Source organism: Micromys minutus, assembly GCF_963924665.1.
Source record: "Micromys minutus genome assembly, chromosome: 3".
In the NCBI taxonomy this organism is placed as follows: Eukaryota; Metazoa; Chordata; class Mammalia; order Rodentia; family Muridae; genus Micromys; species Micromys minutus.
The window spans coordinates 22,394,047-22,466,135 of record NC_137972.1 but is presented as its reverse complement, the minus strand read 5'-3'; the positions used below and the strand labels follow the sequence as shown (position 1 = coordinate 22,466,135).

The window sequence follows — 72,089 nt, the reverse complement described above, 5'->3', positions numbered from 1 at the left end:
CAAGAAATAATCAAACTCATAGCACAAATTGACCAAATAGACACAAAAAAAAATTCAAAGAATCATCAAAACTAAGAGATGGTACTTTGAGAAAATTCACAAGATTGATAAACCCTTAGCCAGACTAAATAAAGGTCAAAGAGATTACCCAAATTAACAAAAGCAGAAATGAAAGTGGAGACATAACAAATGAAACTGAAGAAATTCAAAAAATCATCAGATCCTACCATAAAAGCCTATAAAGAACAAAACAAAAAAATCGGGAGGAAATGAATGAATTACTAGATACAAGATGCTAGATTTAAACCAGAACCATGTAAACCATCTAAATAATCTCATAACACCTAAAAAAATAGAAGCAGTCATCAAAAGCCTCCTAACCAAAAGACCCCAGGACCAGATAGGATCAGTGCAGAATTCTATCAGACATTTATTGATGACCTAATACCAATGCTCTCCAAACTATACCACAAAATATAGTCAGATGAAATACTACCTAACTCATTTTTCAAGGCCACAATAACCCTCATTTCTAAACCACACAAAGACCCTACAAGGAAGGAAGACTCAGACCAATCTCCCTTATGAACACTGATTCATAAATGCTCAAAAATATCCTTGAAAACCGAATCCAAGAACACATCAAAACAATCATTCACCATGATCAAGTAGACTTCATCCCAGGGATGCCGAAATAATTTAATATAGGGAAATCTATCAACGTAATCCACCATATAAACAAACTCAAAGAAAAAAACCACATGGTCATCTCACTAGATGCTGAGAAAGCATTTTACAAAATTCAACACCCCTTCATGTAGAAAGTGTTGAAAAGAACAGGAATCCAAGGCCCATACCTAAACAGAATAAAAGCAATATACAGCAAACCAATAGCCAACATCAAACTTAACAGTGAGAACCTTGAAGCAATCCCACTAAAATCAGGGACTATACAAATCTTCCCCCTCTCCTTCTACTTATTCAACATAGTACTGAAAGGCCTGACCAGTTCAATTAGACAGAAAAAGGAAATCAAAGGGATAGAAATCGGAAAGGAAGAAGTAAAAATACCACTATTTGCAGATGACATGATAGTATAGATAAGTGACCCCAAAAATTTTATCAGAGTATTTTACAGCTGATAAACAACTTCAGCGACATGGCTGGATATAAAATTAACTCAAGCAAATCATTAGCCTTTCTCTACTCAAAGGACAAACATTCGAAAAAAGAATTTAGGTTAAAGATACCATTCACAACAGTCACAAACAATATAAAATAACTTGGTGTGACTCTAAAAGTGAAGTACCTGCATGATAAGAACTTCAAATCTCTGAAGAAAGAAATTGAGGAAGATCTCAAAAGATAGAACAATCTCCCATGCTCATGCATTGGAAGAATCAACATCACAAAAATGGCAATCTTACCAAAGGCAATCTACAGATTCAATGCAATCCCCATCAAAATTCCAACACAATTCTTCATAGAGTTAGAAAGAGCAATGTGGAAATTCATCTGAAAAAACAAAAAACATATAATATGGAAATCCATTCTCAACAACAAGAAAATATCTGCAGAAATCACCATCCCTGACCTCAAGCTATATTACAAGGCAATTGTGTTTAAAACTGAATATTACTGGTACAGAAATAGGCAGGTAAATCACTGGAACAGAATTGAAGAAGATCCAGAAAGGACCTTCACACTTATGGTCACTTGATTTTTGGCAAAGGAGCTGTAAACATACAATAGAAGAAGGACAGCCTTTTCAATAAATGGTGTTAGTTCAACTGGCACTCAGCATTCAGGAGAATGAAAATAGACCCTTTCTTATCTCCTTGCACAAAGCTCAAGTGCAAGTGGATCAAAGATCTCCACATTAAACCAGGTACACTGAAACTATTAGAAGAGAAAGTAGTAAAAACTTTACAACACATAGGCACAAGGGAAATTTTCCTGAACAGAACTCCAATGGGTTGTGCTCTAATGTCAAAGATTGATAAATGGGACTTAATGAGATTGCAAAGTTTTTATAAGGCTAGGAACACTGTCAAGAAAACAGAACGGCAGCCAACAGATTAGGAAAAGATCTTTACCAATCCCACATCTGATAGAGGTCTAATAGTCAATGTATTCAAAGAACTCAAGAAGGTAGACTCCAGAGAATGAAACAATCCTATTAAAAAACGGGGTACAGAGCTAAACAAAAAATTCTCAATTGAGGAATATCCAATGGCTGAGAAACATCTAAGGATGTGCTCAACATCATTAGCCATCAGGGAAATGCAAATCAAAACAACCCTGAGATTCCACCTCACACCAATCAGAATGGTCAAGATCAAAACTCAGATGACAGCAGATTCTGGTGAGGGTGCAGAGAAATAAGAACACTACTCCACTGTTGGTGGGGTTGTAAACTGGTACAACCACTCTAGAAATCAGTCTGGCGGTTCCTCAGAAAATTGGACATAGTACTAACTGAAGACCTAGTTATTCCACTTCTGGGTATATACCCCAGAGATGCTCCAACCATATAATAAGGACATATCTACCACAATGTTCATAGCAGCCCTATTTATAATAGCCTGAAGCTGGAAAGAACCCAGATGTCCTTTAGTAGATGAATGGTTACAAAAATTCTGGTTTATTTACACAATGGAATACTATTCAACTATTTGATTCAATGACTTTTTGAAATTCCTAAGAAAGTGGATGCATTTAGAGAATATCATCCTGAGTGAGGTAACCCAGTCACAAAAGAACAGATATAATATGCAGTCACTGATAATTTGATACTAACTCCAGAAAGCTCTGAACACCCCAGAAAATACTCACAGGCCAAATAAAGCTCAAGAAAAACAAAGGCCAAAAACAAATGAAAGCCTCAGTTCTTCTTAAGAAAAAAAATTAGATTGGAGGATAATTAGGGAAGAATAAGCAAAAATAATAATTTTAGACAAAATGGTTCATTGAAAAGAAAATTAAAGTTGACAATTTCCTTGTCAAAATTATGATAAGAAAGAGAAGGAGACTAAAATAAACAGCATTAAAAATGAAGAAGTAGACATTATGATGGACAACAATGAAATTCCAAAGAAAAAAAAACTTTAAGAAATACCTCCAAATCTTTATTCCACTAAATTGGGATAACATAAAAGAAATGGATAAACTTTGAGATGTATTAACATACTAAAATTAAACAAAGAAGTAAACAAATTTGTAATCAAACCAAATTGAAGTAATAATAGTAATTATTCTTGTGATTATTTTCATTATTATTACAAACTTCTCAAGCAAAAGCAAGTCTCAGGTCACAAAAATCATTGTAGAATTCTTCCAAAACTTTGAGGAATACCTAATTCTAAATACTACCCAAATTGCTTCAAATGAGAAAGGATCTTTCCAAAGCTTTTCTCGAAGACCATATTACGCTGGGTAACAAGTCTAGATAAAGAGAATAGAAAAGAAAATATTAGAGTCTGGTCTAGTTAGTGAATACAGATAAAAGAATTGCAAGTAAAATACTTGCAAACAAAATTTAAGATCGTACCAAGAAGATCTTTCACAGAGATCAAGTTAGCCTTGATGCAGAGTTGAATCAACACTCCTAAAAGAAAAAAAAAAGTTGAAAAACTTTATAAACCCACGGAAGCCTGAGCAGTGTGAAGAATCAGCGAGGATGACCACCGGACGGACAAAACCCAAATCCATGCCCTGCTGTATACTCCTGTTCAGCGCCGACGTCCCCTGCAGCCACCATGCCCAAAGAAAGACTGAGGAGATGGTAAGAGAAACAAAGCTAAGATGAAGGACGAGCCACAGAGAAGATTTGCAAGGTTTTCTGCTAAACCTGTTCCTCCAAAGCCTAAGTCCAAGCCTACAAAGGCCCCAGCAAAGAAGGGAGAGAAGGTACCCAAGGGGAAGAAGGGGAAAGCTGATGCCGGGAAGGATGCGAATAATCCTGCAGAAAATGGAGATGCCAAAAAAGACCAGGCACAGAAAGCTGAAGGTGCTGGAGATCTTAGGTGACATGTGTGTTTTTTGATAACTGTGTACATCTGGTGAATGTACAGTTTGAAATACTATTTTTATCAAGTTTTATAAACATGCAGAATTTTGTTTTACTTTTTAAAAACAATATTGTTAACACAGAGACCATTTCATTGTGGGGCAGAAATCATGTATCACTAACAAAATATCACCCATGCTGGACTGAGGACAGAAAAGCTCTTTCCTTGATAATTTTGAAAGGCTCCTGATCCTGCATAGGTGGCTACCAAGGCACAAAATGCCTTGTGGTCTGGGAAAACTCTAAATTTATTTTTGTAACCTCTTTCCCCTGTGTACCATCAATGTAGACATAATTCCCTTAAAACCAGGGACCTGCTGAAACCTGCCCCCGCAAAATTGGTTTTCTAGTGTTCTGAGAAGAGCAATGGTTCCTTTTATAAAAGATTGTGGATCTTCAGATTAATAATTCTGCCATGTTCATTTCCTGAAAATCAGGGTCAGCTTGTGAAAAGTTGTTAAAAAACATTGTTAACGGGAAATGTTGACTCTGCGCTATTTTCCCCATTTCAAATCATTGAATGAAGATTTCATTGGGTTTTACAGTGGGTTATTGATTTTGGAAATCTAAACAGAAAGGGAATTTGGAAGTTCTTGTAGATTGTTCATTGTCTGCCCATGTCCTGCCCGAATAACATGATTGTTAATAAAATGTATCTTTTTTTTCAGATATGATGATATTTTAATCAATTTGAATTTGTAGTATTAATAAAGGAACACTCATACACACTTTGTGTTGCTTGCTCTTCTCTCTTACTTCAATTATTCTGGTCGTGTATTTTCATGTCTTGTGAGCATCAGGAGTTCCATATCTGTTTTTTTTTCTGTCATATGATCTTTTGGAACCCTTTTCTTTTTACTGAAGTACATTTTTTCTTTCTCATACTCCTTTTCTTTTTTTAAAAACAACTTTATTTTACAAAACAAAGATAAATGTACAGATTTTAAACATTTTTTGCTTAAAACTATACATTTTTTGTCAGTACATTTTTTTCATATTTTAACATAATTTTTACATAAAACTATGTGAATATATTTTTTAGTCAGTACTTGATTTTTTTAAAGGGTTGATAGTATGCCTTGAAAATTTAATAGTTACAATGAGCAAAAAGTACATGTAAAACAAAATGTAACATGGAAATAGTTAAAGTTTTCTTGTTTTGTAAATATTTTTTGTTTTGTTTTGTTTTGTTTTCTTTATTTCTTAGACTTCATACAGTCTGTGAGTTGTTTCTGGGGGAGTGCAAGCTCCTGGGGTTAGCATCCCACTATCAGTGACTGCATATTATGTCTGTTCTTTTGTGACTGGGTTATCTCACTCAGGATGATATTCTCTAGATGCAGCCATTTTCTGAAGAATTTGGTTAAGTCATTGTTTCTGGTGGCTGAGTAGTATTCCATTGTGTAAATGTACCACAATTTTTGTATCCATTCATCTTCTGAAGGACATCTGGGTTCTTTCCAGCTTCTGGCTATTATAAATAGAGTTGCTATTAACACTGTGGTGCATATACCTTTGTTGTGTATTAAAGTGTCCCTGGGGTATATGACCAGAAGTGGAATAGCTGGATCTTCAGGTAGTACTATGTCCAATTTTCTGAGGCATCTGCTGATATCTGAGTTTTGGATCTTGGCCAATCTGACTGGTGTGAGGTGGAATCTCAGGGTTGTTTTGATTTGCATTTCCGTGATGGCTAAGGATGTCGAGCACTTCCTCAGATGTTTCTCAGCCATTCGATGTTCCTCAACTGAGAACGTTTTGTTTAGCTCTGTACCCCGTTTTTAATAGGGATATTTGATTATCTGGTGTCTAGCTTTTTAGTTCTTTGTATACCTTAGATATTAGGCCTCTATCTGATGTGGAGTTGGTAAAGATCTTTTCCCATTCTGTTGGTTGCCATTTTGTTTTCTTGACAATGTCCTTAGCCTTACAGAAACTTTGCAATCTTATTAAGTCCCATTTGTTAATCTTTGAACTTAGAGCTTGAGCCATTGGTGTTTTGTTCAGGAAATTTTCTCCTGTGCCTATGTGTTCTAAGGTTTTCCCTACTTTCTCATCTAATAGTTTCAGTGTATCTGGTTTAATGTGGAGATCTTTGATCCACTTGCACTTGAGTTTTGTACAAGGAGATAAGAAAGGGTCTACTTTCATTCTTTTGCATGCTGAGTGCCAGTTGGACCAGCAACATTTGTTGAATAGGCTGACCTTTTTCCATTGAATGTTTACTGCTCCTTTGTCAAAAATCAGGTGACCATACACATGAGGGCTCATTTCGGGATCTTCTATTCTATTCCATTGATCCACATGCCTATTTCTGTACCAGTACCATACAATTTTCAGCACAATTGCCTTGTAATATAACTTGAGGTCAGGGATAGAGATTCCTGCAGATGTTTTCTTGCTGTTGAGGATGGATTTCGCTATTCTAGGTCTTTTGTTATTCCAGATGAAATTGCACGTTGCTCCTTCCAACTCAATGAAGAACTGGGTTGGAATTTTGATGGGGATTGCATTGAATCTGTAGATTGCTTTTGGTAGGATGGCCATTTTTAAAATGTTGATATTTCCAATCCATGAGCATGGGAGATCTTTCCATTTTCTGAGATCCTCCTCAATTTCCTTCTTTAGAGGTTTGAAGATCTTGTCTTACATTTCCTTCACTTGCTTAGTTAGAGTCACACCAAGGTACTTCATAGTTTTTGTGACGATTGTGAAGGATACCTTTTCCCTAATTTCTTTCTACATATGTTTGTCCTTTGAGTATAAGAAGGCTACTGATTTGTTTGAGTTAATTTTGTATCCAGCCACTTTGCTGAACTTGTTCATCAGCTGTAGGAGTTCTCTGGTGGAATTTATGGGGTCATTTAAGTACAGAATCATGTCATCGGCAAAGAGTGATGTTTTTATCTCTTCCTTTCCCATTTGTATCCCCTTGATCTTCTTTTGCTGTCTAATTGCTCCAGCCAGGACTTCCAGTACTATATTGAATAGGTAGGGGGAGAGTGGGCAGCCTTGTTGAGTCCCTGATTTTAGAAGGATTTCTTCAAGTTTCCCACCCTTAAGTTTGATGTTGGCTGTTGGTTTGCTGTATGTTGCTTTTATTATGTTTAAATATGGGTTTTGGATTCCTGTTCTTTCCAGGACATTTAACATGAAGGGGTGTTGGATTTTGTCAAATGCTTTCTCAGCATCTAGTGAGATGACCATGTGATTTTGGTCTTTGAGTTTGTTTATATGGTGGATTACATTGATGGATTTCCTTATGTTAAACCATCCCTGCATCCCAGGGATGAAGCCTACTTTGTCATGATGAATGATCGTTTTGATGTGTTCTTAAATTCGGTTTGCAAGGATTTTATTGATTATATTTGCTTCAATGTTCATAAGTGAGATTGGTCTGAAGTTCGCTTTCCTTGTAGGGTCTTTGTGTGGTTTACGTACAAGGGTTATTGTAGCCTCAAAAAAATGAGTTAGGTAGTATTCCATCTGATTCTATCTTTTGAAATAGTTTGGCGAGTATTGGTGTTATATCCGCAATAAATGTCTGATAAAATTCTGCACTGAAACCGTCGGGACCTGGGCTTTTTTTGGTTGGGAGGCTTTTGATGACGTCTTCAATTTCTTTGGGTGTTATAGGGTTATTTAGATGGTTTACTTGGTCCTGGTTTAACTTTAGGATCTTGTATCTGTCTAGGAATTCGTCCATTTCCTCCAGATTTTCCAATTTTGTGGAGTATAAGTTTTTGTAGTAGGATTTGATGATTTCTTGACTTTCCTCAGTTTCAGTTGTTATGTCTCCACATTCCTTTCTGATTTTGTTAATTTGTATACTTTCTCTTTGCCCTCTAGTTAGTCTGGCTAGGGGTTTATCAATCTTGTTGATTTTCTCAAAGAACCAACTCTTGGTTTTGTTGATTTTTTTCAATGGTTCTTTTTGTTTCTATTTGGTGTATTTCTGCCCTAATTTTGATTTTATCTTGCCGTCTACTCTTTTTGGGTATATCTGCTTCCTTTTGTTCTAGGGCTTTTAGCTGTGCCATCAGGTAGCTGACGTAAGCTCTCTCCAGTTTCTTTTTGGAAGCACTTTGGGCTATGAGTTTTCCTCTCAGTACTGCTTTCATTGCATCCCATAGGTTTGGGTATGTTGTGTTTTCATTTTCGTTAAATTCTAGAAAATCCTGAATTTCTTTCATTATTTTTTTTTTGACCCTGCTATCATTTAACAGAGCATTGTTTAGTTTCCATGTGTATGTGGGTTTTTTGTTGTCTTTGTTGTTGTTAAAGACCAGCCATAGACCATGTTGATCTGGGAGGATGCATGGGAGTATTTCAATCTTCTTATATCGATTGAAACTTGTTCTGTGTTCAATTATGTGGTCAATTTTTTAGAAGGTGCCATGGGGTGGTGAGAAGAAGGTGTATTCTTTTACTTTAGGTTAATATGCTCTGTAGATTTCTATTAATTATATTTGGTTCAAAGTCTCTGCTAGTTTTGCAGTGTCCTTGTTCAGTTTCTGTTTCCATGATCTGTCCATTGGTGAGTGTGGGGTCTTAAAGTCTCCCACTATTATTGTGTGGGGTGAGATGTATTTTTTGAGCTTCAGTAGGGTTTCTTTTATGAATGTGGTTGCTTTTTTATTTGAAGCATATATGTTAAGGATTGAGAGTTCCTCCTGACAGATTTCTCCGGTAATGAGTAAAAACTGTACTTCCATATCTTTTTTGATAACTTTTGGTGGAAATTTACTTTATTCGATATTAGAATTGCCACTTCAGCTTGCTTCTTGGGGCTTTTTCTTGGAAGTTTTTTTCCCAGTCTTTTACTCTAAGATAGTGTCTGTCTTTGTCTCTGAGATGAGTTTCCTGTATGCAGCAAAAGGCTGGATGTTGTTTATGTATCCAGTCTGATAGCCTATGTCTCTTTATTGGGGAGTTGAGTCCATTTATGTTAATAGATATCAAGGAATAGTTGTTTCTGTTTCCTGCTATTATTGCTTTTGTGGGTTGAGTTGTGTCTGTGTCTTTTTCTTCTTTTGGTTTTCTTGTTTAGGAGTTTTCTTGTTTTTACTAGGCTGTATTTTCCCTCATTGTATTGAGTTTTCCACAAATAATTTGTTGTAGTGCTGGGTTTGTGGTCAGATATTGTGTAAATTTTGATTTGTCTTGAAATATCCTAATCTCTCCATCTATGGTGATTGATAGTTTTGCTGGGTAAAGCAGCTTGGGCTGGCACTTGTGCTCTCTTATGGTGTGCATGATGTCTGTCCATGCTCTTCTAGCTTTCATAGTCTCTGTTGAGAAATCGGGTGTGATTCTGATTGGCCTGCCTTTATATGTTACCTGACGTTTTTCCCTTACTGCTTTTAGTATTCTTTCTTTGCTTTGGGCAATTGGTGTTTTGACTATTATGTGTCAAGAGGTATCTCTTTTCTGGTCCAACCTATTTGGAGTTCTGAAGGCTTCTTTTATGCTTGTGGTCATCTCATTCTTGAGGGTAGGGAAGTTTTCTTCCACGATTTTGTTGAAGATACTTACTGTGCCTCTTAGTTTATACTCTTCTCCCTCTTCTATTCCTATTATCCTTAGGTTCAGTCTTCTCATTGTGTCCTGGATTTCCTGGACTTTTTGGGTTAGGAGCTTTTTGTTTTTTGCATCTTCTCTGGCTGTTTTGTCTATGTTTACAATGTTGTCTTCTGCCCCCCGAGATTCTCTCTTCCATCTCTAGTAATCTATTGGAAATGCTTGCTTCTGTGACTCCTGATTTCTTTTTTTTGGTGTTCTACCTCTAGGGTTATCTCTTTTAGTGTTTTCTTTATTGTGTCAATTTACATTTTAATTTCCCTCTTCCATTCCTTCATCTCTTTTGTTCTGTTTTCCTCTAGTTCTTTGAGTTCTTTGAGTGTTTTTCTTGTTTCCTCTCTAAAAGCTTCTGAATCCTTTTGCTTTTCCTCTTGTTCTTGTTTAAGTATCTCTATCAGCATCTTGAGGTATGATTTCAGGTCTGTGTCTTCTTTTTCTGGAGTGTTTGGAATTCCAATGTTTGCTGTTATGGGAGAGCTGGGTTCTGGTGTTTCCAGGTTGTCTTGTTTTCCTTAGGATATACTCTTTCGATTTCCTCATGCCATTTTGTTGTCAGTGATATGTTCTTGCCTTTCCCTTGTATCTGGTCTGTGTCCCTGGATCTCCACTGGTCCAGGTGGCAGATGGGCCGGGCTCTGTTCTGCCTCCTGATGTAGTGGCCGGCAGGGCTGGGGATGCACTTTCCGTGTGCACTCCACAGAGATCTCTCTGTTCCCTGGCTGCCTAGATCTCCTACTCACCAGTTTTTCAACCTTTAGGAGCTGCTGGTCTGGGTGGCAGATCCACACCCAACTTCTTAACAGAGACTATGAAAGCTAGAAGAGCCTGGACAGATATCATGCTCACCCTAAGAGAACACAAGTGTCAGTCCAAGCTGCTATACCCAGGAAAAATCTCAATCACCATAGATGGAGAGATTAAGATATCCCAAGACAAAACTAGATTTACACAATATCAGACCACAAACATAGCACTACAAAGAATCGCAGGTGGAAAACCCAATACGATGAGAGTAACTACATCCTAGTAAAAACAAGAAATTTCCTAAGCAAGAAAACCAAAAAAAAAGAAAGCCAGGCAGGCATAGTTCAAACTACAAAACAAAAAGAACAGGAAACAGCGACCACTTCTCCTTGATATCTGTTAACATAAATCAACTCAGTTCCCCAATAAAAAGATATAGACTATCAGACTAGATACAAAAACAAAACCCAGCATTTTGCTACATACGGAAAACTCATCTCAGAAACAAAGATAGACACTATCTCAGAGTAAAAGGCTGGGAAAAAAACTTCCAAGAAAATGGCTGCAAATAGCAAGCTGGAGTGGCTATTCTAATATCGAATAAAGTAGATTTTCAACCAAAAGTTATCAAAAAAAGATAAGGAAGGACACTTTTTACTCATTACAGGGTAAATTTTTCAGGAGGAACTCTCAATCATTAACATATGTGCTCCAAATACAAAAGCACCCATATTCAGAAGAAAAAAAAAAAACTACAAAAGCTCAAAAATACATTGCCCCCCACACAATAATAGTGGGAGACTGCAATACCCCATTCTCACCAATGAACAGATCATTGAAAAAACTGAAGAAGGACAGTAAAACTAGCAGAGGTTATGAACCAACTGGAATTAATAGATATCTACAGAAGATATCATTCAAAAACAGAAGAATACATGTTCTTCACAGCACCTACTCGAAAATTGACCATATAATTGGTCAAAAAAAAGCCTAAATAGATATGAGAAGTTTGAAATACTCCCATGCATCCTTTCAAATCACTATGGTCTAAGGCTGGTCTTTAATAACAACAAAGACAACAAAAAGCCAATATACACATGGAAACTAAACAATGCTCTATTAAACGATCAAAGAAGAAATATTTTTAAAAATTAAGGATTTTCTAGAACTTAATGGAAACAAAAAGACAACATACCCAAATCTATGGAATCCAATGAAAGCAGTCCTGAGAGGAAAACTTAGAGCTCTGAGTGCTTCAAAAAGAAACTGGAGAGAGCATACACCAGCAATTTGACAGCACAAGTGAAAGCTATAGAACAAAAGGAAGCAGATACGCCCAAAAGGAGTAGACATCAAGAAATAATCAAAGTTGGTGCAGAAATAGACCAAATAGAAACCATTCAAAGAATCAACAAAACCAAGAGCTTGTTTTTTGAGAAAATTAACAAGATTGATAAACCCTTAGCCAGAATAACTGGAGAGCAAAAAGACAGTATTCAAATTACAAAATAAGAAAGGAAAGAGGAGAAATAACAACTGAAACTGAGGAAATTCAATAAATCATCAGTTCCTACTACAAAAGCCTATACTCAACAAAGCTGGAAAATCCGGAGGAAATGGATTAATACCTAGACAGGTACCAGATATTAAAGTAAAACAAGGACCAGGTAAATAATCCCATAACACCTAAAAATATAGGAACAGTCATCAAAAGCCTCCCAACCAAAAAAAAGCTCAGGTCCAGATGGGTTCAGTGCAGAATTATATTAGACATTTATTGATGACCTAATACCAATACTTTCCAAACTATTCCACAAAATAGATTGAGATGGAACACTATCTAACTCATTTTTTGAGGCTACAATAACCCTCTTTCCTAAACCACACAAAGGCCCTACAAGGAAAAAGAACATCAGACCAATCTCACTTTTGAATATTGATGCAAAAATACTCAACAAAATCCTTGCAAACTGAATCCAAGAAGACATCAAAACAATCATTCAGCATAATCAAGTAGGCTTCATCCCAGGGATGCAGGCATGGTTTAATATACAGAAATCCAACAATGTAATCCACCATATAAACTCAAAGAAAAAACTGCAAGTTCATCTCACTAGATACTGAGAAAGCATTTGACAAAATTCAAAAGCCCTTCATGTTAAAAGTCTTGGAAAGAACAGCAATTCAAGGCCCATACATAAACATAATAAGCAATATACAGCAAACCAACAGCCAACATCAAACTTCACGGTGGGAAACTGGAAGCAATACCACTAAAATCAGGGACTAGACAAGGCTGCCCACTCTCCCCCTACCTATTCAAACATAGTACTGGAAGTCCTGGCCGGAGCAATTAGACAGCAAAAGAAAATCAAAGGGATACAAATTGGAAAGGAACAAGTAAAAACATCACTATTTGCAGATGACATGATAGTGTACTTAAGTGACCCCAATAATTCAACCACAGAACACCTACAGCTGATAAACAAGTTCAGCAAAGTGGCTGGATGTAAAATTAACTCAAACAAATCAGTAACCTTTGTCTACTAAAAGGACAAACATATAGAGAAAGAAATAAGGAAAAAGATACCCTTCACAATAGTCACAGAAAATATGAAATACCTTGGTGTGACTCTAACTAAGCAAGTGAAAGACATGTATGACAAGAACTTCAAACCTCTAAAGAAGGAAATCAAGGAAGATCTCAGAAAATGAAAAGATCTCTCATGATTATGGATTGGAAGGATCAACATTGTAAAAATGGCCATCTTACCAAAAGCAATCTACAGATTCTATGCAATCCCTATCAATATTCCAACCCAATTCTTCATAGAGTTGGAAAGAGCAATGTGCAATTTCATCTGGAATAACAAAAGACCTAGAAAAGTGAAATCCATCCTCAATAACAAGAAAATATCTGTGGGAATCAGCAATCCTGACCTCAAGCTATATTACAAGACAATTATCCTAAAAACTGCATGGTACTGGTACAGAAATAGGCATGTGGATCAATGGAATAGAATAGAAGATCTATAAATGTGCCCTCAGATATATGGTTACTTGATTTTTGACAAAGGAGCTGTAAACATTCAATGGAACAAGGACAGCCTATTCAACAAATGGTGTTGGTCCAACTGGCACTCAGCATGCAGAAGAATGAAAATAGACCCTTTCTTACATCCTTGTACAAAGCTCAAGCGCAAGTGGATCAAAGACCTCCACATTAAACCAGATACACTGAAACTATTGGATGGGAAATTAGGGGAAACCTTAGAACACATAGGCACAGGAGAAAATTTCCTGAACAAAACCCCAATGGCTCGTGCTCTAAGGTCAAATATTGACAAATGGGACTTAATGAGATTGCAGTTTCTTAAGGCCTAGGACACTGTCAAGAAAACAAAACGGCAACCAACAGAGTAAGAGAAAATCTTTACCAAACGCACATCAGATAGAGGCCTAATATCCAAGGTATACAAAGAACTCAAAAAGCTAGACACCAGAGAATCAAACAACCCTATTAAAAAATGGGGTACAGAGCTAAACAAAATTTTCTCAATTGAGGAATATCAAATGGCTGAGAAGCATCTAAGGAAGTGCTTGAAATCATTAGGCATCAGGGAAATGCAAATCAAAACAACCCTGAGATTCCACCTCACACCAGTCAGATTGGCCAAGATCAAAAATTCAGATAACAGCAGATGCTGGCTACGATGTGGAGAAAGAGGAACACGTCTCCACTGTTGGTGAGGTTGTAAACTGGTACAAGCACTCTGGAAATCAGTCTGGCAATTCCTCAGAAAATTATATATAGTACTACCTGAAGATACAGTTATTCAACTTCTGGGCATTTACTCCAGAGATGCTCCAACATCCAACAAAGACACATGCACCACAATGTTCATAGCAGCTCTATTTATAATAGCCAGAAGCTGGAAAGAACCCAGATTTCCTTTAGAAGATGAATGGATACAAAAATTGTGGTACATTTACACAATGGAATACTACTCAGCCACCAGAAACAATAACTTAACCAAATTCTTAAGAAAATGGCTGCATCTAGAAAATATCATCCTGAGTGAGATAACCCAGTCACAAAAGAACAGACATAATATGCAGTCACTGATAATTGGATACTAACCCCAGAAAACTCTGAACACCCCAGAAACAACTCACAGACTATGTGAAGTTCAAGAAAAGAAAAAGAAAGAAAAAACCGTTATGTTTACTCCTTACACACCAAGAAAACCTTGAATAATTCCAGGTTACACCCTGTTTTACATGTACTTTATGCTCATTGTAACTAGTAAGATCTTAATGCACACTATCAAACCTTTAAAAAAAAAGCCAAGCAATGACAAAAATGTATTCATATACTTTTATAAAAATGCTTAAAATTTGTATATTTATATTTGTTTTAAAAAATAAAGTTCTTCATTTAAAAAAGAGTAAGTATTAAGCCAGGGATCTTCTTGTTTTGTAAATAGGAACAATTATGAGTCACACGTGGTAGTAACTTGCCTGACACATAACCGAAATCAGGGACAGAGTAAGCAACCTGTATACTGTTGGTTGAAAATCTTTCAAGAAACAAATGAATCTCTTTAATTAACTAATTACCTATTTTTAATCATTCAGTTATTAAAGCTGAGATAGAGATGTTAAATTCGTTTCTAAAGACTCAATGCATTATTAGTGACAAAATATGTACACACGACTACATACTCTAATTTTCCTATGAAAATTGTTTTCACCAAAAATGTTTTAGTTTTCAACTTAAAAGAATATCTGGAGGACCCAGAGCAGAGCCTGGCCCATCAGCCACCCGTAATGGCGGCTCATAGAGGCTGAGCAACTGGTAAATGGTAGACCTAGGCTGCAGGGGAGCAGAGAGATCTCTGCGTAGTGCACACGGAAAGTGCACACCCTACCTTACCCAGCCCTGCCTTGCCCGATCCAGCAATTGGGAACAGAAAATTAGAACTTCTGTTTCCACCCGGAGGCGACTTCAGGAGGCAGAGCAGAGCCTGGCCCACCTGCCACCTGGAACAGAGGCTCTTAGAGGCTAAGCAACTGGTGGGGGGAAGACCTGGGCTGCCGGGGAGCAGAGAGATCTCTGCGGAGTGCACATGGAAAGTGCACCCCCTATATTGCCCTGCCCTACCGTGCCTGATCCAGCAACCAGAAACAGAACGTTGGAACTTCTGCTCACACCTGACGACTCTGAGGCATAAAACAGGGCTCGGCACATCTGACACATGGACCAGTGGAGAACCAGGGACACAGACCAGATACAAGGGAAAGGCAAGAACATATCACTGACAACAAAATGGCAAGAGGAAAGAGAAAGAGAATATCCCAAGGAAACCAAGACAATCTAGCAACACCAGAACCCAGCTCTCCCATAACAGCTAACATCGGAATTCCAAACACTCCAGAAAAAGAAGACACAGACCTGAAATCATACCTCATGATGCTGATAGAGATACTTAAACAAGAGAAGGAGGAAAAGCAAAAAGATTCAGAAGCTTTTAAAGAGGAAACGAGAAAAACACTCAAAGAAATCTATATTATACATTATGTCATATCACTTCAATATTTTACATATAATATTCTATATTATAATAAGATAATGCTACTAATGGACATTTTACTCTATTTAACATTAGGGTGATTTAAAATACAAGTATCACACATTTTGACTATATGATGAAATAATTATTAAAATATAATAAACTCAAAAAAAATAAAAATAAAAATAAAGAGGAAACAAGAAAAACACTCAAATACCTCAAAGAACTAGAGGAAAAAAGAACCAAAGAAATAAAGGAATGGAAGAGGGAAATTAAAACAGAAATTGACACAATAAAGAAAACACTAAAAAAGATAACCCTAGAATCAGAACACCAAAAAAAGAAATCAGGAGTCACAGAAGCAAGCATTTCCAATAGATTACAAGAGATTGAAGAGAGAATCTCGGGGGCAAAAGACAACAATGCAAACATAGACAAAACAGCCAGAGAAGATGCAAAAAACAAAAAGCTCCTAACCCAAAATGTCAAGGAAATCCAAGACACAATGAGAAGACTAAACCTTAGGATAATAGGAATAGAAGAGGGAGAAGAGTATCAACTAAGAGGCACAGTAAATATCTTCAACAAAATCATAGAAGAAAACTTCCCTACCCTCAAGAATGAGATGACCACGAGAATAAAAGAAGCCTTCAGAACTCCAAATAGGTTGGACCAGAAAAGAAATACCACCCGACACATAACAGTAAAAACACCAATTGCCCAAAGCAAAGAAAGAATACTAAAAGCAGTAAGGGAAAAAGGTCAGGTAACGTATAAAGGCACACCAATCAGACTCACACCCGATTTCTCAACAGAGACTATGAAAGCTAGAAGAGCATGGACAGACATCATGCACTCCTTAAGAGAGCACAAGTGCCAGCCCAAGCTGCTTTACCCAGCAAAACTATCAATCACAATCGATGGAGAGACGAAGGTATTTCAAGACAAATCAAAATTCACACAATATCTGACCACAAACCCAGCAATACAACGAATTATAGGTGGAAAACCCAATACAATGAGGGAAAATACAGCCTAGTAAAAACAAGAAAACTCCTAAACAAGAAAACCAAAAAAGAAAAAGACACAGACACAACTCAACCCACAAAAGCAATAATAGCAGGAAACAGAAACAACTATTCCTTGATATCTATTAACATAAATAGACTCAACTCCCCAATAAAGAGACATAGACTATCAGACTGGATACATAAACAAAATCCAGCCTTTTGCTGCATACAGGAAACTCATCTCACAGACAGAGACAGACACTATCTCAGAGTAAAAGGATGGAAAAAAAACTTCCAAGCAAACAGCTCCAAGAAGCAAGCTGGAGTGGCTATTCTAATATCAAATAAAGTAAATTTCCAACCAAAAGTTATCAAAAAAGATAAGCAAGGACACTTTTTACTCATTACTGGGGAAGTATGTCAGGAAGAACTCCCAATCCTTAACATATATGCTCCAAATAAAAAATTACCCACATTCATAAAAGACACCCTACTAAAGCTCAAAAAATACATTTCACCCCACACAATAATAGTGGGAGACTTTAATACCCCACACTCACCAATGGACAGATCAGGGAAACAGAAACTGAACAAGGACACTGCAAAACTAGCAGAGACTTTGAACCAACTAGAATTAATAGATATATACAGAACATACTATCCTAATGTAAAAGAATACACCTTCTTCTCACCACCCCATGGCACCTTCTCGAAAATTGACCACATAATTGGACACAGAACGAACCTCCATCGATATAAGAAGATTGAAATACTCCCATGCATTTTCTCAGATCATCATGGTCTACAGCTTGTCTTTAACAACAACAAAGACAACAAAAAGCCCACATACACATGGAAACTAAACAACACTCTGTTAAACGATAGCAGGGTCAAAGAAGAAATAAAGAAAGAAATTAAGAATTTTCTAGAATTCAACGAAAATGAAAACACAACATACCCAAACCTATGGGATGCAATGAAAGCAGTATTGAGAGGAAAACTCATAGCCCTAACTGCTTCCAAAAAGAAACTGGAGAGAGCTCACATCAGCAACCTGACAGCACAGCTAAAAGCCCTAGAACAAAAGGAAGCAGATATACACAAAAAGAGTAGACGGCAAGAAATAATCAAAATTAGGGCAGAAATAGACCAAATAGAAACAAAAAGAACCATTGAATAAATCAACAAAACCAAGAGTTGGTTCTTTGAGAAAATCAACAAGATTGATAAACCTCTATCCAGACTAACTAGAGGGCAAAGAGAGAGTATACAATTAACAAAATCAGAAAGGAAAGTGGGGACATAACAACTGAAACTGAGGAAAGTCAAGAAATCATCATATCCTACTACAAAAAATTATACTCCACAAAATTGGAAAATCTGGAGGAAATGGACAAATTCCTAGACAGATACAAGGTCCCAAACTTAAACCAGGACGAAGTAAACCATCTACATAACCCTATAATACCTAAAGAAATAGAAGAAGTCATCAAAAGCCTCCCAACCAAAAAAAGCCCAGGTTCAGACGGATACAGTGCAGAATTTTATCAGACATTTATTGGGGATATAACACCAATACTCGTCAAACTATTCCAAAAGATAGAATCAGATGGAATATTACCCAACTCATTTTTTGAGACTACAATAACCCTCGTACCTAAACCACACAAAGACCCTACAAGGAAAGAGAACTTTAGACCAATCTCACTTATGAACATTGATGCAAAAATACTCAACAAAATCCTTGCAAACCGAATTTAAGAACACATCAAAACGATCATTCATCATGACAAAGTAGGCTTCATCCCTGGGATGCAGGGATGGTTTAACATAAGGAAATCCATCAATGTAATCCACCATATAAACAAACTCAAAGACCAAAATCACATGGTCATCTCACTAGACGCTGAGAAAGAATTCCACAAAATCCAACACCCCTTCATGTTAAAAGTCCTGGAAAGAACAGGAATCCAAGGCCCATACTTAAACATAATAAAAGCAATATACAGCAAACCAATATCCAACATCAAACTTAATGGTGGGAAACTTGAAGAAATCCTTCTAAAATCAGGGACTCGACAAGGCTGCCCACTCTCCCCCTACCTATTCAACATAGTACTGGAAGTCCTGGCTGGAGCAATTAGACAGCAAAAGGAGTTCAAGGGGATACAAATCGAAAAGCAAGAGATAAAAACATCACTCTTGCCGATGAGATGATTGTGTACTAGAGTGACCCCATAAATTCCACCAGGGAACTCCTACAGCTGATAAACAAGTTCAGCAAAGTGGCTGGATACAAAATTAACTCAAACAAATCAGTAGCCTTCCTATACTCAAAGGACAAACATGTGGAGAAACAAATTAGGGAAAAGGTACCCTTCACAATCGTCACAAAAACTATGAAATACCTTGGTGTGACTCTAACTACGCAAGTGAAGGACCTGTATGAGATGAACTTCAAACACCTAAGGAAAGAAATTGAGGAGGATCTCAGAAAATGGAATGATCTCCCATGCTCATGGATTGGAAAAATCAACATCTTAAAAAATGGCCATCCTACCAAAAGCAATCTACAGATTCAATGCAATCCCCATCAAAATTCCAACCCAGTTCTTCATGGAATTGGAAAGATCAATGTGCAATTTCATATGGAATAACAAAAGACCTAGAATAGCGAAATCCATCCTTAACAACAAAAAAACATCTGCGGGAATCACTATCCCTGATCTCAAGCTATATTACAAGGCAATTGTGCTGAAAACTGCATGGTACTGGTACAGAAATAGGCATGTGGATCAATGGAATAGAATAGAAGATCCAGAAATGAGCCCTCATGTATATGGTCACCTGATTTTTGACAAAGAAGCCGTAAACATTCAATGGAAAAAGGACAGCCTATTCAACAAATGTTGCTGGTCCAACTGGCACTCAGCATGCAAAAGAATGAAAATAGACCCTTTCTTATCTCCTTGTACAAAGCTCAAGTGTAAGTGTATCAAAGATCTCCACATTAAACCAGGTACACTGAAGCTATTAGATGAGAAAGTAGGGAAAACCTTAGAACACATAGGCACAGGAGAAAATTTCCTGAACAAAACACCAATGGTTCAAGCTCTAAGGTCAAAGATTAACAAATGGGACTTAATGAGACTGCAAAGTTTCTGTAATGCTAAGGACATCATCAAGAAAACAAAACGGCAACCAACAGAATGGGAAAAGATCTTTACCAAGACCACATCAGATAGAGGCCTAATATCCAAGGTGTACAAGGAACTCAAAAAGCTAGACACCAGAGAATCAAATATCCCTATTAAAAAATGGGGTACAGAGCTAAACAAAACGCTTTCAGTTGAGGAACACCGAATGGCTGAGAAACATCTGAGGATGTGCTCGACATCCTTAGCCATCAGGGAAATGCAAATCAAAACAACCCTGAGATTCCACCTCACACCAGTCAGATTGGCCAAGATCCAAAACTCAGATGACAGCAGATGCTGGCGAGGCTGCGGAGAAAGAGGAACACTTCTCCACTGTTGGTGGGGTTGCAAGCTAATACAACCACTCTGGTAATCTGTCTGTTGATACCTCAGAAAATTGGACATAGTACTACCTGAAGACCCAGATATTCCACTTCTGGGCATATACCCCAGAGACACTTTAATACACAACAAAGATATATGCACCACAATGGTCATAGCAGCTCTATTTATAATAGCCAGAAGCTGGAAGGAACCCAGATGTCCTTCAGAAGATGAATGGATACAAAAATTGTGGTACATATACACAATGGAATACTACTCAGCCACCAGAAACAATGACTTAACCAAATTCTTAAGAAAATGGCTGCATCTAGAGAATATCATCCTGAGTGAGATAACCCAGTCACAAAAGAACAGACATAATATGCAGTCACTGATAGTGGGATCCTAACCCCAGAGGCTTGCACTCCCGAGAAACAACTCACAGACTGTATGAAGTCCAATAAATGAAGAAAACAAAACAAAACAAAACAAAATATTTACAAAACAAGAAAACTTTAACTATTTCCATGTTACATTTTGTTTTACTTTAGCTCATTGTAACTGTTAAGTTTTCAAGGCATACAATCAAACCTTGAAGAAAATCAAGTACTGACTGAAAAATATATTCATATAGTCTTATGTAAAAATTATGTTAAAATCTGAAAAAAAGTACTGACAAAAAATGTATAATTTTAAGCAAAAATTGTTAAAAATCTGTACATTTATCTTTGTTTTGTAAAATAAAGTTGTTTAAAAAAAAGAATATCTGATGGCAATGACATAATAAGATGTTTTAAACTGTAAAAACTGATACTGTATATTAGAGAACTCCAGAAAATGCTCAAATATATTTAAAATGTTCTGGTTTCATAGCATTCTATTTTGGCAGAGACTCTGCTTTGAATTTGAAATAATATCAAACTGTCAGTTCTCTGATATCAAGCAGTGGGGATAATGGTTAATTTTATCTGTCACATTTTTTTATTCCTCATTATATTCTTTATGTTCTTCATCAGGTCTCTACTACACTGTTTGGAAAGAGTCTTTAAATCTGTACTTACATGACTGCGTTTTCTCTTCTCCCTAGATTGGTGGTGGCTGTGATGAAAAAAAAATACATGTGCAGTGTGGCAATTTTATATGTACACATAATAAAACTGTCATCACCTTCCAATTGATACAAAATCTAGTTTACATTGTGTGTGTATATTAAAGACATGTAGAAATCTCTCCATAAATTTCAAGTGCATAATACGTTATTATTAACTGTAGTTACACTGTACATTAAATTTTCAGAACTTAAAAAAAAATGAGGCATCCCCAATTTGGCCTTTCTTCATTTTGAACTACATAAGGTCTGTGAATTGTTTTGTGGGTAGTCAGAGCTTTCTGGGGCTAGTAGCCACTTTTCAGTGAGTGCCTACCACATGTGTGCTGTTGTGACTGTGTTAGCTCACTCAATATGATAGTCTCCAGTTCCATCCATTTGCCTAGGAATTTCATGAACTCATTGATTCTAATGGCTGAGTAGTACTCCATTTTGTAAATGTACAACAATTTCTGTTTCCATTCCTTAGTTGAAAGACATCTGGGTTATTTCCAGCTTCTGGCTATTATAAAAAAAGGCTGCTATGAACAAGGTGGAGCATATGTTCTGTTGTATGTTGGAGCATCTTTGGGGTATATGCCCAAAAGTGGAATATCTTGGTCATTAGCTAGTACTATGTCCAATTTTCTGAGGAACTGCCAGACTGATTTCCAGGGTGGTTATTCCAGCTTACAACCAAACAGTGGAGGAGTGTTCCTCTTTCTCCACATCCTTGCCAGCATCTACTGTCTTCTGAGTTTTTGATCTTAGTCATTCCAACTTATATGAGGTGGAATCTCAGGGATGTTTGGATTCCTATTTCCGATGACTAGGGATGTTGAGCATTTCTTTAGGTGCTGCTCAGGCATTTGGTATTTCTCAGTTGTGAATTTTTTGTTTAGCTCTGTACCCCATTTTAAATAAGATTACTTGATTCTCTGAAGTCTAATTTCTTAAGTTCTTTTTATACATTGGATATTGGAGATAACAAAGGGGACTTCAGTTCTGTTCCATTGATCTACCTGCCTATCTTTGTACCAACACAATGCGGTTTAATTTTTTAATTGTTTTGTAATATAGCTTGAGCACAGGGATGGTGATTCCTCTGAGCATTCCATTATTGTTGAGAATATATTTTGCTATCCTAGTATATATTTTTGTTATGCCAGATAAATTTGCAAATTGCTCTTTCCAACTCTATAAAGAATTTAGTTGGAATTTTTATGGGAATTGCATTGAATCTGTAGATTGCTTTTGGAAGGATGGCCATTCTTACAATGTTGGTTTTTCCAATCTTTGAGCATGAGAGATCTTTCCATCTTCTGAGATCTTCTTCAAATTTCTTCTTCAGAGATTTGAAGTTCTTATCATACAGATCTTTCTCTTGCTTAGTTATGGTAACACTAAAGTATTTCATATTATTTATGGCTATTGTGAAAGTTGTCTTTTCCCTACTTTCTTTCTCAGCATGTTTATCCTTTTGGTAGAGGAATGGTACTGATATGTTTGAGTTAATTTTATAATCAGCCTCATTTTGAATTTGTTGATCAGCTGTAAAATTTCTCTGGTAGATTTTTTGAGGTCACTTAAGTATACTATCCTATCATCAGCAATTAGTAATATTTTGACTTATCTGTGATTATAGGTGATCTTGTTGTCTCTGCCTGACACTTGTCTTTCCTGTGTGCCTGAGATCCCATGGGCTCATGAAGAAATTTGCTCCTAAGTGTTTGGCTCATTGTGGGCAGACAATGAATTCTGATGGCAGTGACTTGGTTCTCTCTGCCTGGCTGGACTGCTTTTAGGAAGGTAACCCATTTAAAACTAAGTGCTCATTTAAAAAAAAAAACCACTACATGGATCTGATGCCTAGAAACTTGTAGAAACTGTTGTAGTAGATTCCTACAGAGGTAGGCAGAGTCCATGAAAAGAAACTTCCCAGCAGAAGGTAAAACATGCAAACTGTAAACATGGGTGTGGTCACTGGTGTGGACCTGGGCACGGACACAAGCCTGGTCGCACCTGTTCTTTGGACTTAGAAACCCAGGAAGGTGGCAGACTCATCACACTCAGTGTGAGAATGGGTCGAAATTTCCAAAATGATACATTACATAAGAGGGCTGAACAAACTTGAAGAAAAACTGACACCTGCTTGTGACTGAGCAATCCATTTGTTTACATTTTCTGAGACACTGAACAACCATCACTTCTATTTTCCAAATAGAAACTTGAGCCACAAACTACACTTCTCCATTAGAACTGCTTGGTCCATGAGACATAACAATATGGTGGGTAATTAGGAACCATTCCACTGTAAAAAACTGACTCACTGATAGCATAATGCTTGCTTACCTATTTTATTATTCTTGGCTATTATTTTTTTATTTTTTAATTTTCTCATTTTCATACATATCTTTTAGCTTTCATTTTTATAATAAAATATAATAAGGTAATTTAAAAACATCAAAGTTGGACAAGACAACCCAATACAAAGACCCCAAAGAATCAGAGACCAAGGTTACATATTCATGAATCCCATAAAAACATCAAACTAGAAACCATAATATATACCCAAAGGTCCTGCCCTGCTGCTTTAGAGGGCAGTGTTTTCTTGGTGTTTTTCAAAGTGTTTCCTGAGCACTGAGTGAAGGGCTTTGATAGAGACTTCTTAGGTAGGGTTGAGTGCTGCATGGTCTCTCATTCTCTGTAAGGTTTGGCTGCGTTCTCTTTGTTACAATCTGCTAAGAAGAAAGCTTCTCTGATGATAGCTGAGCAATGTACCAATAGAAGAGTGTGACAGAATGCCATTAGAAGTAATTATATTAGTATTATTTATCTTTTTACTTAGGTTCCCTGGTACATCTATATTCAGGTTCTTGGTCAATAAGCAACATCAGGTATGGTTCTATCTTTGGGAGTTTTATCTACCTTAAATCAAATCAAATTACTTGGTTATATCGTTTTGTTCCAACATTGCGCTAACATATCTTACAGGTAAGACATCACCATAGGTCAGAAGGGTTTGTAGCCATTTTTGTTTCCATTTGGGAATGTGCAGAGAGTACCTTCCTGCTTTATGTAGACATAAGTTAACTTCTCCATGTTCAGTGAGTTGTGTGAGAGTTGTCTTCAGCACTCAGATCTTGCTGTAAAAGCAGCATGGGAGAAACTGAAGCATTTCTCATAAAATTGGAAATAGAAAGGGTGTGTAATTTTTTTTACTAATTTCATTCAATTTTTTAGCAATAAAAAAGAGACTGAAATAAAATGAATACAAATATCGGGGGTGTAGAGATGGCTCATCGGCTAATAGCATTGACTGTACTTCCAGATGTTCTGAGTTCAAATCTCAGCAACCACATGGTGGCTCACAACCATCTGTAATGGGATCTGATGCCCTGTTCTTGTGTCTAAAAAGAGGAATAGTATACTAATATATGTAAAATAAATGAATAAATCTATGAAAAACAAATATGGAGGAGGCAAACATGCCCTTATTTGCAGATGACATTATTCTGGGAATTCCAGATCCTAAAACTCCATGCCATTAATATTTTCTTAAAATCAAAGCAAAGTACCATTTTACAAACATAATATTTAAAACATCAATTATATCCTACACCTATAACATATATACTAAAAGATAAATTAGAATCTGACCATAAAGTTTCAAATAACTAAGAAGACATATCTTGGACTAAATCTAACAAAGGAAATGAGAGGCTCCATAATAAAATAAAGTGCCAAGAGTACAAAGAAATTAAAGAAAGTACTAGAATATGGAAAGACCCATTATGCTTATGGATTGGTAGAAACACTACTGTACACATAGTTATTGTACCAAATGAAAGCTACAGTTTCACAGCAACACGATACAATTTCCAGTGACATCCTAGATATTATTATAATAAACAACTTTAAAATAAAATAATATTAGGATATCTGTATTAGTGTTGCATGTAACTTAATATTTTGGCAGTTGTACATTGTAATTTTAAGACCTACATGGTGAAAATAGAATCAAATCTGGCCTGGAGAACTAAAGGACTGGTGGAAAAGGAATGTAGATTTATGTTAAGGCAATACATTATTGGACAGTAGAGAGTTAGGCAGGGAAAGATTGAGGAGCAGAAGAGGAGACAGGAGGCTGAGACAAGATGGAGGCAGACATGTATGTTTCTCTCAGGATATCTCTAGATTGATATGTTAGTTATAATTATTTCTAAGAGTTTCTATGGGTCTTTTATCTCCTATAGAAGGGCAGTTCATATCATTGTCCGTTGTATGTAATCTTATTGTGTAAAGAGTTTGGGGATTGGGAATTTAATATATAAACTTGCTTGAAGGGCTACCAGGCTTTGGAGTCATGTTAGTGCCAGGCTGTGGGGGGAAGAAACACAGGGGAAAAAACTGGGGAAGTTGTATCCACCCGGGACAGAAGCAACAGTGGCAGTGGAGTGAACCATGCCTGAGTAGTTAGGGGTGACCTGGAGTGCCAAATGGTGTGGAGACTGAAAGTATGTGCTCAACTCTGCATTAGAACGGCATCCACTGAGTGAGATTACAGGGCCGATAAAGGGATAATCCATTCATTTAATATTTACTGCAATAGGGGGAGTGAGATATGTTCAACATAGAGTATGTACTTATAAGAAGATGTTGTAAAAGGCAAAAGATGCAGTGACCCCTGTCTCTCAATCAGTGCTAAGAAGCAATGGAAATACAGAGCATGTGTGCCCTGTACTTGGCCTCCAACTGAAATTCATAAGGCTTCCCATTAGGATAGAAGATGACATCTGAAAAAAAAAAAAAAGACAGGTTGTATTTTACCAAATGTTTTATTATGAATGAATACATAATTATATTAAGAGACTTGGCTACTAAAGTAATTTATAGATAATCGTATGTTCTTTGCCTAAAATAAAGTAGAATTTGAGAGATATTAAGCATTGAATAATACTGTTTACTGTTACATCCTATGATGTAGCAGATAGAGACCAAGGAAAACAAAATGATCAAGGATAAAGTCAGAGAACAGTCATAAAAGGGGGAATGATATTCTAGATATTGGGGAAACCCAGAAAAATTTTAGATGGTAATAAAGCTATTTTATATTAATGTGAAATTGTACAATTTCCCAAAAAGTACAGATTATAACCTCATCAAATCAGCGTCCTTTAAAACAAAGTATAATATCATTTCACAATTGCAAAATGATAACAATTAAATGTGACGACTAAGTAATTTATACAGATGACAATTTTAGATACTGTGTTGATGCTCCAATTATTCAAATATAATTTAGAAAGTAATTTGCTGTGTACTGACAAATTAATATTTCTCACTTTAATAATGCTTTTAAAGTAAAATTTTAGATAATCTGTATCCATGTATACCAGTAAACCAATCTAGAAATAAAAGAAACTAAACTTGCAATAGGAAAATGATAAAAGTCCCCAATTCTATTATTAAAATAATATGGTTCTTATTGAAATAATTTTCTGCACAGAGATTTAATACTCATCAGTGGAAAAGACTGAATATAGCTACATTAAAGACCACTACCTATGTAATCTCTTAGAGCAGACTTAAGAAATGCAATAAATCAGAGAATATATAAAATACACCATATATACATAAAATAGAAAACTCAAAATTTTAACTTCTATAATTTAAGAGTGGAAATTGATATTTAAGACACAGAAAAGAAGTTAACACAATGAGGCTTCATTGTAAAAAGAAGCTTACAATGAGGCTTCTGTGTGCATAACTACCATGAAGGGAACATGCTTGAAGAAGGGACACGGGTGGCTTCAACCATTCTAATATTTCTTAAGGAGACTGGCGCAAAATTATTGTTTATATAATGAGAAGTGTCAAAGAATTTTCAAGATTTTTAAGACATTATTTCTCCATGTACTTATAAGTCAAAATCAAGTAACAAATTTTAATTGTTTTTGAGAGATTACTGGATAATGAATAGTCTCCATTAACCATTCAGTGACTGCCGGTCTGCCATTTACAACACACTCGAATGTCTGAACACTTAATTAGCAATATATATTTGATGAACAGTTAGTTACTTAATCTTTCAGATAAGTGCCAACCAGGATGTGAGATCCCTGCAATTCACCTGGATCTGGACCGTAAGCATTCTGTCTGTAAGTCCCGTGCTTGGCTAGCAACATGATTGTTCACAGCTCCAGTAGAGAAAGTGGCTCTACAAAAGAGATTAATTTCTTTCTTCTGATGCTGTCAATCAGCCCAGCAGCTTTTCAGAGTGTAGTGGCTTTCTCTTTAACTTGGTAAGACCCCACGGGTGCATAGTTTCAGACACTTTTGAACACAAGTGTTTCTATGCCCATCGAGCAATACATTCTGAACAAACTTTATTTTACCCAGATCAAAGCAGATTCCAATGAAATATTCTGTGATGTTTTTAGAGCCAAATAGAAGTAATGGGGTCCAATAGGATATATGTTTACATATGAATGAAAGCAATAATTGAGACTCTAAATAGACACAGAATACCTTAAGTGTTTCTTGAACTTACAGTGGTACTGTCCAATATTACAGTGTGCAAACAGTTTCTCAAGTTAAAAACTATGGAAAATATAAGGAAGTCTTGTTCTAAAACATAAACAAAACAGCTTTGGCAATGTAGCCATTTCTGTGCATGATTTTTGTCCATGGTTAAGCAGTGGTTCGTCCCAAAGTTGCAAGTTCCAAAATGAGTTTGCACTTTGCATGATCTGGCAATGTTGCTTAAAGCAAGTTCTTGGCTAGATTAAAAAAAAAAAAAAACAACTGAAAATCCACATGGTCTAGGATGCATGATTTCATGATTGTCCATGTCCTGTTGAATCTTTGGCTTTAAACCTCTTCTCTTTGCCCATATCTACCATTAAACATGTGTGTAAATCCAATGTGTGTAGATATCAGCTCTCACTATGGGAAGAAAATTTGAAACTCCTAACTCTAATAGAGAAAAGCACTTTCCATGGAAGCTGTTTTCCTTCTCATGAGACCCTCTATCCACTGATGTGTTGTATACCCTCATGGTAAATCAGTCTGTGTATCCCCTGGGACTCTACCAAACTCTCACACATCCTATGTACCTGAGCACAGAGAAGAGCACAAAACCCTGAAATGTACATGCTATATTGTGTTGCTTATAAGGCCTTCAATAGGGAGAGGCAGAGACCATGAAATTTCTGCTGCACAATACATGATTACTTTGAAAGTAATTTTATTGAACATAGAGATCCTGCATATGACTAACAGAGGGGAAGCACATTAACATTCAGGCATCTGTTGCTTATGTTTCCACACAAATTATTTACTCTCATCCTTACCCTTAATCTTTTCAGTCCTGTTACATTATGTGAGAATAATGAGAAAATTGTGATTTAAAGAAACATCTCGTAGACATATCACAAGTCACCTCTAGTTGGCAACTATCTAAATTGAGGTGCCTTAGTCTCTGTGACTGGTGGTCTTGATGGACAGTGCGGATTAATTGCAGTTGCCATTGTTTATAGAAATGAATTGACTTTATACCACTCCTTTGAATAGATTTGTACGTGGTTCATTTCACACAAATCTAAATAAATTCCATTTTCTTAAGGAGGAAGTCATTTAAAGAACTTTATTTTTGAATGGCCACCTGACTTCATTAGGATCACATAACATTTGGGAAGAAATATACAGACCAATAAGCCAGCGCTGGAAGCCAGAATGGAAAGAATTTCCACAGCCACCATGGTTTTGCCTTTGGAGCTCAGGTAAGTGGGTATAAAAGAAATCCATACACTGCAGAAAACCAGCATGCTGAACGTGATTGTTTTTGCCTCATTGAAGCTGTCAGGTAGCCTTCTTGCCAGAAAGGCAATAAGCAAGCTCAGACTGGCCAGAAAGCCCAAGTACCCCAGAACACAATAGAAGGCAATGGTGGAGCCCTCGTTACACAAGAGGATGATTTGCCCAAACTCTGACTGCATGTCGACATCCGGGAAAGGGGGATAGGTTCCTAGCCAGACTGCGCAGATGCACACTTGAATGATGGAACCACAGAAGACTATAGCATTTGAGAGTCGAGTCACCATCCACATTTTCAAGGTGCTTCCTGGTTTAGTAGCTCTGAAGGCTACCACCACAATGAACGTCTTTGCCAAGATAGCAGAAACAGCAAGAGAAAATACAAACCCAAAAATCATTTGTCTCAAGACACAAGTGGCTGTCCCAGGTTGGCCAATGAATAGTAATGAGCAAAAGAAACAGAGCATTAGAGAAACCAGGAGGAGATAACTGAGATTTCTGTTATTTGCTCTGACAACAGCTGTGTCCCGATAGCGGATAAATAATCCTAAAATCATGGCTGAAAAGGCAGATAAACTAATGGACATTGAGACCAAAACAGCTCCCAGATTATCTTCATGGGACAAAAATGCTGTAATTTTAGGGAGACACTGATTCCTCTGTTTATTTGGATACTGATGGTCAGGACACTTGATGCACTGATCCATATCTGAAAGGGAAGCAGTTTGGTTTATTACATTCCACTGGGTATTCCCCAGATGTACCTATGGGACATATATCTTGGGCAGAATGAGTGTTGAATTCTGAAGGAAATGTCCCGGGTTATACTCACTAGGCCATAATATCGAAAAACAATTGATGAGTAAGTTACTGTTTCCCTCATGAGAGAAAAACACATATATACTTGTATTCATGAAATAATCAGAAAAGGAGTGGACTTGAACAGGATGAGAGAGTAAGAATCTAGAACTGATGTTGACGGGGAATCAGACAATATGAAAATTTTATTTTATTACATATGAAATAAATGAAAAGATTATTTTGATACTTTTAGTATTTTTCTTTTTGTTCCCATTGTTTCTTAAAAAAAATCTTCATTACTTGAGAATGTCTTCTATGCATATCATGTGTTTTAATCAAATCCACTACCACTTTCTTCCCCCTGCAATTTCTTCTCTCTCTCCCTCCAATTTTTTTTCTTTCAATTTTACTTGTTTTTTTGTTTTGTTATGTTTTTAGTCCCTAGGTTCACTTAATGTTGCTTCTATGCATGTCAGTACTGGGCCATCTACCAAAACATAAACAGCCTATCAGATAGATAGGTAGATAGACAGATAAATAGATAGATAGATAGATAGATAGATAGATAGATAGATAGATAGATAGATAAATAGATAGATAATAAATAAATAAATAAAAATGTAAAAATACCGACTTTTTCTCTCCAGCAGCCATCAGTTATCAATAACTTCTAGCTAGGGGTGGGAGTTCATGATCCTGTCCCCCATCCATGCTGAGGATTTTTTTCTGGTTTGATCTGGCTTGATCTGTCACATGCCTCTTTGAGTTTATGTGCTCCAGGAGCCTATCATGTCTGAAAAATTCTGCTGTACTACAGATCTTCTCTCTCTGGATCTTACATCCTTTCTGCCTTCTCTTGCACAATGATTCTTGGTATTTTTATCCCTGTCAGCTCTTGGGTTTGATTGTGTAAGGTGCCAACGTCGAAGAGAAGCTAAGACCAACCATGTAACCTTCTGAGATGGTTTCACCAACAACTGTTAAGTCAAGATGGATTTGCCCTTCTAAGAAAGAACAAAGGAATTACATATAAGGAAAGATTCCTGAGATATAGATAGGTGTTAGCCCTCTTCTGGGGCATATTTTTGCAGATCAACAAATATACATTCTCTTTTAGTGATTTTATATAAACAAATACATGATTTCTTAACTCCTAATAATCATTCTGGAATAATCCCTAAAAATCATACTAGGCCCCATATACTAAGACTGCTGTTAAGTCCTCTCTGATATTAAAATTGCAATGAGAACTCTGCCAGTCTTCAAATGATACCAGCTAACTGATTCTGAGATAGAAAGGAGGAATCTACAACTGAGAAGACATTGAAAGAGGTTATAAAACAATCAGCCAAAGATCATGAAAACGGAACTATGGATTTAGTGTAGATGCAAAGAGAGAAGAACAATTATTGACTGGGCTTATATATATATAATTTTAATAATAACTTAGTCAAAAATGATGGATTTTAAATTTTAATGAACCTATAGTGTTAATTACAGGTAATAAATGTTGAGTTTTAATGAATACATATGTAAACAATTTCTGTTGTAAACTTCTTATTTGATTTATAATCTAAATTTACATTTGAAATTTTAGTGCACTTTTGTTAAAAACATGGTTGGGAAAACTGAGACCTACTTCCCTAGAAATAGTACAAAAAAGTAGGAAAGAAAACCTTATAGGCCATTATTACATCAAAGCAGGGGAGAGAGCAAGATGGGAGGAAGGACAGCAGAGTAGGATGACAAAGAAATGAACGGGGACTTAGAAGTTAGGAACATTTGGGGAGAGAATTTTTAGAAAAAAGAATTGATGGAGAAGAATTTAGAAATAAATATTAAAATCACTTTTCAAAGTGTCCCTTTTTCTTCCTGAGACTTTCAGTAGCAGGCTGAGACTCCTATTCTCCAGGTTCCTACAGAGATAAGAACAAAGGCTACTTTACTTAATCCCCAGTTATTTTATTAAAAGGTACTAAATGCCAGATGCTACAGTTCCTGGCTTCAAGAGGAACTGAGAGAGTCAGGCCAGCAACCACTGTAAATTAACTTAGACTTAAGACAGATAAATGGTTTATTATTAAAAACAACCCTAAATATATCAGTAGACCAGATCTTAAACCCCCACACACACACACTATTCCACCACCAGCTACCTTCAAGAGAGAACCAGACTGCCAGAGAAGACCTCTGACAGGAAGGCCTAGAAATAAAACCATCCTAATATTTACTGTCATCTATGTTAAGGAACTATGGTATTTTTTTTGTTTCTTTCTTTGATTTCAATTTTACCAAATGATGAGTCATTGTTTTATAAATAATGCTGAGGGCACTCCATTTTAGGTGAACAGTTTTTCTTAGTATAAAAAATGCTTGATTTCTTGGGTTCCTTAATATCTTTGATTGAACTCTCAGAAGTTTACTAAAGAAAAAAATAATTTTGCACTTAATTTTCAATAATATTTATCACATATAATTTATGTTACCTGAGTTTCCTGTACTTTCACAGAAAGATTTAATAATTTTCTTCACATAATATCTTTTTAAAAAAAGAAACAGGTAGAGGTAAGTCTTTGAATGTTTAAGACAAATGTAGTGGAATGGGAAGTCTTACTCACTAATCTTAGACTTCACACACTCTGAAAGATACTTGCATGGGACCCATTTTTTTAATTAGAAAAGTAATTATAGCACTGAATACCAGTAATTTTAGCACTCATGTGGGTTACCAGTCAGCCCGTTCTATATACCACATTTGATGCCAGACCAGAGAGATTTTACAGTAAGGACTCTCTCAAAAGAAAAAAGATAAAAGGAAAGAAAAAACAAAACAAAATGAAAGAAAAGGAAGGGAGGCCTAAAATAATTGCATATTCAATTATAAATTAATACATCACAAAAAATTCTAAAAATACTAGTAAAGTGTTAATCATTTTGTAATGTTAGTTTCTCTTGCAAGACTGGATCAAACCAGATTTTTCCAGTGTTATACACAGGCTGTTTTCAAGGACTGTGGTTTCTTCATGGTCATGATTTAAAGTCAGTGTGCTTGGCTGTCCTTCCTGATCACTCTCCCCTTTGACTCTGTAGAGTATATCATCTGTCATAAGTAACTAGACATTGGTTGTTTGAAGAAAAATGATACACAGGAAGTAAAACTAGTTGGATTCCTAGAGGACAATAGATGGAATGTTTTAAGAAGCATATGATGAACTATTAGCAGCCACTGAAAGGACTGTCGAACCCTTATATGAATCTATTTGAAAAGGTAAATGGTGAGCTGGATTGTATTTAGTAGATGTAATGAAACATTATTATGGTGATAAATACATGACCTGTGGATACAACTGAGTCTAAAGTATGTGCTTAACATATATAAGGCCTTAGGTTTTATTCCTAGTACAAAAATGTGATAATGCATTATGATAAAAAAAAATTTTGTCAGAATTTTTTAGTACAACTGGATTATATCAATCAAATTTCTTGTTTTCAATAAACGGAGACATGTAAACTGCTTTTTCAAAATAAATATTTTAAGGCATGGCACATAAAACAGTTGCTCCATATTTTCAAAATATAAGTATTGAAGTTCAAGGATACTGTGCTTCAATACTTCATAGATGCTAGACCATGAGGAAAAAGAAAACATGAAGTCTTCTGCTGATGGAAAAGAAAATACTGCCATGTGGTAAAGAGGAAAAGATTGCCACAGCATATTTTGCCAATGGCACTTTAGAGAGATGGTACTCCTGGAGAGTATGAAGTGGTTATATTTTCTTGTCTTTGTGTCTATCAATGTATTACTTCTCTAAGAAAATGGTGGTATTTGAAGTTCATGAGAGTACAGAGCAAGGTCTGTTCTTAGAAGTCACAGGTGTGACTGCAGTGTCTCACGTGCATCAGCAGGTGGCAGAGACAAGAGGCAAAAGCCACCTTCAGTGATCTGACCTATGATTAGTGGCTTAACCCCCCCCCCTGAAAAAAAGAGAGCTTGAGAGACCACCAGTCAGTCCAGTGCTTACAGAGTTATCAATGGCTTCCAGGACCATCAGCAAGCCAGAAACTAGAAGAACTCTTTCTGGGACTGAACGCCACCATCCTGATGAGGAAGAAGTCCAAGATGACCACCAGAATGGTGACATCGTGCCTCTACAGGTGACTAGCCTGGGGCAATAAAACAGCGATGACTGTGAATGGATGGGGAGGAGGTGTAGACCATGCCAGAGAAAATGCTTGCCTGGCATCATAAAGCATCAGCACAAATAGCTTCTAAGCCCACTCCTAAGAACATTTCAGACACTTAAAAACCCAGGGCACACAAAGAAGAATAATTTCATGGTAGATAAAGGGGAAAGAAAAAGAAAAATTGCTGTGGACACAATAAATTTAGGGAGAATTTGTGTAGGTTGATGTCAAGGCAATACATAAATTCACAGTAGAGAGTGGGGTAGGGACAAAATTTTTGTAAGGCAGGAAAGGGGAGGAGGAAGGAGAATAAAGATGGAGTCAGAGAATGAGGAGGTCTTAGTTGGTGATAGGTAAATATGAATATTTTAATGGTTTCTATAGGTCAATTTGTCTTATCTAGGTGGGCAGTTTATATCTTTGTCAGCTGGTTGTAAGCTTATTCTGTAGATACATTGTGGATTGAGAAGTTAACATATAAATCTAATTGATAAATAATAAATTATTGGGTAATGATTTTACTGGGTTGTGGGAATGTAAGCAAAGTTCTTGGCTGGCAGAAAACTGGCTGGGAAAGGGTGGCTCGCAGATCACATGGCAGAAAAGCATCTGGGGCACACAGCATGGTAGAGAAACTGCATGGCATAGAAGAAGCCAGGGTGCACATGCAGTGAGAACACACAGGAACTTGTAGACACTCCATAAAAAAAGTTAACAGAACAAACTGGAGACTAGAGTAGTGAGAAACAGCCATCGGGAACAAGGTGTTGTCACCTGGTACTAAATTGGTCCCTAACCTGTGCTGCCACTGGAGGACACAGCTGGTCCCATGACTCTGCACCAGCAGCAGAGTTCTGTTACCAAGGTCAGGGGGCTATCCATGGTCTGGACTACCAACTGGGGACATGATGATGTCTGAGGACTGTCCGGAAATGGCCCCACATACTACCTGGTAATTGTAGGAAAGCTGGCTCTGGGGGCATGAAATTATAAGTACTGACTCCATTCCTGGCCAAATGCAGTACTCAAGAGTGTGGGCCCAGCATATCTCTGGAGTTACAGGCGAGTCATGCGCCCCACCATAGGAGATATAACCCTAGCTCTTGTATGTATGTGATGAAGTGGATGGGAGAGAAGATACCCTTCTCCCCTTTTGTCCTTCACCAGCTTCAGCAGTGAGGAGAGAGTATACTGTACCACTCATGGACAGCACAATAGAGTTGAACCTGGTGGATGAGTATGGGGCAGAGCTGAGCCAGCCACAAGAGCCTGCACATGGCAAAGCTAGCCTCAACTGACTGCAATAGAGTGACATTGACGAGAGAGTTGCCCTCCTCATTTCATATTTCCACCTACAGCAGATAAGAGAGCTCCCTTCAAAGTCATCAGAGCAGGAGAGCTTCCATACCCCTTACTTGCTGCAGCAATCAGGAGAGCAGGCCCTGAACAATACCTACTATTGTTCATAACAATACTGTGATTAGCACAGTAGAGCTGGCCCTGGATGTATGGGCTGCAGGTAAGCCAGTCCCAATGACATGAGTATGGGAGAGTCAGCTCTGCCTCTTATCTGCTAGCCAGTGTTGCTGACCAAGGAGAAGCTCCCTGCTTCCTTCCCTTGTCCCTTGCCATCCAGGACAAGCAGAAGAGCTGTCCTTGGGATCATGAGAATGGAAAAACTGATCGTGTCTCTCATCAAGTGTAGCACTTGAGAGAATAGGCCATGAACATCACCTAGGCAACAGGTAGAGCTGGCCCTCCCAGTAGGAGTTGCTGGTGAGATGACCTCAAGTGCATGAGAGTAGGAAAGCTGGTGGGCTGACCATCTCAGACAATTTTCAGGCCCAGATTCAGTGGTTAGAATTTACCCTCTCTGACCTCTACCCTACTATGAACTGCTGGAATACATGGAGGGGCTGGTCCTACAAATCCAAAGCTACAGGATCTCATGACACTGGATGACAACAGCATATCTGAGAGGAGTCCCAGTGAGGCTCCAGCATTGATAGAGTAACGGAAAGCATAGGCTTAGAGGAAACCAACAAGGCATTGCAAACAAGAAGAGTGGACATAAGAGTATAGCATGGGAGTCACTGTGACACATAACAGCTTCCACAGCAAGACTTTGTTGTTGTTGTTGTTGTTGTTGTTATTGATGTTGTTGTTGGGGTAGGGGGAGATTTCAAGGGTAGAGCATGGACACAAGAAAAGGGGAAGATGAGTGGGATTGGGGTGTATAATGTAAAATTCACAAAGAACCAATACAAAGTTAATTTAAAAAAAAAATATGAAGAGCAAGAACTTGGTAGTGTTTGTCTGTAAGCCCAACATTCAAGAAGTCATTAGTCTGGCCTACCACTACTTTGCTATAAAAACAATCAAAGGACCTCATTTTAAATAGCCTCTGTTAAGTAAAGTTTTTATGCACGAGAATAGAATTGGCCTGACAAATACCTCCTCTGAAATAGATGTTAGATGTGAAGGAAGGATACAGAATCATAACAGAACAAATCTGATAAGAAAGCATGTGCTCTGGGGAGACTTTGCAATCAGAATCATTTTGAGGAAGAAGTGACTGCTAGACAGTCAGAGGACAGTAGGCAGAGCAACCTTGTACATCACACTCAGTCCTGAACATCACTCAGAGATATGCACACCACTGACAACACTGCACATCACTGACCACACTGAGCATCACTGACAACACTGCACACCACTGACAACACTGCGCATCACTGACCACTCTGTGCATCACTGACAACACTGCACACCACTGACAACACTGCACACCACTCACAACACTGCACATCACTCACAACACTGCACATCACTCACAACACTGCACATCACTCACAACACTTCACATCACTCACAACACTGCACATCACTCACAACACTTCACATCACTCACAACACTGCACACCACTCATCTTTTGGGATCTCATAGTTTTTTGTTGAACAGTGGCCTCATGCTAGCTTACAGAACCAGGGAATTCATCATGAAAGCGGCCAAAAGAATCAAATTAATTACAAACAAAAAGAATTAAATCATACAGAAAATGCTTATTTAATCATAAACAAATATTTATGAAATTTCTACTATTCACCATAAGAAGTTGTCCCAGGGTCCCAGGGTCTCAGGGTCCCAAAAAAAGGAGTTCTTTATCTGACATCAATTTCACTCTGATACAATGTTTTTAACAGTTCCTCTACTTTGGCAGGTCTTTTGTGTGATCATAATAATTAAAATAGTTTCTCTGATATTTGATATTCTTGTGAATAGAATATTGGTTATTATTGGTATTTATAGTAAGCATGAAATAATGTCATGCTTTATAATGCATTACATAGTTTAGGGTATACAGGGAGCACTAACTGTTTACAGTATACAGAGAGTACTAACTTTACTCATTGATACTTCTACAGCTGTAATAGAACCATTAGTGAAAAGCAGGGGTACAAAGAAAACACATTACACTCAATGCAGACACACAGAAGACAAAGCAGGGGCAGACGCAGGAGCACACTCCCGTGGTCTCAGTCACCCAGGAGGATAAGCCTAAACAATTGCTGGAGCCCAGGAGTTTGAAACCAATCCAGGCAGCATAGTCAAGAAAGCAAGCAAATACACAAATGACAGTAACAGAGACAACTGAGTTGAAATCAAAATTTTTGTTTGTTGTTTTGTTTTTCAAGAAGGATTTCTCTGTGCAGCACTGGCTGTCCTGAACTCACTTTGTGGATCAGGATGGCCTTGAACTCAGAAATCCATATACTGAGAGTTGGGATTAAAACCTTTGCTACCTCCACCCAATAAGAACTTGTTTTAAACTATGAGGAGTTAGCTACATTAAAATAACTGTGTCTTCAGGTGCTGTGTTACTCACCTCTATCCTTCAGTGCAGCATTTCCACATTCAGAACCAAATCTAGAAATGTGCACATTCAGAACCATATCCAGAAATTTCAACATTCAGAACTATTTCTACAAATTTCTTCATTTAATACTATTTCTAGAAATTTCCACATTATAATAGTTTCTAAAAATTTCCACTTTCAGAACCATTTCCAAAATCTTCCACATTAAGAATAATATTAGAAATACCTGTTTCATTTGCAATCTCACCATCTGGACATGGGAAACAATCAAAACAACAGAACTGTTTCCCTTTAGCAAGTGTGTTCCTAAATCCAAGTGGACAACTTAGACTGCAAACAGAAATAGGAGCCTGTATAAGAGACATGGGAGGAGGGAAGACAGTCAATTCATGACATTCAGCATTAGCAACCAGATGGTAGATTTCAGCAGGACATCTGAGTACCTTAACAACCAAGAACTACCATGCATTTAGAAAGTGCAAAGCCAAAGTTTCTGTTTCTCACTTTCTCTCTCTTCCCCCCCAACTCTCTATTTCTCTCTCTCCGCCTCTCTCTCCCTCTCTCTTTTGAACTCTCACTTTATTTTATTTCATTGATTTGTTATTTTAATTTTATGATACATTTTTTATCTAATACAATTTTAAAGTTTACATATACTTTGATCATGTCCTTTCCCTACCCCAAGTCTGTCCAGTTCATCTTCTTCTCTTGACCCAAACAAATTTAAGTTCTTTTTCAAAAAATATAATGAATCTTATAAAACAACATATTACCCCAAACCTAGAAAATAAAATATGAAAGCACAAAAATATATAAAACAAATAAACCCACAAAACTATAATCAAATAGAAGTAGACACACACATGTATATATAGTATATTGTGGATTTCATTCTTGTGCTGCCCAACTAATTTTGGACATGAGACCTGCCTTGACATGGTTGATGAACCCATGCCTTCCATTAGAGAAAACCTGTCCAGTGTCTAGAAGATAATAATTTTCCCCATTACTATGTATCACCTCTTTTTATTACGTCACAGATTTGTCCAGGCTGAACAGTTCCAATACTAAGAAGATGAATGTGCATTCAGTTTTAAATTTCAGATCCAGAATTACCTGCCACAGAATATTTAATCACACTGAGAACCCTGAGATTGGGTTGTTTACTCAAAAGCCCTATTTCTAGTTGTGCTAAGGCTCAGTCCATAGAATACAACTTCAACCTCAAATAAAGAAGGTATAGTTAGTTTGTAGAGTGTTAGTTTATAGAAGAAACTTCTAATTGAGGGGCAGGCAAAGTGACAAATTGAGATAAGGTACATACAATTCTAATAAGAATAAACAGAAAAGAGAGGCAAATTGTTGGGGACCTAGATCCTACAGTCAAGTACTGAGGTAGAACACAGTGGCAGATAAAAGACAAAGGCTGAAGACCTCTGGTCATTGACTCTCTTCCCCAGTCTAAGACCAGAAACTGAAAGCTTTTTGAGATTTAACTCTCTCTTGTATTCTGTGGTCAGAAGCTAATGGCTCTTGACAATTAACTTGGTTTAGCTATTCCTAGGCCAAAAGGTGATGACTTCTTGCAGTTGACTCTTGTGGATAGCAGAGGGGATTAAGAAAAGAAAGTTAGTTACTTGGGCTGTTTCCTCTTTGACTCAGGGCCCTCTTGTTAGCCAGGCAAGAGGCTCAAAGTTGGTTAACTCTTCCTGAACCAAAGAGGAAGAGAGAAAAAGAGAAAGAGAGAAAGAAATTCAGGTACACAGACAAACACACATTGGGAGAAGCAGAAAGGGACCAAACTTTAAATTTGCTTTCAGTTTTTGTAGCTTTTTAGTTAAAAAATAAAAAACCTTTTATGTAAGAAAAAGATTACCTCATACATAAAATGTTAAACAAAAGGGAATTACAGCAGAAAGAAAATTGTAAGTTCCTAGCAGCATTTCATTATATGAGTTCTCATAAGTCCAAAGCAACAATTTCATGTGACTTTGCTTTTTCATAGTAAAAATTCATGGCCTCTTTCTTGGATCTAACATAGAATAAATTTTTCCTTGATCATTAATTTATTGCAATCCTGTGTTCTATTGTTTTGTTTTTGTTTGGTTTTGAGTTATTTTTGGTGTTTTTTTGTTTGTTTGTTTGTTTGCTTGCTTGCTAGCACCATTAGTCCATGACACATGAAGGTATACAGAGCTCTATTTGCACCTTTTATTTCATGGGGCACTTGAGAATACTTGTATCAATTTAGAAGCTCTATTAAATCATTATCAGCAGTTAGGAAATCATCAGTTCATCTAAATAGCGTTAGTACATGAATGTATATCTTAATATTGGTTCTGTAGTAAATCTGCCCAGGGTAGGTAAATGCCCAGGAAATTATTAAGCTGTGTACTAGTGTCAGGAAAGAGAATCAAGCCTGAGTCCACGTCTCTGGGGTCTTTGCCTCTCAGAGTATGCCCATTGTATCCATGCAAAACTGTGTGCTATTTCCAGAAAACTTACTTACTTACCATAGCCTTTCCAAGATGGCTTTTGTCAACAATTTAAGGGAACAGTGCATCAGGGTTGGGTAGGGGTTGGGGGTTAGTGAATTTTACTGGGACCATTGTACAGAGACACGTTGCAGAGATAACAAGCTAGACACAGGTAAAGAAAGAACCAGCCAGAATTTGATAAGGAGCCAAAAGATTAGAACATATTGCCAAAATTATTATGAGGCCAAGTAAAGATAATTTAGACAGAAAAAGAAGAGGTAAGGTTGAACCAGCCAGCTTAGAGAGGAGTTTGAGCCAGAAGAGTTAAGTTGAGTCAGCCAGAACTCAGAAAGAAGTACAGAAGGTGAGCTTATTAAGCATTAAGTCTCAATAGGTTGTAAACATTCTAGGTGTACCATACACTGTAAGGAGTCTAGAAGCTTCCAGAAATAAACTTAGGTTAGGATATAGAGGCAGTAAGCCTCAGAGATGACAATTAACTAGCAAAATAAATGTTATATTTACAAATACCTATTCGAAAAGACTGCTTTTCTCCATGTGGCTTTATTTTATTTCTTCACTGAAGACAGTTACTTACACTAAATCCTTGACCTATTTATATCCATATCCATAACCGCCCAAGATATTGGGGTTTTTTTCTTATCTTTTTACTTAGTTAATTGCTGTTTCTGATCATTACAAGGATAGACCATCTTAAAAATTAATCCAAAATTAATCAGTTCTTCTTTCAGAGATTCTGCAGGCAGAAAGTTCTGGTATTTGGTATTGGGAAGAACAAAGTAAGGGAACTCTCAGCCAGATGGCACTCAGCAGTCCCTTAACCATGTTCTCAGAGGAATTCTACTCTGAGAGCAGCAAACAGTGCTGTTCTCAGATAGATACTCACCACACTATAATAATCACCCCAGGTTATGCGTTTCTCATTTAGAGAAAAATGCTGAACACTGTGAGATTCAAAGATAAACTCGCCAACTTTCACTTGAGCTCTGGTACCATTATGCAGAGACTGGTAATTAAGGATGTCAATCTTGGTTGCTGAACCTTCCCTGATCACAATGTTCTCCTCATTGACCCTTTTCCAAATTTGACCTTTCTGTAGGAATGGATGAAGCTAAAACAGAAAATAATATTCAGAACTTGCACTGTAAGTCACTGAGATGCAAATAAACCTGCTTACATTAACCACCCTCTCTCACTAACTGTATGTTCTTGTGGCTTTCATTATTGTTTTATTTAACATAGGACATAGATACATACCAGCATTATGATTATATGTAGACATTAGTAGAGTCATATGCAGTTTAGCAACACTATAGCCACTGTTCGAACTTGAAAAGTGAGCATTTCTTAATGTCTCAGTGATGAAAGGACGACTCTAGCAATCAGATTTTATTTTTTTATGAAAAATGAGAACAATTTGAATGAGGGCTTTAAATGTTTTGCATAATTGCCTTTTGGGAATAATACCTTTTTTCTATCACAACCATATGTTACTTGTGAAAGTTATAATAGAATAAAAATTTGGCTTTGAAAATATAAAAGTTGTAATTAAGGAGGGTATATGATGAAGTTACATGTAAAACTACAACATTAAGCTAATTTGGAGGAAAATATAATTTACAAAAAGACTGAGCAGAGGTATTATGGTTTAATATATAAAGAGAGATACCATAAAAAAATTGGCACAGCAGTCAAACAAATTGCAGAATGCAAAAATCTCCTAACTCCAAACATCCAGGAAATATATGACAGAATGAAAAGACTAAACCAAAGAATAATAGGTATAAAAGAGAGTGAAGATTCCAACTGAAAGAACCAGTATACATCTTCAAAAAATTTATAGACAGAAATTGCTAACCTAAAAAAGAGATGCCCATAAATATACAAGAAGCCTACAGTACAACAGATATATTGGACCAGAAAAGAAATTCCTCAATTACATAATAATCAAAACACCAAATGCAAAGAATAAAGAAAGAGTATTGAAAGCATTAAGGGAAAAATGTCAGGTAACATAAAGGCAGACCTATCAGAATTACCCCAGACATCTCAACAAGGACTCTAAAATTCAGAAGACCCTGAGCTGATGTCATGCAAACCTTAAGAGAATAAAAATGCCAGCACAGGCTATGATACCTATCAAGATGAAGTAAAATAGACAAAGAAACCAAGATATTCCATGACAAAACCAAACTTAAACAATATCTTTTCACAAATCTAGCTCTACAAAGGATAATAGATGAAAAACTTCAACATAGGAGGGAAACTACACCCAAGAATAAGCAGAAAACCAATCTTCTTACAACAAACCCAAAAGAAGAGAGCTACACAAACATAATTCCACCTCTAACAACAAAAATAACAAGAACCAACCATCACTTTTCCTTAATATCTATTAACAGGAATAGACTCAATTCTCCAATAAAAATACATGGACTAACAGACTGGCTACATAAACAGGATCCAGCATTTTGATGCATACAGAAAATGCAACTCAGTGACAAGGATAGACACTACCTCAGAGCACAATCCTGAAAAAAAATTCCAAGCAAATAGTCCCAAGTAAAAAGCTGAAGAAGCCATTCTAATATTGAATAAAATCTACATTCAACCAAAATGTATCAAAAAAATAAGGAAGGTCACTTCATATTCATCAAAGGAAAAATCTACCAAGTTGAACTCTTGCTTGTGAACATCTATGCCGCAAATACAGGGTCACCCACTTTTGTAAAAGAAACATTACTAAAGCTCAAAACACACATTGAAACTTACACAATAGTAGTAAGAGACCTCAACACCCCACTCTCACAAATGGACAAATCATTGGATCAGAAACTAAACAAAGAGACAGTAAAACTAACAGAAGGTCTAAATGGATTGAGCAGATGTCTATAGAACATTTTATCCTAAAGCAAAAGATTAAAACTTTTTAGCACCTCATGATACCTTCGCAAAAACTGATCGTATAATCATAAGCCTTAATATATACAAGATGTGGATGCCTCAGTCCTTCTTAGAAGGGATAACAAAGCAGGGGAGAAAATACAAGGTCAAATCGAGGAGTATGGATTCAAGAAAAGATATACAAAGAATGCCTCACCTCGAGAACCCTCCCATGTGCAGACACCAAATTCAAGCACTATTGCTGATGCCAAGAAGTGTTTGTTGGCAGTAACCAGACAAGGATGTCTCCTCAGAGCCTTTCCCAGAGTCATACAGGTACAGTTGAGGATGCTTGCAGGTAAACATCAGACTGAACATGAGGACCCCAGTGAAAAAGCTAAAGAAAGAACTAAAATAGCTGAAAGATTTGCACCCTCATGGGAAGAACAACATCATCATTGGCCAAGACACTGAGGTGGAGACAGTGATTGGGAGAGGGAGCACCTTCATGGAAACAAGTTGAGAGAAAGGAGGGAGGGGAAGGATGGGGAAGGGTTTAACATTGGAAATGTAAATACAGAGGATATCCAATAAAAAATAATCCCATTGGTATGTATAGATTAAACATAATGATTTTTGTTTCAAATTCTAAAACAGTGTGAGTAAAATAATAAGTTTACAACTGTTTTTTAACTAAAGAAATCAATGTTTCAGAATCCATCACTGATTGTTGGGAAGATTGCAAGGTGCTATGCTCAATTCTTCCCACATTCTGAGAGGAATGAGGCCTGCCATTTTCTCCTGATGTCATTCTATGTAAGATTTTACTATATACTATAAACCCTCTAAAAGAATAAAGTACTGACAAAAAATATATTCATATAATTTTATGCCAAAATGCTTTTAAAAATCTGTACATGTATCTCTCGTATTTAAAAAAAAAAAGTTGTAAGAAAAAAAATCCCATGCATCATATCAGAGAATTATGAAGAAAGGATGGTATTCAATAAGAAAAGAAGGGCAACATACATATGGAAGCAGAACAACTCTCTATTCAATGGTGTCTTTGTCAGGGAAAAAATAAAGAAAGAAATTAAAGTCTTTTAACAGTTTAAAGAAAATAAAGGCACAACATACCCAAACTTATGAGACACAATGAAAGCAGTGCTAAGAGGAAAACTCACAGCACTGGGTGCCTCCACAAACTGTAGAAAGCATACACTAGCAGTCTAATAGAACATCTGAAAGCTCTAGGACGAAAATAAGTAAATATATTTAAGAGGAATACACAGCAGGAAATCATCAAACTCGGGACTGAAATCAACCAAGTAGAAACAAAGAGAACTATGCAAAAAATCAACAAAACCAGGAGAAGGTTCTTTCAGAAAATCAACAACAGAGATAAACACTTAGACTAACCAGAGGGCACAGAGACAGTACCCAAATTAACAAAATCAGAAATGAAACTGGAGACCTAACAACAGAAATTGTATTAATTTAAAAATTCATCAGAGCCTACTACAAAAGCCCATACTCAACTATTCTAGAAAATCTAGAAGAAATGGATGATTTTCTAGACAGATAACAGATACCAAAGTTAAATCAAGAGCAGGTAAACCATCTAAACAGTCCCATAATCCCTAAATAATAGGAGCAGTCATTAAAAGTCTCCCAACCAGAAATCCCAGAACTAGGTAGTTTTGGGGAAGAAATCTATCACACCTTCAGAAAATGCCTAATACCAATACTCCTCAACCTACTCCACAAAGTAGAAACATAAGGAACATTACCTAATTTGTTCTATGATGCCACATATGCTAATATCTAAACCACACCAAGACTCAACAAGTAAGGAAACCTTCAGAACAATTTTATTATAAATATTGACCCAAAATTACTCAATAAAATTCTCAAAATCCAAATCCAAAACACATCAAAATAATCACTTAGCATTATTATCAAGTAGGCTTTATCCCACCCATGAATAGATGGTTCAATATACAGAAATCCATCGATGTAATTAACTGTATAAACAAATTTTTTAAAAAGCCACATGATCATCTCATTAAATGCTAATAAAAGCATTTGACAAAATATAAAACCACCTTCATTTTAAAGGTCTTAGAAAGATTAAGAATTCAAGCCCCATACCTAAACATAACAAAAGCAATATAAAAAAATCAGTAGCCAACATCAAACTAAATAGAGAGAACTAAAATCAGGAAATAAATAAGGTTGCCCACATCTTCCCTATCTATTCAATATACTGCTAAAAATTAAAAAACAAAAATAGGAAAAAAATTTTTAATTGGAAAAAAAGAAGTCAAGATATCACTATTTACAGGTGATATTATAGTATGCTTAAGTGACCTCCAAATTTCTCCCATAAAACCCCTAAAATTGTAAAATAACTTCTGCAAAGTGGATGGATATAAAATTAACTCAAAAAAATGGTAGCATTCTTCTACTTAAAGGATAAATGAACTAAGAAAGAATTTAGGAAAACATAACCCCTCAAAATAGTCACAAATAATATAAAATAGCTTGGTGTGTCTCAAACCAAGCAAGTGGAAGATCTGTATAACAAGAACTTCAAGTCTCTTGAGAAAGAAGTTGAAGAAAACCTCAGAAGATGGAAAGATCTCCCATGCTCATGATCAGCAGGATTGACATAGTAAAAATGAACATATTACCAAAAGCAATCTACAGTTCAATGCAATCCCCATCAAAATGACCACTCAGTTCTTCACAGAGATAGCAAGAGCAATTCTCAAAGTCATCTAGAATAACACAAAAAAAATGAAAAAAAGAAAAAGAAAAAAACAGGATAGTGAAAGTTATTCTCAATAATAAGAGAACTTCTGGAGATATCCAGGGACACAGGCTTGGTGAGAAGGAATTCTGAAGAGCAGGGGAGCAGAGAGAACACTGATACAAAAACACGCAACAAAATTCTTGCAAACTGAATCCAAGAACACATCAAAATGATCATTCCTCATGATCAAGTAGGCTTCATCCCTGGGATGCAGGGATGGTTTAATATACGGAAATCCATCAATGTAATCCACCATATAAAAAACCTCAAAGAAAAAACCACATGGTCATCACACTAGATGCTGAGAAAGCATTTGACAAACTTCAACACCCCTTCATGTTAAAAGTCTTGGAAAGAACAAGAATCCAAGGCCCATACCTAAACATAATAAAAGCAATATACAGCAAACCAACAGCCAGCATCAAACTTAAGAGTGGGAAACTGGAAGCAATCCAACTAAAATCAAGGACTCGACAAGGCTACCCACTCTCCACGTAATAATCAACATAGTACTGGAAGTTCTGTCCAGAGCAATTAGACAGCAAAAGAAAATCAAAGGGATACAAATTGGAAAGGAAATAATAAAAATATCACTATTTGCAGATGACATGATAGTGTACTTAAGTGACCCCAATAATTCCACCAGAAAACTCCTATACCTGATAAACAAGTTCAATAAGTGGCTGAATATAAAATTAACTCAAACAAATCAGTAGACATCCTCTACTCAAAGGACAAACATATGAAGAAAGAAATTAGGAAAAGATATCCTTCATAATAGTCACAAAAAATATTAAATACCTTGGCGTGACTCTTACTAAGCAAGTAAAGGATCTGTATGACAAGAACTTCAAAACTCTAAAAAAAAAAAATCAAGGAAGATTTCAGAAAATAGAAAGATCTTTCATGCTCAAGGACTGGAAGGATCAACATTGTAAAAATGGCCATCTTGCCAAAAGCAATCTACAGATTCAATGCAATCCCCATCAAAATTCCAACCCAATTCTTCATAGATCTGGAAAGAGCAATGTGCAATTTCATCTGGAATAATAAAACTCCTAAAATAGTGAAATCCATCCTCAACAACAAAAAAATGTCTGCGGGAATCACTATCCCTGACCTAAAGCTATATTACAAGGCAATTATGCTGAAAACTGCATGGTACAGGTATAGAAACAGGCATGTGGATAAGTGGAATAGAATAGAAGATCCAAAAATGAGCCCTCACATCTATGGTCACCTGATTTTTGACAAAGGAGCTGTAAACATTCAAAGGAAAAAGGACAGCCTATTCAACAAATGGTGTTGGTCCAACTGGCACTCAGCATGCAGAAGAGTGAAAATAGAGCCTTTCTTATTTCCTTGTACAAAGATCAAGGGCAAGTGGATCAACATTCTACACATTAAACCAGGTACACTGAAACTAATAGAAGAGAAAATAGGAAAAAACCTTAGAACACATAGGCACAGAAGAAAATTTTCTGAACAGAACATCAATGGCTCCTGCTCTAAGGCCAAAGATTAACAAATGGGACTTAATGAGATTGCAAAGTTTCTGTAAAGCTAAGGACACTGTCAAGAAAACAAAACAGCAGCCAAAAGAGTGGCAAAAGATCTTTACCAACCTTACATCAGTAAGAGGACTAATATCCAAGGTATACAAGAAACAAGAAGCTAGACACCAGAGAATCAAACAACCCTATTATTTTTTTAAAGAGTTTTTATGTATTTGCGATAGAATCAAACGATTAGCCAGAATGGAAGGTTCTATAACCTCAGCATTCTGGAATGTGAATCTTGTCAGGGATGCAGGGCTGTCTTTTTTTGTTTTTTTGTTTTTTTGTTTTTTTGTTTTTTTTTTTTTTTTTTTGGTTTTTGTTCTTCTTGTTGTTGTTGTTATTTTGGAGTATACAAAAATTAAAAGCACCTTTCAGTTTTATAAAAACATTCACATGGAGCATCTAGGGTAAAGAGAAATAAAGCAAGACAACTATCTTCCTCTCGTAAGAGGTTAGTTTGATCAAATAATCAAACTACAATATAAATTTCCATTCAGGCCATGTTAAATAATTGAATGTAAAAATATGTTATGAGAATTTTGGCCAGAATAAGTTGTTTTAATTTTCCCTTGGCTCATCTTTTTTTAACATTATTTTTAAAGACATAGACAAATGTACAGATTTTTAAGCATTTTTACATAAAAGTATACAAATACATTTTATAAGATTACAATTAAGTATTTGTGGGCACATATATATATATATATATGTATATATGTAACAATAATATAGAAAAAGAGTTTAAAAATTTGAGGAGATAGGAGAGAAACTGGGAGGGGCTGTAGGAAGGAAAGGGGGATGTGATACAGTTCTATTTTCATTAAAATATTTTTTTCTTGATCTTTAAACAGTCTGTGGGTTGTTTCTGGGGTGTTCAGAGCTTTCTGAAGTTAGTATCCCATTATCAGTGACTGCATATTATGTCTGTTCTTTTGTGACTGGGTTATCTCACTCAGGATGATATTCTCTAGATGCAACCATTTCTTAAGAATTTGTTAGGCCATTGTTTCTGATAGCCGAGTAGTACTCCATTGTGTAAATGTACCACAATTTTTGTATCCATTAATCTACTTAAGGACTTAATCTGGGTTCTTTCCAACTTCTGGCTATTATAGAGCTGCAATGAACATTGTGGTGCATGTATCTTGGTTGTATGTTGGAGCATCTCTGGGGTAAATGCCCAGAAGTGGAATAACTGGGTCTTCAGGTAGTACTATTTCCATTTTTCTGAGGAACAACCAGACTGATTTTCAGAGTGGTTGTATCAGTTTACAACCCCACAAAGTGGAGAAGTGTTCCTCTTTCTCCACATCCTCACCATCATCTATTGTCATCTGAGTTTCGGATCGTGGCCAATCTGACTGGTGTGAGGTGGAATCTCAGGGTTGTTTTGATTTGCATTTCCCTGATGGCTAAGGATGTTGAGCACTTCCATAGATGTTTCTCAGCCATTTAATATTTCTCAATTGAGAACTCTTTGTTTAAGGCTGTACCTCATTTTTTAATAGGGTTCAAAATAGGTTGTTTGAACCCTATTAAAAAATTAGGTACAAAGCTAAAGAAAAAGTTCTCAGTTGGGGAATATAAGATGGCTGTAAAGCATCTAAGTGAAGTGCTCAACATAATTAGCATTCTGGGAAATAAAAATCAAATCAACCCTGAGATTCCACCTCACACCAATCAGATTGACCAAGATCACAAATTTAGATGACACCAGATGCTGGAGTGAAACATTTCTTCATTATTGATGGTGTTGTAAACTGGTACTAAAACTGGCGCTAAAAGACATAACCCTGGAGTCAGAACACCAAAAAAAGAAATCAGGAGTCACAGAAGCAAGCATTTCCAACAGATTACAAGAGATCGAGGAGAGAATCTCGGGGGCAGAAGACAACATTGCAAACATAGACAAAACAGCCAGAGAAGATGCAAAACACAAAAAGCTCCTAACCCAAAATGTCCAGGAAATAAAAGACACAATGAGAAGACCGAACCTAAGGATAATAGGAATAGAAGAGGGAGAAGAGTATCAACTAAGAGGCACAATTAATATCTTCAAGAAAATCGTAGAAGAAAACTTCCTTACCCTCAAGAATGAGATGACCATGAGAAAAAAGAAGCCTTCAGAATTCCAAACTGGTTGGACCAGAAAAGAAATACCTCCCGACACATAATAGTAAAAACATCAAGTGCCCAAAGCAAAGAAAGAATACTAAAAGCAGTAAGGGAAAAAGGTCAGGTAACATATAAAGGCAGGCCAATCAGACTCACAACCAATTTCTCAAAAGAAACTATGAAAGCTAGAAGAGCCTGGACAGACATCAGGCACACTCTAAGAGAGCACAAGTGCCAGCAAAAGCTGCTATACCCAGCAAAATTATCAACCACAATCGATGAAGAGATGAAGATATTTCAAAACAAATCAAAATTTAAACAATATCTGACCACAAACCCAGCCCTACAATGAATTATAGGTGGAAAACCCAATACAATGAGAAAAAATACAGCCTAGTAAAAACAACAAAACTCCTAAACAAGAAAACTGAAAGAAGAAAAAGACACAAACACAAATCAACACAAAAAAGCAATAATGACAGGAAACAGAAACAACTATTCCTTGATATCTATTAACATAAATGGACTCAACTCTCCAAAAAGAGACATAGTCTATCAGACTGGATACATAAACAAAATCCAGCCTTTTGCTGCATACAGAAAACTCATCTCAGAGACAAAGACAGACACTATCTCAGAGTAAAAGGGTGGGAACAAAACTTCCAAGCAAACAGCTCCAAGAAGCAATCTGGAGTGGCTATTCTAATATTGAATAAAGTAAATTTCCAACCAAAAGTTATCAAAAAAGATAAGAAAGGACACTTTTAACCCATTACCAGGGAAATCTGTCAGGAGGAACTCTCAATCCTTACCATATATGCTCCAAATAAAAAGGCAACCACATTCATGAAAGAAACCCTACTAAAGCTAAAAAATACATATCACCCCACACAATAATAGTGGGAGACTTTAATACCCCACTTTAACCAAAGGACAGATCATTGAAACAGAAACTGAACAAGGACACTGCAAAACTAGCAGAGACTTTGAACCAACTAGAATTAATAGATATATACAGAACATATTATCCTAAAGTGAAAGAATACACCTTCTTCTCACCACCCCATAGCACCTTCTCGAAAATTGACCAAATAATTGGACACAGAAGGAGCCTCAATCGATATAAGAAGATTGAAATACTCCCATGCATCCTCTCAGATCACCATGGTCTACGGCTTGTCTTTAACAACAACAAAGAAAACAAAAAGCCCACATACACATGGAAACTAAACAACGCACTGTTAAATGATAGCAGGGTCAAAGAAGAAATAAAGAAAAAAATTAAGGATTTTCTAGAATTCAACAAAAACAAAAACACAACATACCCGAACCTATGGGATGCAATGAAAGCAGTACTGAGAGGAAAACTCATAGCCCTAAGTGCTTCCAAAAAGAAACTGGAGAGAGCTTACATCAGCAACCTGACAGACCAGCTAAAAGCCCTAGAACAAAAGGAAGCAGATATACCCAAAAAAAGTAGACGGCAAGAAATAATCAAAATTAGGGCAGAAATAGACCAAATAGAATCAAAAGAACCATTGAAAAAAATCAACAAAAGAAAGAGTTGGTTCTTTGAAAAAATCAACAAGATTGATAAACTCCTAGCCAGAATAACTAGAGGGCAAAGAGAGGGTATACAAATTAACAAAATCAGAAAGGAAAGTGGGGACATAACAAATGAAACTGAGAAAATTCAAGAAATCATCAGATCCTACTACAAAAACTTATAATCCACAAAATTGGAAAATCTGGAGGAAATGGAACAATACCTAGACAGATACAAGATCCTAAAGTTAAACCAGGACCAGGTAAACCATCTAAATAACCCTATAAAACCTAAAAAAATCGAAGAAGTCATCAAAAGCCTCCCAACCAAAAAAAGCCCAGGTCCAGACGGGTTCAGTGCAGAATTTTATCAGACAGTTATTGGGGATATAACACCAATACTCTCCAAACTATTCCAAAAGATAGAATCAGATGGAATACTATGTAACTCATTTTTTGAGGCTACAATAACCCTCCTACCTAACCACACAAAGACCTTACAAGGAAAGAGGACTTCATACCAATCTCACTTATGAACATTGATGCAAAAATACTCAACAAAATCCTTGCAAACCGAATCCAGGAAAACATCAAAACGATCATTCATCATGACCACGTAGGCTTCATCCCTGGGATTCAGGGATAATTTAACATAAGGAAATCCATCAACATAATCCACCATATAAGCAAACTCAAAATCAAAATCACATAGTCATCTCACTAGATGCTGAGAAAGCATTTGACAAAATCCAACACCCCTTCATGTTAAAAGTCCTGGAAAGAACAGGAATCTAAGGTCCATACTTAAACATAATAAAAGCAATATACAACAAACCAACAGCCAACATCAAACTTAATGGAGAGAAACTTGAAGCAATCCCACTAAAATCAGGGACTCGACAAGGCTGCCCACTCTCCACCTACCTATTCAACATAGTACTGGAAGTCCTGACTGGAGCAATTAGACAGCAAAAGGAGATCAAGGGGATACAAATCGGAAAGGAAGAGATAAAAACATCACTCTTTGCCGATGACATGATAGTGTACTTGAGTGACCCCAAAAATACCACCAGAGAACTCCTACAGCTGATAAACAAGTTCAGCAAAGTGGCTGGATACAAAATTAACTCAAACAAATCAGTAGCCTTCCTATACTAAAAGGACAAACATGTGGAGAAAGAAATTAGGGAAAAGGTACCCTTCACAATCGTCACAAAAACTATGAAATACCTTGGTGTGACGCTAACTAAGCAAGTGAAAAACCTGTATGACAAGAACTTCAAACCTCTAAAGAAAGAAATTGAGGAGGATCTCAGAAAATGGAAAGATCTCCCATGCTCGTGGATTGGAAAAATCAACATCTAAAAAATGGCCATCCTACCAAAAGCAATCTACAGATTCAATGCAATCCCCATCAAAATTCCAACCCAGTTCTTCATGGAATTGGAAAGATCAATGTACAATTTCATGTGGAATAACAAAAGACCGAGAATAGCGAAATCCATCCTCAACAACAAAAAAACATCTGTGGGAATCACTCTCCCTGACCTCAAGCTATATTACAAGGCAATTGTGCTGAAAACTGCATGGTACTGGTACAGAAATAGGCATGTGGATCAATGGAATAGAATAGATGATCCAGAAATGAGCCCTCATGTATATGGTCACCTAATTTTTGACAAAGGAGCAGTAAACATTCAATGGAAAAAAGACAGCTTATTCAACAAATGGTGCTGGTCCAACTGGCACTCGGCATGCAAAAGAAGGAAAATAGACCCTTTCTTATCTCCTTGTACAAAGCTCAAGTGTAAGTGGATCAAAGATCTCCACATTAAACCAGATACACTGAAACTATTAGATGAGAAAGTAGGGAAAACCTTAGAACACATAGGCACAGGAGAAATTTTTCTGAACAAAACACCAATGGCTCAAGCTCTAAGGTCAAAGATTAACAAATGTGACTTAATGAGATTGCAAAGTTTCTGTAAGGCTAAGGACATTGTCAAGAAAACAAAACAGCAACCAACAGAATGGGAAAAGATCTTTACCAACACCACATCAGATAGAGGCCTAATATCCAAGGTATACAAGGAACTCAAAAAGCTAGACACCAGAGAATCAAATAACCCTATTAAAAAATGGGGTACAGAGCTAAACAAATCATTTTCAGTTGAGGAACACCGAATGGCCGAGAAACATCTGAGGAAGTGCTCGAAATCCTTAGCCATCAGGGAAATGCAAATCAAAACAACCCTGAGATTCCACCTCACACCAGTCAGATTGGCCAAAATCCAAAACTCATATGACAGCAGATGCTGGCGAGGCTGTGGAGAAAGAGGAACACTTCTCCACTGTTGGTGGGGTTGCAAACTAATACTACCACTCTGGAAATCTGTCTGGCGATACCTCAGAAAATTGGATATAGTACTACCTGAAGACCCAGCTATTCCACTTCTGGGCATATACCCCAGAGACACTTTAATACACAACAAAGATATATGCACCACAATGTTCATAGCGGCTCTATTTATAATAGCCAGAAGCTGGAAAGAACCCAGATGTCCTTCAGAAGATGAATGGATACAAAAATTGTGGTACATATACACAATGGAATACTACTCAGCCACCAGAAACAATGACTTAACCAAATTCTTAAGAAAATGGCTGCATCTAGAGAAGATCATCCTGAGTGAGATAACCCAGTCACAAAAGAACAGACATAATATGCAGTCACTATTAGTGGGATGCTAACCGAAGAGGCTTGCACTCCCCCAGAAACAACTCACAGACTGTATGAAGTCCAAGAAATAAAGAAACCAAAACAAAACAAAAAAAATATTTACACAACAAGAAAACTTTCACTATTTCCATGTTACATTTTGTTTTACATGTACTGTATGCTCATTGTAACTATTAAGTTTTCAATGCATACTATCAAACCTTAAAAAAATCAAGTACTAAGTAAAAAAATATATTCATATAGTTTTATGTAAAAATTATTTTAAAATCTGAAAAAAGTACTGACAAAACTGTATAATTTTAAGCAAAAAATGTTTAAAATCTGTACATTTATCTTTGTTTTGTAAAATAAAGTTGTTAAAAAAAAAGAAAAGAAAAACCCTTATTCTTAATTCTTTTGCACCAAGAAAACTTTGACTAATTCCAGATTACATCATATTTTACATGTACTTTATGCTCATTGTTACTAGTAATACCTAATGCACACTATTAAACCTTTAAAAAAAAATAAAGGCAAGCACTGACAAAAATGTATTCATATACTTTTATGCAAAAATGCTTAAAATTTGTACATTTAATTTTTTACAAATAATGTTGTTCAATTTTTTAAAAAAAAGATTCCAAAAAAAAAGTTTTATAGTTACTTATGTAATGTATATATTTGTAACCATGCAGTATTTTTAACGTTTTAGAAATCTGGAAGTTCCAAATTTTCATTTCCTTTTAAAAGCATGCATACCATAACTAACTTCTTTATTATAAAACACCTTACTAATGCCGTAAGAATAAAAGTCAGTTAACTCTCCCTATCCATAAACAAAGCAAATCACTGTATTTTAATTCTCATATTATTATATGATTCTTTCATGGAAGTTCAGTTTTGTTAGTTCAGTTTATTTTGACATCTTAAAGTTTTTATGTCAATTATGAATAACAACCTTAACCATGAAAAAAAAGAGAGAGTGAGAACTTCTGGGCAATTCACCATCCCTGACCTCAAGCTGTACATGAGCTAGAGTGAAAAAAACAAACAACAACAAAGCAGCATGGTACTGGTGCAGACACAGACAGATAGATCCCTGGAATAAAACTGAAGGCCTGGAAATGAACCAACCTACAATAGTCACTTGAGCTTCAACAAAGGTCCTAAAATTATTTGCTGGAAAAAAAGACAGCATATTCAACACACAGTGCTGGTTCAAATGGTTGTCAGCATATTGAAGATTGCAAATTTATCCATTCTTTTCTCCTTGTACACATCTCAAGTCCAAGTGGATCAAGAACCTCCACAAAAAAAGTAATTAATCTAACAGAATCGAAAGTGGGAAAAAGACTCGACCATATCTGCACAAGTAAAATTTTCCTGACTCAGGCTTTAAAATCAACTATCAACATGTTGGATCTCATAAAATTGAAAAGCTTCTTTAAGGCAAAAGACAATGTCAATAGGACAAAATGACAACCTACAAACTGGGAAAAGATCTTTACCAATCCTACATTTGATAGAGAGCTAATATCCATTATATACAAAAAATACAAGAAGTTTGGCTCCAAAGAAACAACTAACCCTATTTAAAAATGGGTACAGAGCTATAGAAACCATTCTCAAGTGAGGAATCTCAACCAGCTGAGAGGCCCCTACATTAATGTATAACATCTCTAGTCATCAGGGAAATGCAAAACAAAAATACCCTGAGATTCCACCTCATATCAGTCAGAGTGGCTAAGATCGAAAGCTCAGGTGACAGCAGACAGTGGCAAGGATGTCAGAAAGAGAAACATTCCTCCATTGCAGTGGTAAAACCACTGTGGAAATCAGTCTGACCATTCTTCAGAAAATTGGAAAGCACTCAGAAAAACTAAGAGACCATACAGTTCAATATGTGCTAATGGAATGGCAATTCCAAAAGGATGAAAAACAAATAGCCAAGAAACATATATAAAAGGTTCAACATCCTTATCCACCAGAAAAACTCAAACTTTAACTTCAGTTCTATTTCCCAGACCAAGGATTGATCATTAACAAACCCTCCCATGTCTTGATTCCTGTGGAAGTTCCCACTTGAACCAAGGCCAAACTTTCTAGTAGAATTTCAGGTAGGCTAGTTGTTCACAGACTGATGCCATTTTCTTAGTGTTGACCAAGCTTCCTGCGAACTGCTACTCTCTCCTACATGTTGCCATATTCTGACCCCCAACTTCAACAGAGACCCAATCCTGAAACAGAGACAGTGATAACCACCAAAACACCAGGCAGACCTCAACTCATGCACTGACCCCACTCTCTCAGTGCCTGCTTTTCCTACCCAAAATCTTTCCTCTCCTGCCTTGTCATGTTCAAATGCCCAACACAAGCATCTGTACTCCACTCAACAAGAGGTCATCACAACCATCAGAATCCAGTCTACAACTCAAGCTGAAAACCTCTAATCAACCACATGCAACATAAACAAGAAGAACCAGAGTAAAACACCCTTGCATCAAAGACAAATCCAGAAACAAGCACTAAAACATACAATCACCCCAAACCCAGGTATCTATATGTGAGTGTGAAAAAACAATCAGCAGTCAAGGCACTATGTCACCATGAGAACCTAGTTATTCTACTACATCAAGCACTAAATATTTCAACACAGATTAAGCTAAAAATTAATGACCTTAACTTAATAAAGACAATAGAGTTCCTTAAAGAAAAAATGAATAAATCACTTGAATAAATTAAGGAAGGAAAAGACAAACAAAATGTGCCATATTTATACTTGTATAAGTTACATGAAATGTATATTATACTTACTTCACATATTATTAAAAGAAATAAAAAATGCATGTGACAATTAAATGGCATAAACATTAATATTAGAATGTGCTCAAAATAAGATAAGCATTTTTCAGCACCTTATATAAATTTATTTCTGAAAGGAATGTAGTTCAGCTTTAAACATTACAATGTGTCTTTTTTCCTCTAAGACATTTTTGTGCTGCTTTTTGCTAGTGAATTAAACATGAATACTGTGATGAAGGAGATAGTAGCATAAAGAAATATGATACCACAAAAAAATTTCTCTAACACTAACTATGAAAGATCATGAATCAAAATGCATAACTTTCAAGCCAGGGCACAACACTATAGGATAACACAAGACCAGCTATTGCTACCTTCCATGGGAGAGGAGCCCAGAATACATCTTTATGCAGGGAGTCTTCCTCTCTGGTTGACAGCTCCTCGTGAAGTGCCTTGGCAATGGCATACACAGCATCATAGACTTTGTAGCTTGAGGGTGAGGTATTCATGTCCCAAACATGTAGAGGTCGTGAGCTCAGGGTGCCATTTTGCTCACATAGACTCGGTTTGCTGATTCCATTCTGATCAACATATGGACATTCAAATAAGATTGACCACACCTCCTGGATAAAGATATCATGGGGGTATTTTTTAGGTTGAACACTTCTGAGAAAATCCTTGAATCCAAGAATTTCATCCCTGTGAACAGAAAATGAGAATCCTCCACCAAAGTATGTATAAACTTTATTTTGTTGAAATGGTAATGTGGTGATATCCCAATCAGAAGTTGTAATCCAGACATTACCAAAGGGAGTATAACAATAGATTTGAAAGACAAACCTCAGAAGAGAATATGTATCACCAACTGCAACAATAACATGTGTCATTATGAATCTTTCCATAAAATGTTCCATGTTTCCTGTGCGCTTAACCGGAAATTCTAGAACCTTTTCTGCAAATGCAACACAAAGTCCATGGTTGGCCATTTTCTCTGTGATGTCCCTAAGGAAGAGTTCTCCTCTCATATCATCTGGAACCACCAGGCCAACCCAGACCCAATTGAAGTGTAGAAGCAGTTGAATAATTCCCTGGTACAGGGCTGTGGAGTGCACAGGAAACTGGTAAGGAGACTGGAGCTGGACTCTGCTCTCAAGACTCTGGTGAAAAGGAGCATAGCTGATCTAAACAGGAAGAAAGTTACTACTTAAGACAATTATTCTTATTCTCAAATGACTTGGTTTACCTTCTGTAATAATAGACTCTAGGAGAAATTAAACAGTTAAGCAACTTTGCTAAGAAATATTATTTTGTTACCTGTGACCCATCACTTTCGTCTCACTGCTCACATGAAATGTATCTTTTTCTTTGCAGTTTTATAGAACATACCAAACATGACTACAGAGTGTCTATCTCTTGCTTTCAGTTCAAGTAATACCTGTCAAACAAGGGCATTTACAAATCTGTCATTTCCCAACACAAAACCTTCATCTTCCTGATAATGGAAGTGTGGGACCTGGTGCCAGAAATCCCACACAACTCTCTGGCTACCTCTGCTGATGGGTCTGGCTGGCATATGAAAGCTTCCACTGCTGGGCTAGGCAGGGAGCACCAGCTCAGGTGAACAGGAAGATAACCCAGCTCGGTCGCAGCTTCACTACTGGGTCTTGGAGACAAGCTTTGCTGCTTCCACTACTGGACTCAGCAGGGTGCGCATTTATGCCACAGCCACAGGGCACCCAGCTAGGCTGAATGAAGCCAGCAAGTGGCTTCAGAGTGAGATGCAAGAAGCTTCAGGAGAGAAAGTCTCTTCCCAATCGAAGGTGTTAACAGATCTTTAGAACAAACCATCTGTGATGGAGAAATGATTTTTATACTAGTCTTTTTACTTTTGAGCCAAGCTCATATATATATAAGCTCATAAAATATATATATATATATATATATATATATATATATATATATATATATATATATATATATATATATATATATTTGAAATGGTTTGGAGTCAGACAACTGTTACTTCCTATTGGCTTGGCCTGAGCGCTTGGGAAGACCTTGTCTACATATTTGGGGACAGTCCTGCTCTGCCTAGTTTATATGACCTGTGGGGGAGGGGCTTGAGGTGTAGCCAGTGCCCAAAGAGGCAGTGTGGTGCCTATGGCAAGGGTCTCTGATTCATGGGAGTCTGCAAAGCTACCTGCCATCTCACTCGCTGTTCTCAGGACTTCTACCATCTCAATATAGAATCAGGGTTCCCAACACAGCCTACCTACCCCATACAGAAGTGGAAAAATATTAACACTAAAGGCTTTTTTATTTAAAGTCACAAAACCATAACTCCATTATCCAATAAAAAGGAATCTATGAAACATTGTAAAATTTTCTAGTGAAGTCTATATTTCCTTTGAAGTTCTTATATCTTTTGTCTTTCTGTAATGCTCAATCCATAGTCAACTACTCTAAAATAAGCTTGCTTAGGATAGAAGGCGGATTATCTACCTCAGTGATTGTTCTAAAGTCTTTCCTTTTCCTCTGGTCACCCCTTTCACATTGCTGTCTTTACCAGAAAACTTCAATTGAGATGTCTACACTGGCGTTTCTATGTACTTTAGGGTATCACCTCTAAGGTATAGACTTGATCATTAATTACCTAATCTGCTATATCAAATGACCAATTATCAAATTCACTTTACTTAACCTAATATTGGCATGAAACAATCCTTTTCCTTAAAATGTGTTCTATTTTTCCCCCAGATCAGAAAGTTTTATTTTTGACATGCAGGAAGAGGCCTCGTGTAGTACAAAAATACATCTTTATACAAACTTTTTTGTGACTTTTCCCACTTTGTTTTGTGTTTTGTTTGTTTGGGTTTGTTTTTGTTTTTCTTTACCATAGGACTTCTCAGTGCCTGACAGCAGTGAGGTCGGACCCACCCTTCTCTCATCTGACCCAGATTGTCCTAAAAAGGAACCAGCCTAGCTGATAGTGCTGCAGACCTAAAGGTATTGCTTTTGAAAGGAGGGCAAATGCAATCAGGCCTGAGGAGCTAGACAGGGGCTCTGCCCAAGAGGGCCCTAGCCAGGACTTGGAGCCTCACTGGAGGGCAGTCATGGGCTAGAGGCCCAGCCTGGCTGCATTTCTGCTCCTTCGGAGACTTATCATTATCAAAGAAATATAGAAAAGAGCCCTACCCACCCTACCTCCAGAACCATGATCATCTCAGTGGCCGGATAGCTGAACTAGAGGCAGAGCTGAGTGACTGCTGGGCTCAGGTAGACTCCACAGACACAGCAAGCCAGAGGCATAAGCGCTCAGGGCTGAATATGCGGCATAGGGAAGAAGGAGGCATGGGTAGCCCTGATACTGCTGCAGGAGGTGGCACCATTTTTCCATATGGGGAAACTGAGGCACAAAGAAGTTTGGAAACTTGGCCAAGATCACTCAAAGTGAGTCAGCTTTACAGGAGGTGAGGGGCATCTCTCACTTTAGAAATCATGGTCTCCCCACTGGAGATAAAGAGGCAGGAAGGGTCTAGGACTACCTACCAGGAGGGTAACATCGCCCCCTCTGAGGGTACATAGGATGTAGACCTCCAGAGTTGGGTCTTTTCTTGGTACTGGGTGCGCTAAATCCAGTGCAGGGTGGGGCATTCTGGCGAGAATAGTGTTTCTGGCAACACAGGCATCCACTTCAAAATCTCGGCTCAAAAAGGGGAGCAGGGCCATTCTTAAAGCAGGAAGGTAGGTGGGTTCCTGATCCCTACAGATTTTCTTCCAAGTCCTACTCTCAAGTAGTTATCTTCCCAGAGTCTTCTGGGAAAGGCACAACTTCTGCGGCAGGGTGAGAGGGTTTCTGATCAAAGTTGCCTGTCCATAGTAGGCCAAGAGCATCCTCCAAAGTTGGCCACAGGACCCTTCATACTATGTCCACGTTACCTGGGTACCACAAGAAAGATGGAGGATGTGGGCAGGACTAGTGAGAACGTGCAGCGCCCCCAGAAAAGCTGCTAGGGAGAGAGAGAGCCAAGTCTGGACACAGAAGGCTTAGTAGCTTGAGAACAGAGGGAGGAACTGGCAAGAGGGCTCCTAGGAGCCTGAGGGTGAGAAGTGAGCCTGCACACATGGGGCCTGTTATTCAGCCAAGCTCAGGGGCGAAGAGTGGCCATGAGCTGAACATAGAAAGAGAAGTTGGGTTCAGTAAAACATAAGTATCTTTGACTTGGGCGGAAGGTGAGGTGAGACTATTCCAAAGCTTACACTAAGGGTAGCCTGAGGGGAGGGACAATGAATGGTGAGGAAAGGTGCTTACTGGGGGCCAGCAGCGAGCTGCATGCTCAGCTTATATGGACTGTGAGATCTGTGGCCTAGCCAGGCTGCAGCTGTTCCAGTGCCTGGGTTGTGAGCGTAGACTCCCCTCTTTCCCCCAGCATTCAGTCCTGAGACAGCGTGGTTAAAGAGACAGAGGTAGATTAAAATGTCACGATTAAAAGCAGATTAGGTACTATCTAGAATTCTCAGGTAATAAAAAATAATCGAGCAATCATCACAAAAGGTAGCTTTGTGGTACCTCTGTTGACCCTGGTTGTGACCTGGGCTGTCCCTGTCCCTGCACTTTCCCTACTGCAGCCTGGGAGAATCAGTCCAGCACTCCTGGGTCCAGGCCCAGGCAGGACTGATGGCTGGGCCTCAGGTGGGTAGAGAAGAGTTGTGCTGGGGCCAGTGCCCTAGCTGAGGACACTGTTTCAGCAGATAGCGCTTTGCCAGGATGGCTGTGTCATTGGCTGTGCATCATGGCCCAGCTGTCAGACTGGTAGCATGCTATCTAACTGCCACTTGGGTACCCAGGTCAAGGGCCTGATGGATGGAGCTCTTCTCTTAGGCCATCATCAGTTGCTGTCGCATGTCATTCTCAAACTAGTACTGAGAGCATCCCTCTGTTACCTTTGTCTCCTAGGAGCTGTCAGTGTTTCTCATTTGCTCATCAATGTCAGGAACCACTTGCAAAGACCCACTCAGAGAGGACAGGAACTGCTGAGATGTAATGATGGCACTGAGGACCTCCAGGACACTGGCAGCAGCCAGGAGTTGCTGGGGTCAAGGACCAGTAGTTTCTGGATAAGAAACACTGTGTTCTCAGAGGCTCTCCCATCCTCGGGGATGGTGCACTCAGCAGCCTTGATCTTGCAGAAGAGCTCTTTTGAGATGCTGTCTTAGAAGGGGAACTGCCGTGGAGCATAGTGAAGATCACCACACCCAAGGCCCATATGTCACTAGGCTTTCCCTAGTTTGGCTGGCCACTGAGCACATCAGGACTGATGTAGTCAGGGCTCCCCCTCTGGTCCTTTAGCAGGTCCTCCTTACTCACAAGATGCTTCCCAAAACAAAAATTGGTGATAGTTATCTGATGGGCCCTTTCTTGAGCACCATGTTCCCAAGCTTTAAGTCTCTGTTCATGATGTTTTTCTGGTGCAGAGCTTCCACCACATGGACCATGTCTTAGAAAATGAACACGATCTCGTGCTCACTGAGCCTCTTCTACTTGACAAAGTGCTGTAGGTTGATGAGGTCATTGGTCTAGTCACTGAAGTCCTGTACACAGAGGAAGTGAAGGACGAGGCAAATGTGTTTCTTTATCTTCTTTACCATCTGACTAGATTCTGTGTCCTTGAATGCTAAACAGAGGCAGTCTTGGAAGAGCCCACGGTGCCGGACCATACCATCCTGTGTGCAGTCGGGAGAGCAGATAGTACTAGGTATGCAACAGCATCTTGCACTGACTTTTCTCATGGCTATTCCTTGTTCACCCCTCTCCTCTAAGGTGAAGATCTTCAAGTGATAGAAGTCGTCTATGCCATCTTTCCTTGTCAACCACTGTAAAATGCTCAGTACCAGTGAGTTGCCCAGTCGGGGACCAAACATGAACAGCCCTGCTATCTTTGCATTATTTCCAGTAATGCCAGCCACTAGAGCCTTGGCCCTGGCCGGCCTCTCCCCAACTCCTCTGTCTAATGCTCCCCACTTTATTCTCAGTTCTTTTCTGGGGGATCAGTGCTGCTTGCCCATAGTCTGCAGCCTAAATCTGCAGATGCTCGACGCTCTGGCCTGGTTAAAATGTGCTCTTTAAAGAGTTCCAGGAATCTTTCTTTGATCAAGGGATGTATTTCCAAGGTTTGGCCAACATTATCAGTCTGCCTTACTGAATCATCTATCTCTGTCTACACTGTTGGTATCAATATCACAGTGTACCATGGTTATGATTAGTATTTGATTCCCCCTTTCCACACAAGTTGCCTCAATAATTTTCTAAAATCAGATCCCAACTAGATCATGCCCCAACCCACAGCTTATACCCAGGCTTCATTTACTGCCTTCTCATTAGGCATCTGAATTTGAATGTTTAGTGAACATTTCATTTACTGAATCCAAAATCATTACAGTTGAATAAAGACACTCAATACATGTTAATTGACTGGGAGATAGGGGTGGGTGGAGAGAAGGAAGAGAAATAGAAAAGAAGAAATCACAAAATGAAGTACACATAAATACTTGGAGGAAGGAAATAGTAGCTTGAATAATTATTCAATATTAATAAATGCACAAAAGTAAGCAATTTAAATAGATGACACATGATAATATAATACTTTATATCAATAAATTTTGATGACGGGTTTATGAGTCCCTTGAAACTAAATTAATTAATAAAACATAATTTGAGGGGCTAGAGAGATGGCTCAGCAGTTAAGAGCACTGACTGCTCTTCCAATGGTCCTGAGTTCATTCCCAGCAACGACATGGTGGCTCACAACCATCAGTAATGGGATCCAGTACCCTCTCCTGGTAAGTCTGAGGAAAGCTACAGTGTACTGAGATAAATAAAATAAATAAATACTTTTTATAAAAAAGCATAATTTGAATTCTGTTTTATTAACATAATTTTGTTAATTAAACATATTTCTAAAAATGAAATTAAACTACTTTTAAAGTATAAATTTATATATTATATATATGTTTGAATTGTGACAAATCACATCCATAAGGCAAGGGTCTATGGTGTAGACACCTGTTGTTCTGTGACAGGACAATCCTGGGGTTCTTTCAGGTCTTCAATCCAGGTGTTACTCTCAGGAAGACAGCTGTTCCTCTAGGGAGATGATCTGACAAAGAAGAAGAGCTGTAGTTTGTCACTCACTGTGAATCAGAGGGCTGTTACAGGTTGCCCTCTCAGGAGAGAACTGATTTTTTAACACTGACCTACTGTGGGGGGATGAGAATGGGGAGCAACAGCACCTCACAGTCTGCAGGCACCTGAACAGGCCTGAATGAGGCTTCCTCAGGAGACAGAAGTGGAAATGGAAGGTCACAATGGTGGGAAACTAGATAGTTAGGCAGAAGGATACTGCAGTAAATATTAAAAAATATTGAAGCCTATCTTTTTATCGGCTCCCACGGTCTCACTCCATCCACATGACTCAATTCCCTGGTGATTTACTATGCCTGCCCTACCACCTTCATCCCCGGGTATTTCTTTACCCCAAATCCCAACACAAGCACAACTTTAAGTCCTGATACCTTTTCATATAGGTTTATATATTCAATTCTCAGTCCACAATCCCTCTACACAACAAGATTACATCAAATAGACAAAGATACAAACTGCCCTTCTATATGAGATTTTACACCTATAAAATCCTTAAATGTTCATAGCTACTTAATGCCGATAAAGCCCACTGGTTTCCAATTCATCCTTCTCAACTTCCATCTTGGAACTCCCTCTCCTCTGACCTCTGACCTCTGACCTCTGACCTCTGACCCTCCCCCTCCACTTCCCTTACACTGCCCAGTCACCATCTCTCACCTTTATTTTACTAATGAAAATGGAAAGGTTCAAATGAGGTCACCATCATGAGTACATGACTAGGCAGCCCTTCTTGGGGAAGTGGAATTAACATTAAAATATAAACAGCTGTCTGTAGGACACCGCCTACAGGAGGAGGCTTTGCTCAGTTTATGGAGGGAGAATTTAGTTCACTGTCTTGCTGAGTAGGAGCTGACCTCAGCATCAGCAGATAACTGTGAAGTCTGATATATATTTAATCATGAGGCTTAGGGGGTGGGTCAGTGGGTTGAAAGTGCTTGCTGTGCAAGCATAAGGAATTACATTAGAATTCTCAGCATCCCCATAACCAGTCAGAAATGTCTGTGTGCTTACACACCAACATAGCAGGGAAGAGACAGATAAATCACTAGAGCCTGCTGACTAGTCAGTTTAAAATCTCAAACCTCCAGTTCAGTGAGAAACCCTGATTCAAGGCAGCAGTGTAAACAGTGATGAAGGAAGAATGTCTGGCCTCAAGGTGTTCTCACATGCCTACCTGCAAAGTCCTGGCACACACCACATGTGCCACACATACCATGCAAACACACACACATATATGTGCACACATGTGTACAAGCATACACACATGCACAAACACATGCAAACACAGACACACAAACTGAGAGAAAGAAAAATGTTATGTGGCAATCTGAGCTGATGCTACAGTAAAATAATAAGACATATATCCACAGTAGTTACAGTAAAGATACATGGGTAGAATTATTACCGTCCTCAAACTTTATGATGCTAAAACTGCATATGAAAGAAAGATAGTATAAACAATGGTACATAGTAAAGGAAATGTTCTTGAGGTGTTAGGAATACAGGTTTTTATTATATTTATATTATTTTCAATTATAAAGTTTTTAAAATGAAATTTATTATACAAACATGATATCATCTTAGAGTAAATTGTTCTTCAGAGTTATAAATGATGATGAAATAGTAAATTATTAAGTAGTTCCATGCCTCATCAATAAACAATAACTGGATTAATTAGCATTTATTACTATGTTACTATGCTTAATCTAAGGAACCAGGATTCTTTGCATACCTGTGGGACATTGTAGAGACTTAGAACTCGGGAGATCTGAGTTGAAATTCCTGTTGAAACACCTCCTATCACTGCAACCAGCTTATCAGTCTTCTCGGGCCTGCAGCTGTAGTTAGGAACTGGGGGGCTCTCTCCTGAGAGCAAAGACATAGAACTCTCTATGGCCCTCATCTCAATAAAGTCAACATTGAAGAGATAGAATCCCAGAGACATATTGAATAGAATATTTGGGTCCTTGTTGATTTTTTCTATAGCAAAAACCATTGCCAAAATGTGCTGATAATGTTTGGTGAGATCCCTAGGAGGAAAAATTGGAATGGCAATTTTTATGTTCTTTTTAAATGTTTAATTAAAATATAATTACATCATTTACCCTCTCTTTTCTCCCTGAAGCTTCTCCAATGCTCCCTCTCAAATTCTGGATTTTTATTTATAACTATCTCAGTCCTATAAAGAATATACATGATACTCCAAGAAACACGCAAAATATTCTATTTAATAAATGTAGGGAACTTGATCATTAAAAAGATTTATAGTAAAATTTATTATCAAATTCACAATTTTTGTTTTTGAATTTTTGATAAAACAGTTTCTTTTATTCAGCCCAGGCTGCATTAAATCTCTCTAAGTAGGTTAGATAAACCTCAGGCTCACAGAGATCAACCTGTGTCTTGTCAAGTTATGTATTAAAGGTTTGCACTACCACATACTATCAGATGTACAACTTTCATTTTCTACTGTGTAATTTGTGTCTCAGAAAGTGAAATTAAGGAGTATAGCATGTGGTAAATAGCTGTGGGAAAGGCCGTATTAAAACTTAGTATTTCATGTGGTCTTCAAATGTAGGATAAACTTCAGGAAAATACACAATGTTTGATCAACTATGGCAATTGTAAAAAAAAAAATAGTGTCAAATAAGTTTTTTTAAACAGGTGGTAAAATAAAATTTTCGCAGTACAATGCACCAAATGACTACAAAGAAAAATTATTTCTGACTACAAAGTGCTTTCAATACCTTCTTACATATGTAAGAGAATTCAGCATGACTATGGGAGAGACACACAAAAAGTCAGTCATGCCTGAGTAGCTATTGGTATTTGGTGGCCAATAGGGAAGTGAGAGTCTTTTGGTAGTTTACCTTAGTAGCTCTTCTATACACTAGAGGATGTCCTATATTCCTGCAATACTGGCATGCCTGAATGAGCTCAGTAGATTAAAAAGTGTGCACATGTGTGTATGAGAGAGAGAGACAGAGACAGAGACAGAGACACACAGAGAGAGTGGGGAGGGAGAAACAAAGAGAAACCGCAGGAAGTTGAAGGAGACATTGGAGGGGAAGCAGTAAACTTGGGTGTGACCAACATATATTGTATGTGTCTGAAATTTTGAAACAATATTTTTAAAGAGAGAAGACAAACACTTACACATAAACATCTTCCAATATGTGGTCTGTGTCTTTAAAGCCAAATTTACTTCTACTGTCTCCAGCAGTCACTCTAAGAGAAAAGAGTCCTCCAATGACAAAATCTCCGTCTTGATAGTAGCCAGGAGAAGCAGGTTTATTTAAGGAGAAGCAAGAAATTTGTTCCTGGAATACAATGAGAACAATCAGGAGAGAGAAAGCAATGAGTAATTTCATACTAACATTGATAAATAATTGATAAAACCCAGAAATCTGTTCAGTTGAGAATCTTGTGCTAATCAATCCCAATAGCACATCAACAAACAGATAAAACATGTGTCTGGCAGGTCTGTGTAGATCAAGGTTATAAAGCATTGTTTTGTCCTGATATAGGCTCACCAGGGTCCAAACACTCCCTCTGTTCCTGGGAATTAACCTGCTTTGCACCTACTTAGCCCTAGATGCTGTCCCCTTCACAGAGTCACTGTAAGTCTCCAAGGGCTCAGGAACCCTCACTTGGCACCTGGGAATCCTGATTCTCAGCAGGAAAACACACAATTAAGAAAGTCCTCTAAAACACTGGTGGGGTGTGTCCACTTAGTGGGCTGAGACTGCTCAAGGTCTCGAGGTGAAGGGAGACTAACCAGTGGAAGCACAATGAAGTCCTGAGTGGACATCCGAAGGAGGATTTAAGGGCTCAGTGTTTGTAGGGCCGGTGATGGGTGTGGAAGGGCTGGACTCTTAATCATTTAACATCAGTATTGTTTAAGTGTTTCTGTAAGGCAAAGCCAAATGCTTATAGTAGAAAACATTATTTCTGATCACTTTATAAGGTCACTTATTAACTTGTTTATTTTTTAAATATCCTACCTTGTGTATGCTTATGAATACAATGTTTTAAAATACATATACATTGTGAAAATTAAAATTTTGAATTACACAGATTTTTTCAAACATTCACATTATTTCAAATTTATATACTTTAAAGAATGTAAATTACTAGCTTTAAAAATGTCTATTTTGTATGACCTCCAATGTGTTAAACTTTTTTTAATTCTTTATTCCACTTTTGAAATTCAAATTCCATCTCCCTACTGGTCTGCATCCTGACTGCTCCCCATCATATACCTCCTTCCCCCCATTTTAACCTTTTTTCTATTTATTTATTTATTTATTTCTCTTTCATTCATTCATACATTCATTTATTTTTGGTGCAGGCACTCTAGGAGACTAATCATAGACCATGGTACATGCTAGCCAAGTATTCTACCATAGGGTCACAGTCTTAGCCTTTATAAATCTTTAAAGGACTAAGTTCCCACATTGTCCTTGAATCTGTTACCATCCATCCCATCTCAATCTTCTGATCAGTCAAAGTTACTTGTGTGCGTCACCAAGGATAGGTGTTAACATATTTTTATGTGAAGAAAATACATGTTTGTAATAACAAAATCAGATTTGAAAAGAGAAATGTCACTTTTTGCAAATCATATTAAATCCATACACATAGAAAATCCACTTCATCAAATCCCTTAAGAGGGTAAGGACCTCTCCTCTCTTTGATATGTGATAAGGCCATCCTCTGCTACATATGTTGCTGAAGCCATGGGTCCCTCCATGTATATTCTTTATTCTTTGGTACATGGTTTAGTTTCTGGGAACTCCGGCAGGGGAGGGGATTGTTGGTTGATTCATATTGTTGTTCTTCCTGTGGAGTTGCAACCCCCTACAGCTCCTTCATTCCTTTTTCTAACTCCTCTATTGAGGACCCCATTCTCAGTCCAGTGGTTGGTTAAGAGCATCAAACTCTGTATTTCTCAGAGCCTCTCAGGAGACAGCTATATCAAGGTCCTGTCAGCATTCACTTTTTGGCATCCACATTATTCTCTGTGTTTGGTGACAGTATATAGGATAGATCCCCAAAGTCTTTAGATGGCCCTTACTTCAGTCTCTGCTCCAAATTTCATCTTTTCATTTCCTCCTGTGAATATTTTGTTTTTCTTTTTAAGGACTGAAGCATCCCTTCTTTTGTCTTCCAACTTCTTGAGCTTCATGTGGTCTGTGAATTGTATCTTGAGTAATTCATGCTTTGGGGCTAATATACACTTATCCATGAGTGCATACTATGTGTGTTCTGTTGGGATTTGATTACCTCACTCTGAATTGTATTTTCTAGGTAGAAACTTATCTCAATTAAAATAAAAAATGACAATTCGAAAGCATTTCCTGGATATGGAAAGTCAGGGCGATTTCCAGGAATTTTCAAGGTGTTTCTGGTTTGCATGTGCATGTGTGATTTGCATATGTGTTTCCAAGAACATATTCTGGCCACTTGTGATTTGGATTGATCTGTTTGGCTTGAAATAAAGCCAGTTAGAGGAGACAGCATGAAATGGACAAAAAGTGTTTCTGGTTCAGCAGCCCAGAAACATTCAATGTCCTTCTTCTGTGCTAAAACACCAACCAAGGTAACTAGTAATACCTAGTTAATAAAACCAATCAAGGTTACTAGTGAGAATCAGGAAAGAAAGAAGTAGAAGGTGCTTAATTTTTGGCACTGGCAGCTGGGTACAGAGTTATAGTGTTCACTGATTTGAATTCTACAGTGGGCAAGGGATTGTGGGAGTTGTGAAATCCAGTTTATGACATGCTTATCTTAGACCAGTAGTTCTTGACCTTCCTAATGTTGTTACCCTTTGATATAGCTCCTTATGTTATGGGTGGCTCCCAACCATAAAGCTATTTTTGTTGATACTTCATAACTGTAATTTTGTTACTGCAGGAGGGTAATAAATACCAGTGTTTTCTGATAGTCTTAGGTAACCCTGAAAAAGGGTCATTAGACACACAGGTTGAAACCTGCTGTTTTGGGTGACCATGTGGAGAAGTCAGTCTGTGAGCTTGCTAAGTCTCCTTCAGAAGTTCTTTCTGCTACAGTCTTTTTCTGCTTTTTCTCCAGATGGATCTTGAACTTTTGGATGACAAAGAGCAGGTTCTGGCAGGGACCTGCAGTCATGGTTCCACTGTCTTGACCTAAATGGTTTGGCTGAGATATCTATTTTGATGGTGGTATATGAGGAATAATGCATACCAGAAATCCAGTATTCCCTTTAAAGAAAACATCTCCACAACATACTAATATGATTCTTGATGAATGCATCCAAGAGCCCTCAATGCATGTCTGGACAGATTTTTTTGAATAAACAATAAAGTCTTTGGGGGAAAAAAAAGAGGGTAAGAACCTGTAGGTAAAGGTGTGTACACAGGCTTTGTTGCTTACAACATGAAGAAAATCACATCTTTTTAGATTTAACATTTTCTTTGACCAATGTATCAAATTCTTCTATCATATCTTCTATGCGTCACATAGTCTCTTCCATTTCCTGAATTCTATTGGTGATGTTGGCATCTGTGCTTTCTCTTTGCTTATCTAGATTTTTTATTTGCAGGATTCCTCCAGTTTGTGTTTCCTTTATTGGTTTTATTACCATTTTTAGGTTTTGAACAGATTTATTAATTTCCTTCACATATTTTTTGTATTTTGCTGGATATGTTTAAGAAATTTAATAATTTCTTTTTAAATGGAATAGGAGTGGTCATGTGTGGGGAGGGCAGAAAGAGTAAAAGGGAATGGGAGGGTTGTCTCTGAGACAAACTATAAACCAAAGGCAATGGGAAAAATCCCTGGATTCAATGAGGGTGACCCTAAATAAAACTCCTAGTAATTGAGAAATATAGGGCCGGAATGGAACCTCTACTGTAACCAGGCAAGACTTTCAAGGAAGTGATTGGGACAACAACACAGCTACAAGTCTTTCAGCCTACAGTTTGTCCTGCCTACAAGATGGGCTGGGGTAAAAGTGGCATAGAAATCATGGGATGGGACAACCAAAGACTAAATCAGGTTAAGACCTGTGCCATGAGAGGGAGCCATTCCTGACACTTCCTGGAGGGCCAGACTCTAGAGACTATATTTCTCAGAGACCCACAATATAAACAAATATAAATGGAAAAACAACAAACCCCAACAACAACACCAAAACCAAAGTCAATAAAATGATTCCTAATAATATTCTGCTATATTCATAGATTGGTGTCTATTCCAGTTGTAATGAGAGCACCTTCACCTTGCAACTAATGGATATACATGCAGATATTCATATCCAACGACTTGGAGGAGCTTGGTGAATTCTGAAGAAGAGGTAAAGGGAGGAATTTTATGTCAGAGGAAAAACTACACTGGAAGAAAAAACACACAGAATCAACTAGCACAACACTATCAAATATGTTTGTAATTGGCATATCATATAGATAATGATGTGTATGCATCTGACATAAACCCGTATGCATTAGTTGGTGGGGTTATCAGATCTAAAAGTTTTTGAAGGGTCTCAAACTCTTTTATATGAAGGATAAAGTTATCTGCAAGTAAGGATAGTTTGAGATCCCTTCCTAATACTTGCTTTTTCCTTTATTCATCAACTCTATAACTCTCTTTGCATAACATTGTAAGCAATGCCACTGGGAGATGAAAGATGGCACAAAAAGCCCG

The 72,089-nt window shown here is 37.4% G+C and overlaps 1 protein-coding gene and 1 pseudogene across 2 annotated transcripts; both read right to left on the bottom strand.

Annotated features, from left to right (window-relative positions):
- Nucleotides 1–29,218: 29,218 nt before the first annotated feature.
- On the bottom strand, nucleotides 29,219–67,774 carry LOC308419132 (vomeronasal type-2 receptor 26-like; the record flags this gene model as incomplete). The annotated part of the gene is made up of 6 exons (XM_080914717.1): nucleotides 29,219–30,111; nucleotides 38,493–38,616; nucleotides 41,651–41,875; nucleotides 57,577–58,383; nucleotides 66,136–66,433; nucleotides 67,560–67,774. The coding sequence occupies 6 exons, from the start codon at nucleotides 67,772–67,774 to the stop codon at nucleotides 29,219–29,221; spliced, it is 2,562 nt and encodes an 853-aa protein (XP_080770843.1).
- Nucleotides 61,892–65,386, bottom strand: LOC308418305 (serine/threonine-protein kinase 40-like; annotated as a pseudogene). Its single transcript has 2 exons — nucleotides 65,364–65,386; nucleotides 61,892–63,242 (listed from the first exon to the last, which is right to left on the bottom strand). The product of its transcript is annotated as a serine/threonine-protein kinase 40-like (transcript).
- Nucleotides 67,775–72,089: the final 4,315 nt, after the last annotated feature.